This window comes from Tamandua tetradactyla, chromosome 14 (assembly GCF_023851605.1).
Source record: "Tamandua tetradactyla isolate mTamTet1 chromosome 14, mTamTet1.pri, whole genome shotgun sequence".
NCBI lineage: Eukaryota > Metazoa > Chordata > Mammalia > Pilosa > Myrmecophagidae > Tamandua > Tamandua tetradactyla.
In genome coordinates, this window is record NC_135340.1 from 44,451,268 (window position 1) to 44,523,356 (window position 72,089).

The 72,089-nt window shown below is 36.9% G+C and overlaps 2 protein-coding genes and 1 pseudogene across 2 annotated transcripts; all 3 read left to right on the forward strand.

Annotated features, from left to right (window-relative positions):
• The first annotated feature begins 19,533 nt into the window (after positions 1-19,533).
• LOC143655421 (olfactory receptor 4F21-like) lies at positions 19,534-22,523 on the forward strand (annotated as a pseudogene).
• Positions 22,524-29,466: 6,943 nt separating this feature from the next.
• LOC143655054 (olfactory receptor 4F6-like) lies at positions 29,467-30,403 on the forward strand. Its single transcript, XM_077126606.1, is given in 2 exon segments — positions 29,467-30,119; positions 30,121-30,403. Coding segments are annotated over 2 exon segments (936 nt in total).
• A 4,851-nt stretch (positions 30,404-35,254) lies between these two features.
• LOC143655056 (olfactory receptor 4F4) lies at positions 35,255-36,229 on the forward strand. Its single transcript, XM_077126607.1, has one exon. The coding sequence runs from the start codon at positions 35,312-35,314 to the stop codon at positions 36,227-36,229; it is 918 nt and encodes a 305-aa protein (XP_076982722.1). The 5' UTR covers positions 35,255-35,311.
• The last annotated feature ends 35,860 nt before the right edge of the window (positions 36,230-72,089 follow it).

The following is a 72,089-nucleotide window of genomic DNA, read 5'->3' on the forward strand; positions in this document are numbered from 1 at the left end:
TCTGTTTCTTAAGAACCACTCCCAGTACCAAGTTGTATTAGACAGGGTTCTCTAACAGAATCAACAGGAAACACTTTAAAATACAAAATTTATAAAAGTGTCTCATGTAACTGTGGGAACATAGAGTCCAAAATCCACAGAGTAAGCTGTGAGCTGATGATTCCCATGGAAAATCTGGGTGAATGCTATAGGAGAGGTTCACCAGCTGAAGCAGGAAGAAGAAGAACCTGTCTCTTCTGAATCCTCCTTAAAAGGCTTCCAGTGATTAGATTAAGCATCACTCATTAAAGAAGACACTCCTCTTGGCTGAATACAAATGGAATCAGCTGTGGATGCAGCTGTTGTGATCATGACTTAATTCTATATAATGTCCTCCCTGCAACAGACGGATAAAAACTTGCCCAACCAGACAAACAGGTACCACCACTTGACCAAGTTGACAAATGAATCTGACCATGACAGATGGCTAATGACATGAAGGCAATCAAGACACACTAGAAGAGCATAATGAGGAATTTGAAAGAATAAATAGAAAAACAGCAGACATTACAGAGATTAAAGATGCTATAGATGAAATAAAAAAATTACTAGAGGCACAACAGCAGATTTGAAGAGAAAATGCAGATCAAGACTCCAATGAGATACTACCTCACACCTATAAGAATGGCTGCTATTAAGCAAGTATGAAACTACAAATGTTGGAGAGGATGTGGAGAAATTGGTACACTTATGCACTGCTGGTTGGAATGTATAATGGTACAACTGCTATGGAAGATAGACTGGTGTTCCTCAGAAAATGAAATATCAAGTTGCTTCACGACCTGGCTATACCAATACTCAGTATATATCCAGAGGAGCTGAAAGCAGTGATGCAAACAGACATTTGCACACCAATGTCCATAAAAGCATTATTCACAATCACCAAAAGAGAAAACAATCCATGTACTCATCAACAGACAAGTGATTAATAAAATTTGGTATATACATATGATAGAATATTATACAAGTAAAACAACATGACATCCTGAAATACATGACAAGATGGAGGAGCCTTGAGGACATAATGCTGTGGATGAGCCTTGAGGACATAATGCTGTGTGAAATAAGCCAGAAACAAAAGGAGAAATGCTGCATGATTCCACTTCTATGACCATAGCAAGGATAAAATCAGAGCCTTTTGATACAGAATATAGGGGACCTAGAGATACACAGGGGCTTGAGATGGATGAACAATTATCTAATGAGGTTGAACTTAATTATAAGAGAATAGATAGAAGTGAAAGTGTGTGTATAAGTAATCTTACCATATTGAATGTGGGTATGATTGAAACAAGCTGTATAGACTCATGTGTCACACTGATAAACATTACAAATATACAGAAGTTCTTGCATAAACTACACAAAGGTATGAATCTTGTACAAAGAGTGTATAATTTTAATGTATGGGGGAAAATGTTATTGCATGCTATAGGCTATGTTTAAAAGGAAAATATCAATAGTACTACAGCAATACAAGTGGTACATAATGGGGGAGGAAGAAGAGATTAGGGGAAGCCTGGATTTCCTATTTGGTGAGGCTATGTTTATTAGCTATTTTTCTCTTGGGGACAACTAAATTATCTAAAATTGAGATTGTTGATGGACTGTTGACTTTGAACATTAAGCATGAGCTCCAGTAGATGGAGGTGACTGACAGATGCACTAACTGAGAAGTAGATTGGTGAACAATTGTGGATACATGTGATTGAACATCGTGCTGCTGCAAAAAAGGATTGCACTTATCAGGCATGCAACAATGCGAGTGAACCTGTGGGACATTTGATGAGGCAAAATAAGACAAACAAAAGAGCAAATATTGTATAATCTGTTGTAGAAAATACTTACAAAAAAACTTGGACCTAGTTTGTAAGCTCACATTTATTCCAGTGTGGTAATCGTTATTTTTGAATATCAAGAGACTCTTTATATATGCACAATCAGGTATTTAAAAACAAGAATGAAGCTGACCTGGTCAGGATTAAGGTAATTCAGAATACAAAGGTAAGGAAGACATTGTCAGTATTTTAGAACTTCACCTACTCTTAAGACCAAAGAAAGAAAGTTTATTCTGTCCAGAGCATAAATTTTCTTTATCACATAATCTAACCAACCTGTCTAGATAGATCACTTAAACAATACAAACACAGAGATCCCAGAATAAGAATGAGGGCCTTTAATCCTGTACAGCTTAATGTAATGCCCAGATACACCCCCGAGTACATTAAGCAGATAATAAAAAAGTATTGGCAAAGTCCCTTGAGGGATGGGATAAAAAGTATGGAACTATTAAACTTTCCCATTAGAGAAAACCCAAACACTGTGTCAAAAATTAAGAGCAGCCAAATCAATAGGACTAGCCCTTGATCTTTTTTTTCCTAAATATTTTATTCTTTTGGCTACAATTGTAAATGAAATTTGTTTCTTGATTTCCTCTTCAGATTGTTCATTACTAGTGTATAGGAACACTGCTAATTTTGGAGTGTTGATCTTGTAAACTGCCATTTTGCTGTACTCATTCATTAGCTCTAGTAATTTTCCTGTGGATTTTTGGGGATTTTCAACATATAGTATCATATCATCTGCAAACAGTGAGGGTTTTACTTCTTCCTTTCCAATTTTGAGGCCTTGTATTTCTTTTTCTTGTCTAATTGCTCTGACTAGAACTTCCAACACAATGTTGAATAAAAGTGATGATAGTGGACATCCTTGTCTTGTTCCTGTTCTTAGGGGGTAAGATTTTACTTTTTCCCCATTGAGGATGATATTAGCTGTGGCTTTTTTATATATTCCCTTTATCATTTTAAGGAAGTTCCCTTCTATTCTTATCCTTTGAAGTGTTTTCAACAGGAAAGGGTGTTGAATTTTGTCAAATGCCTTTTCTGAATCAATTGAGATGATCATGTGATTTTTCTGCTTTGATTTGTTGATATGGTGTATTATACTAATCGCTTTTCTTATTTTGAACCATCTTTGCATACCTGGGATGAATCCTACTTGGTCATGATGTATAATGATTTTAATGTGTTGCTGGATTCGATTTGCTAGAATTTTGTTGAGGATTTTGGAATCTATATTCATTAGAGAGATTGGTCTGTAGTTTTCTCTTTTTGCAATATCTTTGTCTGGTTTCGGTATGAGGTGAAGTTTCATCAAAATCACATATAGTCGTGTCCTAAGGCAAAATTCTCCTCCAGCTGTGAACCTGTGAAACTGAGAACAAGTTGTATAGTTCCAATATACAAAGTTCTAGTTTGCTAGCTGCTGGAGTGTGATACACCAGAAATGGAATGCCTTTTAAAAAGGGGAATTTAATAAGTTGGAAATTTATAGTTCTAAAGTTGTGAAAATGTCCACATTAAAGCACAGTTATAGAAATTTTCAAGTTAAGGCATCCAGGAAAGATACCTTGATTCAAGAAGGCCAATGACATTCAGGGTTTCTTTCTCAACTAGAAAGGCACATGGCAAACATGGCAACATCTGCTAGTTTTCTCTACAAGATTCTTGTTTCATGAACCTCTCCCAGGGGTGTTACCCTTCTTTACCTTCCCCAAAAGCCTCTGGCTGTGTGAGCTCTGTGGTTCTCATGGTTCTCATCACTTTCTCCAAAATATTCCCTCTTTTAAAGGATTTAAGTAAACTAATCAAGACCCACCTGGAATTTAATAAAAAAGTTAATACCCACAATTGGATGTGTCACATCTCTATTGATATAATTTAATCAATAGAGATTAATCAAAAGACTGCAACCTATATTATTGAGTAGAGATTAAAAGAAACCATTGCTCCCACAAGATTGGATCAAGATTAAGGCATGGCTTTTCTAGGATGCATAATCTTTTCAAATTGGCACATTCCACCCTCTGGACCCTAAAAAAAGACATTTTTCCTATATACAAAAGACATCCATTCCACAACAATGTCAGAAAGCCTTAAAGCATTTCAGTAACAACCTAAGTGCAATACAAAGTCAGAAATTTTACAAAATCTCATCAAAATCTGTTACAGGCATGATCTTTTCTAAGGCAAAATTCTCCTCTGGCTCTGGACCTGTAAAATTCAGAACAAATTATTTGCTGCCAAAATACAAATGAGAGACAGTATTAGGGTAAATGCCTCTTTTCCCATTGGGAGAAATTGGAAGGAGCACAGGGGTCACTGGACCCAAGCAGTTCCAAATACCTGCAGGACAAACTCCATTAGATTTCAAAGTCTGGGAGTCATTTTCCTTTGGGGCCCTTCAAAGTGGCAGTCCCAACAGTTTTAAGGGCTTATTCAGTGGCCTACCTCTCTCTGAAGGCAACCTCTTTGAAGGCAATACACTGGGGAGACAGCCTATTACTCAGCCCGACCCTCTCCAAGCATCAGGGCTGAACCAGGGTTCTCTGCCATTTCTGGGGCACACACTAAACTGCTCCATGTGATGGCAGCCAAGCTCTCTCCAATCCACAAGGAATGTGCTCCACCCTCTAAGGCAGCACAAATGTTCTACACAATAAGGTGAAAGGCCTGTCCTCTACCTTTGGGGCAAACTCACCCTCTCCAAGTGCTTGGGTGTGTCTGATTTCCTGGCCTGAGGTTTCTTGACTTTAGACTTAAGTTTCCATAGTTCTGCTCTGGAGCTACTTTTGCCCCAATGGGTCCCTTTTCTGTCCCTGTCCATCCAGACTGCAAGTGGTTCTGTCTATACAGATTCCAAAACATTCTTGTTGGCTTTCTATGCAGTAGCCTTGGATCATGCCCACCAGACAAAAGGACTTTCCACAAATCATTCCTGGATGACTCCATTTCCAATCCTGGATTTTTCTGAAATGACTGACTGGATCCACTTTTGATTAAATTTTCAAATGGAGCACCATTCTCTGAGGTCTGTATTCCTGGAAGCCCAGAATGTTTCAGTACATCAACTTCTGGTTTCTTTGTACCCAAGAGTTCAGTTCTCAATTTATCTCTTTCCTGTCATATTTTACCATAAACTGTGAGGAGAAACCAGGCTTCTTTTTCCACATTTAATTTGGAAATGTCTTTTGCTAAAAATCCAAGTTAATAACTTTTAAAATCTGCCTTCCAGCCAAAGCCACAAGTCAATTTTGCCAGATTATCTGTCATTTTTAAAGCAAGGATTGCCTTCTTTCCAGTTTGTAATAACACATGCCTCGTTTCTGTCTGACGACTAGCCAGAGGCATCCTTAGAGTCCACATTACTATCAACAGTCTCTTCAAAACATTTTAGGCCTTCTCTATCAAGCTTCTCACAACTCTCCCAGACTCTTCCCCTTATCCCTTTAAAAAGCCATTCCAACACATTTGGTATTTTCAAACCACAGCAGCACCCCATTTCTCTGGTACCAAAATCGGTTCCAGTTTGCTAGTTACTGGGATGTGATACAATGGAAATGAAGCAATTTTCTAAAAGTGGAATTTAACAAGTTGCACGTTTACAGTTCTGAAGCTGTGAAAGTGTCCAAATTAAAATAAGGCTATAGAAATGTCCAAGGTAAGGTATCCATTGAAAAATACATTCGTTTAGAAAGCTAATGACATTCAGGGTTTCTCTCTCAAATGTAAAGCACATGGTGAACATGCATCTACTAGCTTTCTCTCCAGGCTTCTTGTTTCATGAATGTCACCTGGGGCCATTTTCCTTCTTCACCTCCAAAGGTCTCTGGCTATATGGGCTCTTGTAGTTCTTATGGTTCTGTCATCATTCTCCAGCTTTCTCCAAAAATCTTCCTCTTTGAAGTGATTCCAGTAAACTAATCAAGTTCTACCTAGGATGGGTGGTGTCACATCTCCCTCTTTTCAGAGTTAATACCCACAATTGGACAAGTCACATCTCAGTGGGATAATCTAGTCAAGTTTCCAACATATAGTTCTGATAGGGTTTAAAAGAAAGGGCTACTCACACAAGATCATATCGGCACTGAAGCATGGCTTTACTAGGGCACATAATCCTTTCAAACTGGCACAACATTTAAGGACGAAATTTTAAGGATTTATTTGAGTGGATTGTGGAAAGATGGCAGAATGGGATGCCTTAGGATTCAGTCCTTCCAACACAACCAATATTAAACAGGCAGCAACAGTCTTCAACAACTATTTTGAGAATCTAGAGGCCAAAAGAACACTGTGCAGCTTCTAGGAAAGAGTAGGAAGAAGAGGCTGGTCAATTAAAATGAAGACCAGTATAATTCTTTCTCCACACTGCAGTTCCTAGTGACCTCCCCTCACCTTCACAATAGGTGCTGTGAGATATGGCCACCTGCTAGCTCAGTGGTGAAAAAATGGGGACATAAAAAAAAAAGATTCCACAAAAACAAAGATGTGCAAGGATGACAGCTGATCACAGTTTTGATTGCTAGCATCAGACGGCTGAAGCCCAGCTTTGAGAGAAGACATTGTTGCAGCCCACCTCAGAGAAAGCTGGCAGAAGAGAGAACTAAAAGATGCTAAACTTGCTCTGGCCTACACAGGAGAATTTCAAAGACTGCATTTTATTGGCAGTTCAAGAGATCTCAGCTTTGGAGACTGTGATGGTTAGGTTCTGATGTCAACTTGGCTAAATGATTATGCCCAGTTTTATGGTCAGGAAAGCACTGCATTCACTGTTGCTGCAAGCATATTTCATGGTTGGCTGTTAAACTGAAAGACTGGTATATTAAATCATCAGTCCTTTGATTGTATCAATGGCTGATTACATCTGTAATCAACTAAGGTGAATCTTCCACCAAGGTGATAATACAGTCAGTCAGGGGCTTTTAAGAGAGATGATGCTCTTTCACTGCTTCTTCAGCCAGTGAGCCTCTCCTGTAGAGTTCATGCAGAATTTTCTCAGAGCTGCCAGCTTCACAGCATGCCTTATGTATTTTGGACCCTTCCATTCCAATTGTTGCATGAGACAACTTTATAAATCTCATATTTATAGATCTCTTCTGTCAGTTTTGTTTCTCTAGAGAACACTGGCTAACACATCTTAGTACTGGGGGTGGTTCTTGAGAAACAGAGTCTTAAAATAGGGTTTTTAAAATTGGTTTTCTACTCTTACTAGACTCAGAGACACTAGTGTCTCTGTTTCCAATAATCAAGATGGCACTGACAGTCCATGGGTTGAATTGGCAAAAGAGATACTCAAAATATTGTCATTAGGTTCTATTAATTGTATGCTTAAATGAGGCAAGGCTCCGGTGAGGTTTTTGACACCTTTGTGTTGGGTTGGTGTCATTAAGGAATCCAGACAGGACAGCGAGTCAAAGCATAACAGAAAGCAGGAAGAAAGCAGGTGGGAGCCATCGAAAGGAAAAAAAATGGCTCTGGATCTCTTTCTGAGAGCTGCATTTTCAGAAGAAAACCATGCTGGGAGAGGAGGGTGCCTGCTAGGTGGTGTTCTGTCCCCTTATTGGATAGGAGTTTGCTAACGTATGATCTGATTGGTTGATGGGGTTCTGACATGCTACTTTCCTTTGATATGCAACTGCATGTACCATCAAGGGTCATCAAACAGGAAAAGGCCTTGACTATATGCCTATGACTATTTATCTTAACTGCATACTTGGTCTTGCTTCATTCACCTTCTGCTGGGTGTGGTACCAGCATGACTGGTGATCATTCATCTTACTGCCACATCTGGTTCTGCCAAAAGAAGCTGAGGGGACCCTGGGTCAAAAAGGTCCCTTTTATTTGTAAAGTTTCTTTTTCTGAGACCTGACACTTTAGAGAGTTTTGTGGAATTATGAGGTATAGTGAGGTTGACTGGTTGTTGTTACATATATTGGTTACAGTGATAAAGGAAAGGGATGAGCTGATGTTTTCAAATTTGCTTGTTAAGTGCCATATGAATGATGTAAAAGTTTCAGTGTGTGCCCTGAGAGAAAATCTTATTTTCTGTGGTGGCAAACCTGAGATCTCTGAAAACTAGACACAGAGCTTCATTGTGTGAGTAGCATATTCACATAAACTAAAATCTCAACTTTACAGGATGTCTTCTGTTAAATTAAAGGATTTGATTTGAAAACAATGGAATCCTAAAACATGGGATGGTGATAGATGGCTTGATAATGATGGCTATGGAGAGACAGGAACCGTGGAATCTGCTGAGCCTTTGGTAGATAGAACATTAATGGACTGTCCATAGAATAGAGCTTCCTGACCCCCAGCCTGCCTTAAGGAAATAGTTTCTCAGCCTCAGGTCTGCTCAGAGTGTTCTGCCATCCAACCCCAGCTTAACAAGTTTAACCCTTCAGTGCCTGCTAACCCTGTAACCACCTCCCTTGGGGAAATAATCCTCACTCCTCTGTCCAGAGCAACTAATTCTGTTTCACTTGATGAAACTGCAATGGAATACCCTAGGTAATTGGCTTGAAAGACATTTCTATTTCTTTTCATCACCCACACCCACCACCCGTTTTGCTTCAAGACCTATAACTAGACTAAAGCCCCAACAGGCCCATAAGGTGAGGTGCAAAGTATGACCCATGAGAACATATGCTGTACTCCAAAAGAACTGTATGAGTTTTACAGTCTATATAGATAGAAATATAAGGAATTGTAGTGGGATAACGGTGGAAGGAATATGAAGTTGGATCAAGCTGAATTTATTGATATGAGTCCATTACACAGAAGTTCTGCATTCAATGTTGTAGCTTGAGGGGTTAGAATGGTTGCTAACAGTTTATTTGGATGTTTGGCTGAAACATGGGTCAAGAGATGGCCAGGCATATCCCTGAGGTTGAAGTTTCAGAACTCCACTGGTATAATGTAGTTGATTGAATCCAGAGACTTAGCAAGATTAGAATGTTAGAGTGGATTTACCAAGAAAATTCTGCCCATAGACCCTAGGAATGTCCAGAGGACACATCTTTCACCAGAACCTTGAGAAATGAATACTTCAGGCTATCTCCATCATCCCTGCAGTGCTCTGTAGTCACCCATCTCTCTCGGTCAAAAATTACTGTCATAACAGCTGTCATTGAACTGGAAATCTGGGGATAGAATCCTGGGGATGATCAGATCCTGAATTGGCAGAACCTATGTGGCTACATAACCACAATAGACAAGGTGAGTGTGGCTATCATAAACAACAGCAGACATAAAGCATCAGTCAAAATAATCTGACTCACAAAGACCTATTGCATAGGCTAGTAGATCATGAGGTACAGAGAAGTAGAATAGATGGGTAGTCTATGAAATTCTTGTTTGAGTTGTGTAAGAATTAGAATTCTAGGTCAAGTGAATAGAAGTCTAACTTGAATTACAAAAACAGAGTCATGGCCTCTTAACCAATTCCCAAACTTGAGACAGTTTACAGATTTAGAGACCCTTGAATGAGGGGAAGGCTGTGTACCCTTGGGGAAGGAAACTTCAACACTTCCCAATATTTATACTATTAATCTTCTCCCCAAGGAGATGTGCAGTCTTTTACCAGGGTGACTGTGCACTGGGGAGAAATAAGTGTTAGATATATCAGGGATAACTGGGCACTTGCTCAGAAGTGACACTAATTACAGGAAAACCAAGACATCACTCATCTATACATCAGAGTAGGAGCTTATGAAGGTCAAGTGATCGATGGAGTTTTAGCTCAGATCTGTCTCACAGTGTGTCCAGCAGGTCCTCAGACCCATTTGATCATTTCCTCAGTTCCTAGAATACATAATTGGAATAAACATAGCCAGAAACTGGCAGAATCCCCACATTGGTTCTGTGACTCATGTATTGAGGGCTATTATGGTAAGAAATACCAAGTTGCATCCATTAAAACTTTTCCCTACCTACACAGTAAAATAGTGAAGCAGAAGCAATACTGTATTCCTGGAGGGATTGCAGAGATTAGTGCCACTCTTAAGTACTTGAAGAATGCGGGGGTAGTGATTCCCATCACATCTCCATTCAAATCTCTCCTATATGTCCTGTGCAGAAACATATGGGACTTGGAGGATGACCATGGGTTATCATAAACTTAACCAGGTGGTGAGTTAAATTGCAGCTGTCTTTCCAGATTTCCTGTCTCATTACTTGAGAGAATCAACATATTACCTGGTTGCTGGCATGCAGCTATTGATCTGGCAAATGTTGTTTTCTCAATAGCTGTCAGTATGTATCACCAGAAACAGTTTGCATTCAGCTTCCAAGACCAGCAGTATACCTTCACTGTCCTGCTTTAAGAGTGTATCAACTCTCCAGCACTATGTTGCGATCTTGTCCACAGGAATCTTGATTGTTTCTCCCTCTCACAAGACATCACATTGGTCCGTTGTATTGATGATCTCATGCTGATTGGAACTACTGAGCAAGAAGTAACAATGACTCTAGACTTATGTTGAGAAGGGATATCAACAGTAAAGCACAGGGTAATATAATTATCAATCAATAATCTTGGAGACACTAGTCCCTATTAGTTTCAGGATGCATCTTACCTAGGAATCTTCCAGGGATTATAGATTCTAGGAAAGCAAACTTATGGCATGAAGCCTTTATAGAGTCTCAGTTTGAGCTTGAGGTATTCATAAGAGTCAACAGGAGTGATGTTGGTTGGGCTTTTGCAAACCATGCTAATTAGAACTTTCTAACTGAAGTTTGCATAAAAGTAGTCTCTAGAATAGTATCTTGAGTCTATTTGATCTCTCTAGGTCACTAATGCCTTATTTTATTAGACTTCTTTTCCTGCTTTTGGTCTGGAAGGTATTGTCCATCCCACATTGCCAAGGTCAGATTCATCCCCAGAAGTCATGCCTCATGTTGTCAGGAAGATTTTCCTGAATGCCCTGTAGTGGGGAGGGTAAGGAATTTTCTTGCTGAATTGGGCTTAGAGAGAGAGAGGCCACATCTGAACAACAATAGAGGTTTTCTGGAAGTAATTCTCAGGCCTTATTACAGGTAGTTTTACTTTATCACCTACAGAAATAAGTTTCATAAAGGCAAGCCTCAAAATCAGGGGCTTGGCTTATTTTCTTCAGTATCCTTAATGTTTGAGAGAGTACCCAGGTTTTCCATATGGGAATGGTTAATAGTTAACAGGCCATAATTATCCCCCCCTTTGGACCCTCAAGAAACTCTATCAATATTTTTAAATGATCATCGCACCATAGTCTGAGATGTATCTTGGGATTACATTAAGCCATACAGAATTACAGTACCTTGTTCCCTTTCTGGACTCCAAGAGTTTGTGTTGTTTAAATGAGCTGCCCAAGCAGGCTGATTTAGTTTATGATGTACTAACTTCTCTGCCTTTGGTCTCATATAATAGGTAAAGTTCTGGAATACATGCATTCACATATTTTACTCTGTATTTTGATTTACCTTAGACCCAGCCAAGTTGGTATCATTTTTAACTTTAATAGAGGCCTGATCTTTTTTTGTCTACTTTAATTGTTATTATAATATAGCTCTGCTAACTTTAGGGACAGTAGCAATTCATTTTTAGGTCTTAGGTGTTACAGAGTTTTTCAAAGTTCCAGGGAAATACCAGCTGATACAAATATAGCTCAGTGTCTCAAAATCTAGAAATACTTTTACAACTACAGGCTGTATGGCTGCTATAAAGAATATAAAGAAATAAAGAACATCTGGAAGACATTAGTGTAAGAGGTAGGATTAAAAGAAGACCTGCTGAATTTGTTGGGAGTAGATGACATTAGGGTGGTGTCCACAGTAAACTGTGGAGATTGTAATCTGCTTTATGTTATTTGATTTATGAAAGACAGTCTGGGAGGAAGAGAATATTTGTTTACCCCAAATGGTTATCTTAAGTATGAGGGAACAGCACTGAAAGATAACTACTCTGTTCCCTTAGGAAATGCATGCATGCCTTTTGTCATCCTGCAGCATATAAGCAGGATCTGGTTAATAATAAAGTTGTCTGTTGTCTGTTATCACTGATCTTCAGACCCCCTGATCCTGTCTCTTTCTCATCATTCCCTAATATCCTTTGAGCTCTGGTCCCAAAGGAAGCAACCACTAGAAGAGCATAAAGAAGAATTCAAAAGACTAGATAGAAGACTAGCAGATCCCACAGAGATGAAAGATACAGCAGACCAAGTTAGAAATATACTAGAGACACATGTTAGCAGATTCAAAGAATTAGAAGGAAGAATAAGTGAGCTAGAAGACAGAACAGTTGAACTAAAGCACACAAAAAAACAAATGGCAAGAAAGATTAAAAAAATGGAACTGGATCTTAGGAAATGACAGACATGCACAAGAATAAGAATCATTGGTGTTCTAGGAGAAGAGAATAGTAAAGGGCTGGGAAAGTTAGTTGAACATTTAATTGGGGAAAACTTCCAAACTCTCATAACAGAAATAAATATGCAAATCAAAGAGGCCCAGTGAAATCTAAGAATAAATCCAAATAGGCCTACAGTGTGATTAGTATCCTATTAATCACATACTAATTACACTGTAAAATATTGACGAGAAACAGAAAGTTCTGAAAGTAGCACAAGAAAAGTGATCTGCTACCTACAAGGGAAAACACATAAAACTGAGTTGGGACTACTCAGCAGGCACCATGGGAGCAAAAAGGCAGTGCTATGATATATTTAAGATCCTGAATGAGAAAAACTTCCAGCCAAGAATTCTTTAACCACCCAAGTTTCCTTCAAAGTTGAGGGAGAGGTTAAAATCTTCAAGAACAAACACAGACTGAAATAACTCGTCACAGCAGACTACCCTACAAGAAATACTAAAGGAACTCCTGTTAGCTGGAACAAAAAAGAAGACAGGACAGTGAGGCCTGGAAAAGAGCACAGAATTGAAGAGTATAGTAATGGTAGTTTAAAGGATAAAAAGAGAGGGAAAAGGATGTATATATCTGACAGGTAAAAACTAAAGGATAAGATGGTAGATTCAAGAAGAGCTTATACAGTAATAACTATGAGGATGAACTAAACTCACCAATTAAAAGATACAGATTGACAGAATGGATTAAGAAATATAATCCAGCTATATGCTGCATATAAGAGAAGGATCTTAAACCCAAGGACACAGATAGATTGAAAGTGAAAGGATGGAAAAAGATGCTCTATGCAGGCTGTAGCCAAAGGAAAACAGGAGTAGATATACTAATATCAGATAAAATAGACTTTAACTCTAAAGACATCATAAGAGACAAAGAAAGTCACTACATAGTAATAAAAGGGACAATTCACCAAGCAGAAGTAGCAAACATTAATGTTTATGCTTCCAGTCAAAGAGCTCCAAAGTACATGAGGCAAACATTGGCAAATTGAAGAGAGCTATAGTTGTTTCAGCAATAATAGTGGGAGACTTCTCTGCTATAGATAGAACAACCAGACAGAGGATCAACAAAGAAATAGAGAACCTAAATAATGTGATAAGTGAATTAGACCTAATAGATGTATATAGACCATTACACCCAAAACAACTGGATGTATATTCTTCTGTAGTGCACTTAGAACATTCTCCAGGATGGACCATATGCGGGAACCAAAAAATGAGTCTTTATAAATTTAATAAGATTGAAATTATCCCAAACACTTTCTCTGAGCACAGTAGAGTAAAACTGGAAATTAATAATCACCAAGGCACCAGTGCTTTCACAAATATATGGAGATTAAACAACACACTCTTAAATAATCAGTCAGTCAGTGAAGAAATTGCTAGAGAAATCAATAAATATCTGGAGACAAGTGGTGAGAACATGACATATCAGAACTTATAGGATGCAACAAAGGCAGTGCTGAGAGGGAAATTCATTGCCCTGCATGCCTACATGAAAAATAAGAATGCGCAAAAATCAAACACTTCACTGCTCACATGGAGAATTTGGAGAAAGAATGGCAAACTCTCCTGAAAGCAAATAAAAGAAGAGAAATAACAGATTAAAGCAGAAACAAACAAACTGTAAAACAATAAAAGAATAGAAAGAATCAACAAAACCAAAAGTTAGTTCTTTGAGAAAATCAATAAAATTGATGGAAACTTTGTTAGACTACAAGAAAAAAGAAAGAGGACACAAATAAACATTCATGAGTAGTTCCATATTCTGTGCTCCCTCTGGAGTTTTCATTTGGTTCTTTGGCCGGGCCATTTCTGTTTGGATCTTCACACGCTTGGTAATTTTCTGTCATGTTTGGGGCATTTGATTATCTTATTCAAGTTATTTTGCAATAACCTAAAGTTTTGTAATTATGTGGTTTTGTGTTGAAGGTTTCCTTTTTCAGTAATTCCTGCCAAACCAAGGACTGGATTTCTTATAGGAAGGAAAGTTCTACTGGGGCTTAGGCAGTGGTGCACTGATATTTCTGTGCCAGAACATCCACTCATCAAACAGAGGAACCCAGGCTCAATTACTGGCCCATGCACCCAAAATCTATCTATCTATCTGTCTGTCTATCATCTATCTATCTATCTATCTATCTATCTATCTATCTATCTATCTATCATCTATCTATCTATCTATCTATCTATCTATCTATCTATCTATCTATCTGTCTCTGTCTATAGATACATAATTAAACTAAAATCAAAACATAAAGTAAAATAAAATGAAAATATGAAAGAAAAAACATGCTTCAACAGTAGTAGGCCCCAAAGACAGAAGGAGACACCCCAAGATATATTGGGGATGAACTAAGACTGGTGCCCACACAAAGAAAAGAAAAGAATTTAAAATACTAATAATAACATAAAATAAAATAGAAAATATAAACACATAAAAACTATATATAAATTGAAATAAAAATAATACTAATAAAAGAATGTAAATAGAAAAATATTTATTTACTAAAAGCAAAAAAAAAAAGAAAGAGAAACACCTAGGTCTCACTAACAGGTAACATTCCTGAGGTTCCTCCCCTCCTCAGGCCTTCCCCACTTGATTGCAATGGCCAGCTGGGAAGCTGGCATACATGGCAGGGTGACTGCTCCCAGTCCATGTCAGTAGGGCAGCTGGTCGTGGAATGGGGTGGGAGAGCCACAGAAGCACCCAAAGGGGAGTAGCCAACCCACAGCACCTGGCACCGTTGAATCCACCACACACCATGTCCAACAGCTCAGCCATTGGTGGCACCTCACAGTGTCCAAATGCCCGGCTTTTTACAGTAGACAGTCAGGCCCACTTTCTGGCTCCACATGAGTACCACCAGCTTCATAACCACATGGGGAGATTTACCCAGACAATAGCTAGGACAGGCTGGAGTGGAGGGAGTTGAATCCCCTCCAATCTGCACCTCCCCATGTGCCACCATCGCCTCCAATTCAAACCACACTTTTCTCCCCACCCTGATCCCCCTGCCTCTCTCCTCCCCAAGAATCCCTCACCAATCTGGGACCACAGTTCTGAAATTCTCTCCCCATCCCCTATCTTGTCCCATGGAGCAGGATTGAATGCAATCCACCCAATTCCAACATTTTCTCAGACGTCCATCACAATATGTATTAAAAAAACAAAAAACCTCATTGAGTATTTACATAGCTAGAGTATACCTGATGTTTTAAAAATATTAACTCATTTAATCTTTGCAACAGTGCCACGAGGTAAGTACTATTATTATGCTTATTTTACAGATGAGGAAATTGAAAATAAAGAAATGAAACAACTCACTCAAAGACACGTGGTTCAGAAATCAAGATGGGAATGGAAACCCAGGTTTTTTAACCCAAGCACTATACTTCTTAACCAAAATATTATATTACTGCTTTGAAAATTTTTGTTATTAATTTTTCCTATTTCCTCCAGTACATTCTAAACTTCTTAAAAATTCTTAAATGTGTATATCTATTTTAAAAAATAGAAAATAAAGGTTAACATTAAGAAAAAAGATAAGTTGCCTAATATCCCACAACTTGGAAACATGGTGATATAAAGTCTAAATAATATATTTCTACTGTTTTATGATTTTTTTAATTCAATGACTTCATATATGTATGTATTTAAGTAGTTTAAATCTTATAATTATTTTTAAAACCAATATTGTATAAAGTTACCATCTTTCTTACTTAATCAGTGCCTTAGACAATTAATTTGTTTCCAACAATGACATGAATAATTTTTTGAAATATGTTATTGTTCAAATATGTGCTTATAGTTAATTTTAGGCAATGGCATTGGCAAATTATCCTTTGGAATATGTACCACCTGATGTTTCTATCAGCTAAGAATAAAATGAACTGATTTCACAACACTGGGTTTACATTTTCTTATCTGGTAAAGGAAAAAGATATGAAAGGAAATCTAATTTCCAGACATACGATGAAACATAGAAAGGTCTTCTTCATCTCCAATTTATATAGAATAGTTCATACTTATCTTCTTATCATATTTAACATTCAATTTACTAGATTTCACTTTTTATAATATTTAATACAGTTAGAGGATAACAAAGATTTGCTTTAGAGTTGAGCTACTTACCTAACAACTATTAAATACAACTATTGAATAATAACTATTAAATACAACTATTGAATAATATTTTACATATTTAAAATGCCTACTTTATCATATACTAAATTTCTGTAGATATGTTTCTATAAATCTTAACTGTGTTTTTGTTCAAATTTTCTAGACTATTCTTTTTAATCCTTTTTCTTAATATGGTAGTAACTGATATATTTCACTATTTTTTAGAGAAAATAATTCCAAGATTTCCACATCGAATTACATTTGATTTTGCAAAGTTCCCTACCTATTAACATTAAAATTTGAAATTTATTATTTTCCATTTCTTCCTCAGGTCACTTGAATACCAGCTCTTTTGTCCCAGTTGATGGGTTACAAAATGACTGTGTGGTCACTGAGTTTGTATTGCAGGCCCTTTCTTGTTCTTAACTGACAAAATCTGCCCTCATCTTGACATGCTTTTTGCTCTATTTAGGGATCTTCCTGGGACACCTTTTGATTTTGTTTTTAGTGATTTTTGATTCCCACTTATATTCCTCCATGAACTTTCTGCTGGCTAAATTGCCCCTCATTGATGTAGGCCTTTCTTCTACCACAATCCCCAAGATAATTACAGATCTTATAAATGAATATAAAGTGATTTTTCCCCAAGGCTATATGGTAGAGACACATTTCATTCACACCATAGAAGGAGTGGAGATGGTGGTTCTCATAGCCATGGTGATTGACAGGAACACAGCAATCTGCAAGCCTCTTCACTACTTGAATATCATGTAATAATAAAACACATTTCATTTGTAGTCACTGCCTGGGTAACTGGGCTTCTGTTATAAACTTGCCATTTTGTAAAAACAGCTTTTACTGTGGCTCCCCAAGATCATAAAACTTGCATGCATAGATGGATACACATGTGAATTTATCATTTCTGACAACAGTGAATGTATGCTCAAGGGCACGTTCTTCCTACTGATCATTTTCTATATCTTTGTTTCAGTCACCATCTGGAAACATTCTTCAGAGGATTTATCCAAGGCATTTGCCACATTTGTCAACTCATACCACTGTGCTTATTTTGTTTTTCCTTCTATGCACATTTCCTTATGTGTGGCCATCTCCCACATGATCAATTGATAAAAATCTGTTCATAGTGGATTTTGCTATCAACCTCTCTTGAATCCTGCAATCTATATTTTAAGGAACAAAGAAATAAAGACAGGGTAAAAAGATTGAGCAAAAAGAAATCTTTTGCTAGATTTCTGTGACAACATTTCTTTTGAGAGATTTTGAACTCCAAGCTGTGCATCTACACTTTGGAATCGCAAATTTAACTTATCTAGAATAAATTCATCATCTACCGTCTTAAAACTGTTTCTGCTTCATCAGTAGAACATGAGGCTATCACCATTATCATCGGGGAGCAGTAAATCTATTGTACTAAGTAAAATATTCATATAGAGAGAATCAATGACTGCCAAAGGATATTTTAATCTTCATATTTTGATTATTTTTCAAATAAATCAGTTTAATAATAAGGTTCAAAATAACTGTAAATTTGTTGTCCTTTTTTGTATTACTTACCAAAAGACTGAGAGAAAAAATTTGAGTGGCAGATATTCTACTTTGGAAGGGAGTCCTGAAAGAAATCAATTCAAAAATATGAAAGTGAGAGAGGGAAGGGAAATTTTCCAGTAGAGAATAATTAGCTTCCTTCCACTGTGGACACCCATGAAGCAACGTTGCTATGCACACCAAGAGACTATGTAGATTCTTTGACTCTCAGTTGTCCCCTTTCAGATGCCTGGAACCTAAGTATTAAGTTAGTGGTAAAGGAAAGCACTGGGGAATTAAGTCCACGCCTTTTCCAGCCTTATGAACTGAATGAGCAGTGGCAGTGGCAGTGGTAGAAGATGAAATTCTTGATGAGGGCTGATTAGTCTTAGTCTTCCAAGACTTGTAATTTTGGATTTGACAGTCTATATAATCCTGTTGTAAACAATCTGTTTGACTACAATCAATATATCTCTTTTAGATTAAGCAGCAGGTATTAAAGGTTGGTTGCTGTTTTTGCTTTCCCCAAACATAAAATAGAAAAGATATCTGTGTGCTACGGAAATGACAAAAAAGTCAAATTTCAGGTTATGAAACTAATTAATTAGCAATAAGGAAGGAGCTGAAGTAAAAAGCCTGTGCTTCTGAATGAAGACTAAAAATACAAGGATTAGAATAGTGAAGAGAGTCCAGAAAAAGAGATAAATTTCATCCTGCATGGTTTCTCAAAACACAGAGGAAAACATCCCTACATTGTGTTCAAATAAGTAAAAAATTTGAACAAACAAATAAAAGGTTGGATTCTGCAAGCACACAAGTATAAGTCACTTGTATTTTAAACAAATTAATTGGAGCAAAACATTTTAGAATTGCAGCACAAATCACTGTAAAATATAAAAGGTGAAATATTTTCAATTTTGGGGTAAAGTATGACTTTTTATGCAAGGTAACAAAAGAAAAGAACATTAAAAAAGAAGCCTGATAGATTAAATTGTCAGAAAGTAAAGCTATGCAGATTGAGTTATGTACTCCGGAAAAAAAAAAAAACATGTTTTAATCTTAATGCATTTCCTGTGGGTGTAAAATGATTATAAATAAGACTCTGAGGGTGTTAATTTTAGTTAAAGAGTGGCCAACTGAACTGTGATGGGTCTAAATCCTAGTACTGGAGACCTTCAAAGGAAAGAAAGTCATGAGGCGTTACCAGTAGTCACAGGTCATCAGGAACTGGAAGGGAAAGGAGAAGACGTTACTATGTGCAGCACCATGTGACAGGAAACCCAAGGGACTCCAGCATCACTGGCAGTGGCACTCGAATGCCTCTATCTTTGAGGAAGCATTACCTTGTTGATGGACTTTTCTTAGTTCCCTCCATGAGCCCATAAATTACCAAATTTAAGCCAACTTATTTTATGGTAATTGTCATAGCATTCTAGAAAGTTAGGTAGAGGAAAATTACACTTTACGAAGAATTATTTGTACCCCATGTATGACAAGGCATTGATACTTACTGAACATGCAGAATATTATAACTGTTCAAATCTATAAACAATAGATCAATCTGGCATTTCAAAAAAATAAATAATACGAATGACCAATACACAAGCTATGTCTCTGAAATTGGTAATTAAAACAATGCAAACTCAAACAATGTGCCAGTTTTTGGTCTTTACTTATTTATGGTTTTATTCAACAATTACTTAATGGGCAACAGTGGTAGATGTTGGGGATACAGTGATGAAAAGGACAGCCACAGTACTTTGCTTCATACAGTTTGCAGTGGTTTAACTTGCAATCATTTGTCTTTTATTAGGCAAGAAGTCCATAATAAGTCATTGAATAAAAATATTCAAGTAATAAAAAAATACCTCATTGCCACTGTCTTAAAATATATGCAAATTGAAATAGAATATACAACAAAATTTTAATGTTATTTTTGGTATTACTTTTTCATAAGTAGGTTTTATTTTGGTCTTTATTCATATGTGATTTTTATTTTAATTGACATAATTTAATTGGGAATTAAGGGTGTGTTTCCTTCTAGTTTGCTAGCTGCTGGAATGCAATATACCAAAAACAGAAGGCTTCTAAAAAGGGGAATTTAAGAAGTCACAAGTTAACAGTTTTTAGGCCATGGAAATGTCCCAATTAAAGAAAATCTATAGAAATGTTCAATCTAAGGTATCCAGTGAAAGATACCTTGATTCAAGAAGGCTGATGAAATTCAGGGTTTCTCCCTCAAGTGGAAGGGCAGGTGGCAAACATGGTCAGGGTTCCTCTCTCGGCTGGAAGGTACATGGTGAACACAGCATCATCTGCTAGCTTCCTTTCTAGCTCTCCAGGAGACACTTTCCTTCTTCATCTCCAAAGGTTGCTGGCTGGTGGATTTTCTGCTTCATGGTGCTACAGCTTTCTCTGCTCTCTCAGATTCTCACGGCTTTCTCTCTTGTCATTCTCTGTTTTTTTCCAAAGTGCTTCTTCTTTTAAAGATTCCAGTAAAACTGATCCAAGACACACTTACTTTAACACCCACTCTTGAGTGAGTCACATCTGCATGGTGATAATCTAATCGAGATTCCCACATACAGTGCTAAATAGGGTTTAAGAGAAATGGTTGCTCCCAGAAGATTAGATTAGGATTAGTGCATGGCTTTTCTATAGTGCATAAATTTTTTCCAACCAGCACATTCCACCCTTTCAACCCTAAAAAAGGTATGTTTTCCCATATACAAAATACATTCATTCCATAACAATATCAGAGACTCTTAAACCATTTCAGTAACAATACAAATACAATGCAAGGTTAAAACCAATATAAAGTCTGTTATAGACATGGCCTGTGAAATATGATGGAGAAATGTGATCTTGAATTTTAATTGATATATGCTTGATTTCTCTTTTTTATAGCACTTATCACCTTCAAAAATACTGCATGATGTATTTATTCATTTATTACTGCTATTACATTTTATGTGTCCCCCCTAAATTAAAGCTCCACAAAGGCAGAGATTTTGTTATAGCATCAAGAACAGTGCTTGATACATTGATGATCTGTAAATGTATGTTGAATGAGGAATGATGATTGAATGAATGATTCTCCCTATCTAACTCTATGTTTAAAGTGAGTTGAATTTTCCAATATGTGACTGGTTGGAACCATACATGCTGCAAAATATCAGAGAAACAAGCCTTTGCATTTTATTTAAGCCTTTGCTGCCCCTTGAGATTCAACACTCTTTCTCTCATTGGCTGGTCACTATTCTATGTGTGATTAATGCCTGAGATTGCTTAGATGTGAAGTAAAAGAATATTTGGAGAGTGTGGACTCTAAGAGTGGGTGCTGACTAATGTGATAAAGAGATAGAACATTCCAAATACAGATGCATGACATGGAAAACATTTTGTTGGACATATATAGGATTAAAGAAATGAGAGATACTGTATAATAACCATGCAGAGAAACACACTGCTAGGGGAATATTACCCAGTATGAACCTCTTTGCCTCCAAATTCCTCCTCTCTACCTGATTATTTCCACGTGATTTCTTCCCTTGCCTCTCTTATCTAACTTATCTAACTTCTAATGAGCTCATTTCTCCTATTCATTTTCTCAGCGTTTTTACTGAGCTCATATTTTGCTGCTTACAGCATATTGTTCCAGAATATAGTGGATGGGCAAACAGCACATCAATGTGTAGTGCCCTCATTTTTTAATTCTTCCTTAATTTTTGCATTCTGCTTCTTCTCTACTGATTGAGCCAGTGGATAGAGTAAATGACTCTGTCGTGTCTGAATTTGCATTGATTGGAATAACAAGTTTGTGGGAGATTCATCATTTTTTTTTGGTTCATTGCTGTGTTCAGTGTGGGGATTATCCTGGGGAACTTCTTCATTGTGCTCACAGTTATTATTGACTGTCGTTTGCATTTTCCCATGTACTATCTACTGGCCAATCTCTCTCTTCTAAATCTGGGTCTTTCCACTACTACCATTCCCAAAATGATCTCTGACCTTTTCACTGAATGCAACATCATTTCTTTTCCGAAATGCATGTACAAATATTTTTTATGCATGTCATGGGAGGAGTTGAGATGGTGCTACTCATAGCCATGGCATATGACAGGCACACAGCAATCTGTAAGCCTCTCCATTACCTGACCATCATGAGATAGTTTTTATTATGATTTTTCATGGGTCATGAAACTAGCATGTGTAGACACTTAGAAGCAAGACTATGTAATCATTGCTAACAGTGAATTTATATCCATGGCCACTTTATTTTCTTTAATTATATCCTATATCTTCATTTTGCTCACTGTCAAATGTTCTTCAGGAAATTTATCCAAAGCTTTGTCACATTGTCAGCTCACCTCACGGTGGTGATGCTGTTTTTTATGCCGTGCATGTTTCTCTATGTGTGGCTTTTCCTTGCAACATCACTGGGTAAGTGTTTATTCATTGTCGATTTTGCTATCACTCCTGTTTTGAATTCTGCCAACTATACATTATGAAATGAAGACATGAAAGAAGCCATGAGAAGATCAGGAAAAAAGATTGTGGGTCATGGCAGAACCTCATGACAAAGGATACAGGTCACAAATACAAGATGATGCCAAGTCTCACCAAGAGCACAGAGACCCACATATCTGTCATCATTATCCTGGTAAGAGAAACTAGTAAGGAAGATAGCACAACATAGTACATCTGTAGAGAATGAGCTTAAGTTAGAGGTGACAAGTTGCCAACCACAGAAAATAGTTTGATTTCATCTACTTCCACTGAGAAGGGAGATGAGAATAGAAAACTGAGCTGATTCCCAGGAGTAAACTTGATATACAAATACCATTTTCCAGGTAGCATTTTCTGGGACTTTCTACTTATAATTACCTTCAGTTGGTAATAAGTCCTTCATTAGATAGATAAATATTTCTCATAGTGAGCTGAGGGATCCAATAGATAAAATGCAAGCTTAGATAAACCATAAAACAATAAAGTATATATTTTAATTTCAGTTTAAATTAGAATGAGAGGAAAATCAATTATGTGTTACCTATGCTAATCCTTTCACTCAGACTTTACCAGGAGCTTTGTCAGTTTATGATGCAATTTTAGTTTTGTGTTTAGGTTTGAGTAACTTCAGGTATAAAGTAAATTTCTCTAATAGTAGCAATATTTTAGACAGTTATAGACTGGAGCTTTTTGTGTTTTCTGTGTTTCCCTATTATTCTAAAACTGAGAACTTCTAACATTCAATTAACCCAGGTCTTTTCTCAAAAATAAAAAGGCATAGGGAGAACAGCTCTTCCACAGGGAAATAATCTCCCAAACAGGTGTGTTTTAGAAGGCTTGATTTCTTTGACTATTGTTTTCTGGTCAGGCAAAAGCTCACCCAGAACTTATACAACTGTGTTTGATAGTCTTGGATAACTGTAAACACAGTAAAAATTTACAACATGAATTATCTAATGAATATTGTCTGGACTTCCTTTTTACACTTGATCAAAGGGCATGTGTTTAAAGAACCTCTTTTTTTTCTTTTTTCTTTTCTGTTATCTATTAATTTTCTCTGGCACTATCCATCTGAAATCCCTGCAGCTAAATCCACTGATAAGCCCCATTTGTAGGCTTAGGCAAATACATAACTTGAGCAAGTCTCATCTGAACAGCTGTAAAACATTAGTCTCAGCTCTTTCTGGTACTTTCAGGTAGCTTCTCCTACCTTGTTAGTCCAGGAATCTTCTCTGCTGCTAAGAAAACCCATGATCCATACCCCAGGATATGATCCTCAAATTACAGCATACTCTAAACCTGACTGGCCACTCTCTAGAAGTTTATTCTGGCTTAGATTCTCCCTCCTTCATGTTAATGTGACATTATGCTGGAACTACAGTCTTCCACTGAGAGTAAAGAACAGGAGCATATTAGCATGATATAATGACTTATGGGGCAGTGAATTGTTTACAGTACTGCAAAAAAAGCCCTCTATGAGGGCAAACAGGAGAAACTTCCCTCAGAGTAGTTGTGCTTCTCCTAAGCAACTTATCTTATTTTATGGATACTATGATTTATCTAACTGCTCTAATTTCTTTTTTATGATATTTCTGCAGCTTCTGTTCTTCTCTATGAATTTTTGCAATGACACTACTTTTCAACAATTAGTTTGGGATCAGCCAACACTCCTCATGCTGCTGCCAGTTTTGAGTAAGTTATTCCACTTGTTTCTGGGCAAGTAAAAATGAAATACAGTTCAATACAAATATACTTCTAAACAAAATAGACCCTTGACACTTTCAGGTCTCCATGATAAACTGGAGATCAGACTTTTTAAATCTATATATCAGTGATAAAGCCAAGTTCCTACAAAGAGATGCACTAGGCATTTCTCAACGGCTTGTCACAGGTTCTTTCAAATGATTATCTCCTTTTCACATCAACATGCTTCTATTTTAAATAACTCTAGGTAACTCCCTACATGTTTTCTTTTATATTTGTATCTGCAAACTTTTTCTCAAATAAACCTTCCCAAGATTTCTGAACAAATTGATGCAATAAAATACAAGTTTTATTTAGTGCCCACTCCAATCAGGAAGTATTTTATCCTTTTAGTCAAAATCTTTCAAAGAGAACTTCATGCTAGCCCTGTAAAGTTTGGAAACACAAGTGTATATTCGTGGGTAAACACTTGCTGTATTTGAAAATAGAAAAATAGGTATTTTCTGATTCATCTGACACTTATAGCCATTGCTCATAGATAACAGGGTAGGTGGATTTGTTTCTTCAGATTTCACTCTGACACTAGACATGAAGGTATGTCTATTCCCCCAAATGTATTTTCGTCTGCTCTCAGTCATTCCAAGTAATCCATACCCAAAGATCAGCCTCTATAATGTGATTATTTTATGCTAATCATTATATTACTTCAAACCTTCCCTCTTCCTCTACATTCACCAAACAATTTTTCTGATATTCTCTCATAGGGAAACCAGTGTTACTCAAAGAATCAACATCCAAGAGAAACAAATAATGGGCTGGGTATTGGCCTTCTCAGCAGCAACAGTGAGCCACTCTCCTATGCAGCCAATTAGTTTCTTTACTATAGAAAGAACCTTATACATAGCTTTGTCTTGAGGATGATGATTATTTACAGAAAAGAAGACTAAGTTCTCTGACTCCCCCTTCTAAAAATGCACATCTTGTGACTGAACAGGCAGGTACTGCTGCTCCCTGTCTCTATCCCTCTTGACTCCTTTTCAATTACAACCCTTCTGTGAAATATTTATGTCAAATATTTTCTTTTTCTCCTTCTTGAAATATTTTGCCATTTTTGTCAACACCATCTCTCTCCTATACTCAAATTTCAATCACTGAATTCTATTATGTCTTATACAATTAATCCCACACAGCCCTTTAATATTTTCGATTAATTTCTCTTGTGTGACAATTTTTCAAGATTCGTGTGTTTCTGATTTTTCTGCTCTCTGACTTGTTTTAAACTTCATTTTCATTTGTACAAAGAAAGAAATAAGGGGACTGGGAAGAGTAATGTCTGGTGAAAGAAAGCAAAATATCTCTTTAAGGAGAGAAGGCAGATTTCATTTTAAAAGAAATGAGAACTCTGGGAATCTTCCAAATAGGTTAGAATGATTCTATGAAAGTATAAATAATTCTAGCTGTTTCTAATAAGCAGGTATATAATGTTATTGAGAAAAACCACTGGGTTGGAAGATAAGAGGTATGACTTCTGATTCTGTCTTTATGAATTATTGCTGTGAATTCACTAGCTAGAATTTAAACTCACTGGATTGTTTACCTCTATAATGAAGTGATTGGATGAGTTAATCTCAAAATTTTTTCTCACTTCTATACAAACCTATAATTCTTTTCTTCATCCTTTGTTTTCTATAAAATATGTGTCAATATTTCATGTTTGCAGATCTATCTCCTCCAGGCCCTTATTGACTTAGAAACTTTAAATCTCCTATAGGAAAAGATGACAAATTCTACTGGGGACCTGGCTTCTGAAAAGTCCCTGGGAACTTCATGAAATCATCAATGTTTCCTAAACATTGAATATATGGTCTTTTTCTCTGAATACACTTTCTCAGGTTCTCAGTATTTCCGCAATGAGATACACCCTAAATTCAAATGTTTTTAACAGAACAGGTGGGACTTTCTTCACTTAGCTACATACTCACTTTTTATATATACCTAGATTGTCATCAGGAAGGAAAGCCCAGAGAAGGTAATATTAAATACGATTTCTCTTTATATTTGTGGAACTTATTTATTTCTACTATGACAGCTTGCACCTTATCTCTAGAAAGTCCACTCAACAAATAGTTCTCAAACTCCTACGTGCTAGGCACCATTTTTGCAGGCAATAAAACATTGAACAAGGCAAAGAGGATCCCTGCACTCATGGACTTTAATTTTACATTTATGAAAAGCTATAAAAGTTGGAACTAAGGTAAGTAAAAATATTGCCTAGAGGCTAAAGTTCTGTTTTTGTGAATTATTTTTTATGAGTATTGTTTACAATTTATATTACAAATTATTTTAAGAGGTGCCTCACCTGTTAATTAGTTGAACCACACCAATGGTCTCCAACTACCCACTCCATTGCACTCCCCACTCCCTGCTTTCTTGCCACATCCATTCACTTAAGTATTTGAACGCTTAACTTTTCATCATATCAGCAACTTTTTTCCTCCAGTTGCACTATTATTTTCCCATCCTTCCTGTCAGAATATTCCAAAAACAGTGAATGAAAACCCAAGCAAACTTCACAATCTCAGATGTTCATAATGCATCCTCTGTGTTGGGATGAACAAAGATGGACAATGTTCCACCCATGACTCTTTTGTTCATCATTTTATCCCCCTTGTCTCTCTTGTTATTTAGGAATCTTTTTTATTCCTTTCCCTTTCTCTCCTTTTATTTTCCAACTCTTCCCCTTCTTTATAAATGGTACCTTAAATCTTTAGATTAATGGGTTCATGTTGCATGGACTTTCCCTCTTTAAAAAACTTAATCACTTCACGCATCAAAGCAAACATCATTTCAGTAATGCTAAGATAATAGTAATAGTATTTTCCAAAGCTGAGAAAAGTAACTTAGATTCTTTAAATGCATTTAAAAGATAGAATACCTACTTTCATAGTGAGAGTCCTGGAGTGATTGATTTATATGCTTTATCTTTGTTTAACTGGGCAAAAACATTTTATCTTAAGCAGTCAGCATGATTCTTCAGCTTCAAGTTTATTTATTCAAAGATGTTGAATTTGATGGTGAGCTTAGAAGCCACTAAAGTACCTTTGGCTCAGCAAAGTAGAGGATACGGCCTTGGAACTTTCCCTAGGTCAGGGATGATCCTCTTAACTCTCTACTGTTTTCTTCTCAGAGTCAATTCCCTTTCCAAAATCCTTTGCCCCTATGCTCCAGTGACCAGAATGATTTAAATATAGGTGAGAAATCAACTGCTGGGAGTATGAGTGAATTTAAATTAATGAAAATGAAAGTGTCTAATTCACTGAGAAAATCATAGAAAGAATACTCAGAAGAAGTGAGTAGGAAACAATAAAGAAATTGAAAGCAAACTGGAAATCTGAAAGGAATCTAGTGCATTTGTTTCCATCCACTATGTTCATCTTAAAGTATTATCTTTTCTTATCTTATTATATCTTATTCCCTCTATTATCTCTGACCACTTATTGCAATGTTCTTGATAATTCCCACTGCAAGATGATCAACCTTTTTCATTCTGAATTAAATGAGACCACCAGAACATCCATCTCCTTATAATTAGTTCATGTTTCAGAATTCATTTGGAGTGGCCAAACTTAGTCAAAGTGAAGCAAGGCAGACATTTTGTCAGGTACCTGGATGAAATGCCCAAAAATGTTTCAAAGTTTTAATTTATACAAAGTCCAAGTATTTTGACTGACTGTTTACTTATTGAACTCTGTTACTCCCATGACAATCTCATCTATAAATCAGTTTCAGACAGTTTGTAAAAACGGCTGATTAGGGACTTCAGGGTACATCAATGGTAGAATTCTCAACTGCCATGTGAGAGACTGGGTTCAATTCCCAGTGCATGCACTTCCCAAAAGCAAACAAATAAGCAAAGTAAAAAGAAAAAAACCAAACCAAACAAAAATTCAACAAATAGTGCTGCAATAATGGGATACTTACGTAGAAAAAGAATGAAATGCAACCCCTGACATACAGCATCCAATGACAACAAAAGGCTAATGGCATGAGGGAAGTATTAGAGTACTCAATTCCTCAATTGGTTTGTCTTGCAATAATTATTAGTCATTCTTGGTTTTCAAACATTCTTCATAAACCGTTCATTCCTTCTATCCATGTAATTTGATATTTTATCAAAAGATTATCTAAACGTAGAAATTATATATGAAATGAAAGATATTTCAAAATCTAGGGGAGATTAAAAACAATCACTGTCATTTAAAATTTTACAAATGTAAAACTTGTTACCTTTTATAGAACTTAATTAAAATGAAAAATCTCCATACCAGCTTATTTTAATGATTGTATTAAATTCTATCATATATATTAAAATACAATCAAGTTTTTCCACTATAAGAAAAGTGTGAATAACATTTTGAGTTGTAAATTTCTGTACAAATAGAATTTCAAAAGTATTATTCTGCAAAAAGGTATAAAGATTTTTAAAGTATAATTTCATATTTTCTTTAACGTTTTTATCAGTTATATCCTATTTCAATTTATTAAACTATTTCACTGAACTTTTGCCAGTTTTGATAAATTTTAAGCATTCTTCTAATTTAATATAATAGCATCACATTTTTTATTTCCTTGATTTCTAAGGAAATTACCACACATTTTGTTTACATTTCTAAATACTCTTCATATCAGTTGTCAATCTCTTAAATCTTAGATTTTGTTATTTGTTGTTTTGATTATAGTATGATTATATACCTTTTATGTTTCTATAGCTTTTCAAATTCAAGTATAATTCATATATTGCTTAGGGTTGATAATTTTTAAGCACATATAAGAATCAAACTTTAGATGCCTTAATTATTATTGTGCTTTACTGTTCTAGCTTCCAATTTTTTCTTGATTATAATTTTTAAAATTTGCTTATGTTTTCATTTTTATAAACACTCATTTTATGTCCTTATAAAATCTTCCAATTTTCTAAGATACCATATTCATTTATTTCCTTTTTAATCTTCATTCCCTTCTTTAACCTGAATTACTTTATTGTATGCATATTTTGATAACTTCTTAAGTTGCCTTATTTGTTCATATATTTGAAAAAACTGAGAGCATATAAAGCATATGTATAGCTTTGACCATGTTACATTAATCTTTTGTACCTGATGCCATTGTTTTGTAAATAGTCTATTATCAATTAAGTAGAAGTTTGTTAATAATTTATCAGTGTCAGCAAACTTATTGTCAGTGTCCTTAATTTGATTCCTTCTATTTTGCTTTTAGGTCACTTCAGAGTCTTCCCTTCTTTATGATTCAATGGACCAAGTAAATGGCTCTGTAGTGACTGAGTTTATATTAATGGGACTTGCACAATCCTTGGGAATACAGTTTTTACTTTCATTCTTATTCTGTTTATTCTATATGGGAATTATCCTGCGAAACCTCTTAATTATGGTCATAGTGATTTTTGATCCTCACTTACACTCTCCCATGTATATTCTCCTGGCCAATCTATCTTTCATTGACCTGGGCCTTTCATCTACCACAGTTCCTAGGATGATCTTTGATCTTCTCAGTGATTGTAAAGTTATTTCTTTCTATAATTGCATGATACAGATGTTCTTTATCCATGTCATGGGAGGAGTTGAGATGGTGCTGCTCATAGCAATGGCATATGACAGGTACACAGCGATATGCAAACCTCTCCATTATCTAACTATTATAAATCCCAGAATGTGCTGGCTTTTCATAATGGTTGCTTGGATCATTGGGGTGATTCATGCTGTATTTCGGTTTGTTTTTGTTACAAACTTACCCTTCTGTGGCCCTAACAATGTGGGAAGCTTTTATTGTGATTTTCCTCGGGTTATGAAACTTGCATGCATGGACACTTATAAGCTAGAATTTGTGATCACCGCCAACAGTGGGTTTATTTCTATAGGCACCTTCTTTTTCTTAGTGGTATCATATCTTTATCCTAGTTACTGTTCGACAACATTCTTCAAATGATCTATCCAAAGCATTCTTTACTTTGTCAGCACACATCACTGTAGTGGTGTTATTTTTTTCCCCTTGCATTTTTCTCTACATATGGCCTTTCCCAACTAAATCACTGGATACATTTTTTGCCATTGTGGACTTTGCTGTCACCTCATTCTTAAATCCTGTCATATATACTTTAAGGAACAAAGATATGAAGGTGGCAATGAAAAGAATGAGTCAACAGGTTGTAAGTTCTAGAAACATGACGTAATGAATTTCATTGATAAGAGCACAAGGTGAATTCCATGGACCATCAAGACCACCGAGATCAGTGTGAACACTGTGGGATGCTTTTTCATTATTGCCTTGAAAGACTGAGAAATCTGCAGAAAAGGAGGCATTGAATCTAACAATTCCATTTCAGATGGTGTTGCAACAATTCTTATTAATCATAAAAATAAAGTATTATATATTTGTATCTAACCTACAAACATAAGTGAGTTGTACTTCACCAGAAATGACTACATTAGCATCTCTGGAAATTGCTAAATCTTTCTTATGAAATTATGTGAATCCTATGGATAAAATAAGGGTTTATATAAACCATCAGACATTAAAATCAAGGAAAATACAATTCTCATCTTAGCTGTTAGATAAATAGGAAGATCAACACTATGTTACAAATCTGAAGTATGTTTTCACTCTTTGACCTATCATTCCATTTTGTACAATATTTTAGGAATAGACTCTAGTATTTTGCATTTTGCAAAATTTGACTTTGTTTCATTTTTTCAAAAGGACAATTCCATTGCCTTTGCAGTCTTCCTTAAAACATTTCAACAAGGCATTAAGGGAGTGGCTAGTTCACCGTAAAAGATCATGTGCAATTCTAAAAGTATTTGAAGGGACTAATTTCCTAGAGAAAGGCACCCAATTTAGATTCTTTAAAAAATCATCTTTAGACTCAGTGAGGGAGTAAAAATGTCTAAGTGAACTAAGAAATTGCAGCAATAGCCCTTCAAGAAGAGTTTGTGCTTTATCCAATGGCCAAGGGAAAACTTCTGAGACTATAAGAGTCAAGCTCAGGCTGACTATTCCCAGATCTCTTTTCCTGCCTCCAATCACTTTCATAAAGGGCTTGTAATTTCTAAGAGTCCTTGCTAGTAAGGACATTTCATATAGATTGTATTCACTTCAAAATTTTATGCTACAAGAGAGTTCAAACAGGGATAGCTGATTCTCCTTTGCTCTGAAAATCACTGTAGTCTCTTCCAGTTATGAAGGAGGTAGGTAAAATGATGAAACTGAATAATATTACCAGAATATATTACCAGAATATATACCAGAATATATTACCAGAAGGAACCAAGTTGCAGCATTTTATTGGCAATGAGATGTTTCTCATAGGAGTTGATTGTGCAGAATCCAATCACATGTTTACCTTCAGGAAAAATGGAAGGACCCTGTGAAGATGGCTTACTTCGAAGAGTTAGTATGAATAACGTTAGGAAGACTAATCCTTGTTATAAGTATTACACTGGAAACAATTGCCAAATCCTTCTCCTGAATCTTCTGGGTTAATTTATTCTTTCCTTTCCATTTGTGGGGTCTTATCACCATCTTCCCCCAAATCTAGTGTTCTTATGCTTAACTACTTCCCTCATTCCTGAAGCTTCAGTGAAACCTGATCAGGACATTTCTTTCATAAAAAGATGGAATTCATAGAGTTGTGGGTATTTTGCAAGGTTTAGATCCAATGAACTGATTTGTAAAATAAGGAAAATGAGGTCTAAAGATTTTGAACAGCATGCCCAAACTCACACAGTGAATTTCTGTTAGATGGCAAGTCTCCAGACTTCAATCTCAGTGAAACAAATGACAGTGTTTTTCTTTAATTAGGGATAAAGATGTTTAGGGAAAAATATATATACCATCTTAATAGTCAAACTCCAAGATTAATCTAGTGCATGGGGAAGGATTTTCTTGTTTAATTGTGTCTGGATCTTCATAGTTGTTACCAACAGTTTGTAAGATTCCGAAGAACTCCTTTCAATGAGCCTAAATGTAATGTTTAACTTGAAATTGATGCAATTCATTTTCTTATATCATTTTGAGGAATCAGAGATGATTTCGATATGATTATAGTAGTAAAGTGTCTTCTGTGGCCCAGGATCCCATGCCATCACTATCCCCTCAGCAGCATACATTCATAAGATTAGATGTTTGAACTAAATGAGAGAGAAATTCCTTTTGCTGTGGAATAATATTCCAGAATTCTTACTTTGTACCATGGTCGAAAATCTTTCCAGCTGCATGCCAGAAACCTTGGTAAAACAATTATCCTTGGTAAATTTCCTGTGCAAATGTGACAATCAAGTTTGTCCTTACTTAGTGAATTGAATGATGTCACAAAATTAAATCTCTAAAATCAGACAGCATTCTAACAAACATCCCAACAAATTAGTCATGGTAGAAATTATCTCACAATAGGAACACCTTCCTTTTTATTGTTAATGACTAATATGATTATATTTATTACTGTGTGTAACAGTAAGGAAGTAAAATGAGTGCTGTGACTTGTACTAACAGATTTCTTGTCATTAATTTATTAATTAGGAACCACCAAATTTTTAAGAATTTTGGAAACAGTAATGTGGAGCTTGAATAGGTAGGGGGAAGGAATAAGATTCAGGGTAATGAGGAGAAAAATGAAATTTCCAAAGGCTTGAAATAAATTGAGGACAGTAAAGAAAGGATAAGGAAAAAAAATGAAGGAATACTATTATTCTTCCAAAATATCTGGCAAAGTAAACTTCTGTCCCATCAATTCCAGTTCTCACTTTTGCATCATATTTGCCCGTACACTCCTAAACCTTGCCTGAATATTCCTGTGGTTGTGCTTCCCTTTCAGGATACCATTCCATTTCCACCTCACCTCACTGCAAAACCTTTTGAAAAAGTGTCTTATTATCTCTTCTCTACACACAGCTGAAATGGCTTTTACAACTCATGTTCAACATGCTTTTCAGGATCTCACCTAGTAGAAGCAACCTATAAGGACACCCCAACATGCTCTACATGTCTAAAAAACAGTTAGCATCCTCTCCCTCCTTCCAAATACATCCCTTTTCCTAAAAGTATTCTGTGTATTACATATTGCTATTTTAGTGTTCATTATAATTGTTATCAGAGGTAAAGCCATCACAATGCTCTCAATTACTCAGGATAAAAGCCCTGAAATTGCCTTCTTTTTATCTACTGAATCCTGTCGACAATTTTCTTGACAATTATATATTGATCATTTTCCACGTGCAAGAAATTTTATATCCATGTTCACATTCAATCTTCACAAAACTCCTATAAGGTGGTGTATTATCACTCTTTTTTTTCTAGATGTGGCAATAATTTAGAGCAGTTAAGTAACTTTCCCAAGGTCATCCAGCTCCATAGTAGATAAACCCAGGACTTTTGAAGGTAGGCCACCTAGCACACAAGTGCACTTGTGAACCATGTTTGATGGGCCTTCACAAATCTTCCTTACCTCTTTCCTAGCTCACACAAGCACAACTAGCAGCTTATTAGCTCTTCTTACGCTTAAATTAATGCATTAGCTTTACTTCCAATCTCACTATATTCTAATTTACAGTGAGGCCAGAGTTTTTATTAAAAAATTTCCTAATTCTTCAATTGTTCCTCATTGATTTCATAATAAGTATGAATCTTTTAGTATGCATTCCAGAATGCTTTCCAATTTTATCTGCTACTAAACCCTTCACACCTTCTCCTAGGCAAACTTTATGGCATTTTCTCATTTTTTTCTCACTCCATCTTGATTTCCTTATACCCTTTTCCTCTGTCTCACTTTATTAATCTCAATTTTGTAAATTTTATTTCTATATTTCCTCTTTCATTTTATTTTTGCATTACTTTTTTCCCTCAATATTATTATTACTAAATAATAGTGAAAAATTCCATACTCTATATAAGATCATATGATTCTTAGCTTCTCTTTTAGAATCCTCTGAAACTTAAATGCTTCTTAAGGCTCAACCTCTAGATCTGTGTTAGAATTTTATGTTTCTCTCAAAGCTTCTGATGGAAAATTTCTTTGAGGTTGTATCCTTACACACCCCCTCCATTAAAATGTTAAATTAATGGAGATTATGAGAACTCTCAATCCATTGTTCATATTTTAAAGACAGAAAAATAGAAGAAAACGGGAGGCAAGTTCATTTACCTCATCTTGGTGTCATCGTTAGCATATAAGTGAAATGTGAAAATGATTAATGGAAAGCCAAGTTTCTATATGAATCAGAAGGTGCTAAATATTACTTCTAACAATTATCTAAATCTCTTTAATGCTTACTGAATATATAATTCTATGCAAAATATTTTACATTCCATACCTCATTTGAAATTAATAATAACCATAAGAAATTGATATAGTATTTAACAAAATGGGAAAATGTCTTAAAGAAGAAAAATAAGGTATACAAGGTTCTCAGACAACAAACAAAACCTATATACTATGTTGCCTCACAGTGATACTGTGAATGAATATTTATTTTATTTTGATGGAGAGGAAGTTTCCACAGCTATACACAAAATCATTGCATTAGACTACCATACCACTAAGAATAATTTTTCAAAAATGCACATCTTAAAAACATTTTTTTAATTGTGAAATCTCATGCTCAAATAAACTCTATTTATTTAAGATAAAGATTTAAGATAAGACAAGACTTACAGAAGATAGTACGGTTTTGTATATTTAAGAGCTAATTAACTATTACTTCTGTAATAAACTGTTTTGAAGTTCAGAGAGAAAGGAAATATATAACATTGGTGATAAACACTGAAACCACCATGGAGGGTAGCATAAGAAAGACGTTTTAGGAATAAATCTAGCACTCATAGAGACCCTGAAGAGATGTGGATAACAGACTATGAGCAGAAGCAGGGTAGTAGTGCTGGATAAAATAGAGATTTTAGATCGTGTGCATTTTGAGAGCCTTTACGTAATAAACCACAGAAAAATCATTGCAAGCATGAACAGAATGATACAAAATGAGACTTTAAATTTAAATATAAAAATTCTGACTTCCTTTTCATTCTCCTCTCCAAGGTATCTACAGAGGCTACTTCCTGGAATAAGTCAATAAGTGAAGCAAATTACTCCATGGTCACTGAATTCATTTTTCTAGGACTTTCCAATTCTCAGGAGCTCCAGATTTTCCTATTTGTGTTCTTTTTTGTGTTCTATATAGGAATTGTGTTTGGAAACCTTCTTATTGTTATAACTGTGACTTCTGACTCCCATCTTCATTCCCCAATGTATTTCCTGCTTGCGAACCTCTCACTCATTGATCTGTGTCTATCTTCAGTCACAGCCCCCAAAATGATTGCTGACTTTCTCAGTAAGCACAAAGTCATCTCTTTTAAAGGCTGCCTTGCTCAGATATTTCTCCTTCACCTTTTTGGTGGAGGTGAGTTGGTGATCCTCATAGCCATGGCCTTTGACAGATATATAGCAATCTGCAAGCCCCTGCACTACACCACAATTATGTGCAGCAACGTATGTGTTGGTATTGTGGCTGCTTCATGGGGAATTGGTTTCTTCCACTCAGTGAGCCAGTTGGCCTTTGCAGTGAATCTACCCTTCTGTGGCCCAAATGAGGTCGACAGCTTCTATTGTGACCTACCTAGGGTCATCAAACTTGCCTGCACAGACACCTACAGATTGGATATCATGGTCATCGCTAACAGTGGCATGCTTACTGTGTGTTCTTTTGTGCTCCTAATCACCTCCTACACTATCATCCTAGTGACCATCCAGCGTCGTCCTTCACACACATCATCCAGGGCTCTGTCCACTTTGACTGCCCATATCACAGTAGTTCTTTTGTTCTTTGGACCATGTGTCTTCATTTATGCCTGGCCATTCCCTATCAAGTCATTAGATAAATTCCTTGCTGTATTTTATTCTGTGGTCACTCCTCTCTTGAACCCAATTATATACACACTGCGGAACAAAGATATGAAGGCTGCAATGAGGCGACTGAGAAAATGGAATATGAAGTCTAGTGTAAAGCTCTAGGCCTTCTGTAACCATAAGACTAATCTGAGATAAAAACATAATATTTAGTAAAGTTGATAAATTACTTACTAAAGGTCATAAAATTTGCACACTTTACTTCTATGTCACTTAGGAATCTTCATGTCACTTAGGAATTCACATACACTGCTTCCATTTATCCTCAAAGAAATTTGTCCTTTGTATTTTTGTTAAAGATGCAAATCTAATACTGTGCTTTCAAAATATCATCTCACCTAATTGCCAGCACTATGAAAGGCTTAAACACATTAGAGTTTGAGCAGCCTGTCTTCCTGAATGGTCCTGAGGCTATTAGAGGGATGGAGAGAAATGTGCCTGGCTTATAACACCTTTTAAACATGTGTGTTGCTCATTTGACCTAAAAACATCAAGGAAGAAATTCATTCCTGCCTAGCTCAAAAATTTTACTTAATAATAAGAAGTTTTAAAAAAAATTTCTTCCAATGTAACATTTTACTGTAGTTCACTTCTTATTACATAATTCCTAAGAATGACAGGCATTTGGAGCCTGCCAACATGAAATTTGTCTGGCAGGCACTTGATCTCTCATGATATATGGCAATGGCTCATAAGCAGTAAAAGTTATTTAGAGGGAACCAGTCTCTTAAAATGTGGGCCCAAAGTAAGTCATTCAGATCCATCCATGTATTTCCCATGGTTAGATTTTTCTTTCTTTCTTTCTTTTTTTTGCATGGGCAAGCACCTGGAATTGAACATGGGTCTCCAGCATGGCAGGTGAGAACTCTTCCTGATGAGCCACCGTGGCCCACCCTCCATGATTAGATTTTAAGAGAACAATCTTTGAATTCAGAAAGATTTGGGGGAGCAATTCAACTTCTTCCTTAGTAATCATGATATCGAACACAACATTTAACTTTCCCATGCTTCCGTTCCCACATCTTTAAAAGGGTAATAATAATAACTATCACATAGGTTATTTGTGGGGTTGGGGATGAGGTTAATAGATATAAATCACAAAGCACATTTTGTGGCATTTTTCTAGTTCTCAAGAAATAGTAGTTGATGATGCTGATATATAAATCACATATAACAACAGAGATAAAAGTTCTCCACTTTTTCTTTTTTGTGCCAATATACCAGAGAACTATGACACATTCCAATCATTAACAGATGCTCATTCAGGGTGTCAAAGATGCAAGGGGAAGTGTGTATATTTATGTGCAACTGTGTGCTTTTTTTGTTTTGTTTTTTGCAACTGTGTACTTTTGCATTCACACTCTATCCCATCCTAGGAAAGCATACGAAAAATTCAGGATAAGCATAAAGGGAAATACAAGTTGAAAAACATCTTGACAAGTGATTCTGAGAAATATCTCCTCTCTCCAGGGAAAAGCTATGAACCAAGAAAAAAAGGAGGATTAAATATTCTGATTAAAGAGCATTAATTCAAAGCATGGCTTGAATTAATGAAGATAGAAAGCTCAGATGATAAAAGGGTTAAATTATGTTTAATCCAGAAAGAAAAAGAAACTATAAAATTCTGAAGTAGGTTAAAAACACAGAAGAAAACAAGTATGTGATAATGACATTATCACACACCAAAGGAAAAGGAAAAATCTATAAATGTGATGGTGGAATTATCGCCTACCAATATATGAAAGGATATATTGAATCTGTTTCCCATTCTGATTAGAGTAGGATTCTAAATGACTTTAAGATATAACTATAAACAAAAACTAAACAAATGTTAAAGTCAAACATGAGTTAATTTCTCTGTAATCCATAGATGTGGTAAAGATTGAAAACATTGTCTTCAGAAAGTTAATGTCATTAAATTCATGTTAAGCCCATTAGAAAAGTAAAAAGATAAATGAAACGCTATGAGAGAGCATTTACAATTCACTTTTCAAAGATTAAGAGCCCGAATATGTAGAGAACTTCCAAAGTTTTACATGAAAGAGACCAACATGATAATTAAGAAATGGGCAAAATATATGAACTAATAGTTTATAAATAAGGAGATGATGCAAATGATCCTTAAATAGATGAAAAATGTTTGGGCTGTCCCATGTTAACAGATAAGCAATGTAAAACTATACTGAAACAGTTCTGACCTATCACATTAACAAAACTTTCAATATTTGGTAATACAGTCTGATGATGAAGGTGTACAGAAGTAAGCACGCCCATGCATTGCTGATTGTTGATGTGAATAAAAAAATGGCACAATCTCTTGACACTCTTGACCCTACCAAAAAAAATTAACATGCTATTAACTTTTGGAAATATTTTTATTGAGAAATCTTCACACACACACAGTCCATGCATGGTATACAATCAGTGGCTCACAACATCATCACATAGTTATGTATTCTTCACCACATTAATTTTTAGAACATTTGCATCACTGCAGAAAAAGAAATAAAAAGAAAAAAGAAAAACCTCATGCATCCCATCCCCCTTACCTTCCCTCTCATTGACCACTAGTATTTCATTCTACCCAATTTTTACCTATTATCTCCCCTTATTATTTATTTATTTATTTATTTATTTATTTATTTATTTATTTTTGATTCATGGTCTGGGAACTGAACCCGGATCTCCCACATGAAAGGCTAGCATTCTACCACTGAACCACCTATGCACCCTATTATTTATTTATTTTTTATCCTGATTTTTTTACTCATCTGTCCATTCCCTGGATAAAAGGAGCATCAGACACAAGTCTTTCACAATCACATGGTCACATCATAAAACTATATAGCTGTACAGTTTTCTTCAAGAATCAAGACTACTAAAACACAGCTCAACAATTTCAGGTACTTCCTTCCAGCCAGTCCAATACACCATAAACTAAAAAGGGATTACTATATAATGCATAAAAATAGCCTCCAGGATAACCTCTTGACACTGAAATCTCTCAATCATAGAAAATTTATTTTGTCTCATTTCTCTCTTCCCCTTTTTGGTCAAAAGTCTCTCTCAATCCCATGATACTGGGTCCCGGATCATCATAGGGATCCTATCCCACGTTGCCAGGGAGATTTATACCCCTGGGAGTCATGTAGGCTTAGAAAGAGATGCCACATCTAAGCAAGCAAAGAGGTTCTCTGGGGGTGACACTTGGGTATAATTATAAGTAAGCTTAGCTTCTCCTTTGCAGGAATAAAATTCACAGAAGTTGAATTCACCCCTAATTCAATAGGCTGAGACTTATTGAATTGGATGTCCCCACTGGTTGTGAGAATATCAGGAATTTCCCAGAATATTTCCTCCTTTCTCCCCAGTCCCCCAAGAGGAGTCAGCAAATACTTTTTTATTCTCTGCCCAAATTACTCTGGCATTATATTGCAGCATCACACTAACTGGTACAAACCAACAGGATATCATGTAATTATGGTGTTCAAATAAACTGATCATGCAAACAAAATTAGATAAAATGCTACCCAAATATAAAGTTTGCACAAAATAAACATCTCTTCCTTTTGTCTCACACAGAAGTTGAAGTTTTAAAATATGGAAAATATCAGCTTTTACCCTGTATTACCTTAGTCCTATCCAAATCTGCTTCATGCATATCTCTAGCAGAAGACTAATCACTTTTTCAACTTTTTTAACAGTTGCTATATGGGGGTAATGCTGACTTTCATATCTCCAATGTTCTAACTCGGAGTCTCAGGTGTCATGTACATACCCGAAGTTTCAGAGTTTATACTCAAATAGCTCAGTATCTCATTATTTAGACATGACAGTTACAACCCCAGAATAAATGTGACAGCTGTAAGAGCGTACAATCTAGGACCCTTTACAATAGTTCCTAACCTGATAACCCAGGCTCTCGACTTCAATTCTCCAAGTTTGTACATTATAGTTAGTCCATATGATTGATGAATGATAATGTTGTTCTTTTTGTTTCTGACATTTCATTCAACATACTGTCCTTAAGTTTCATTCACCTGGCTGCATGCCTCACAACTTCATTCCTTATTGCACTATTTCAGTAGCCTGTTGTACGTATACACCACAGTTCCCACTTCCTTCCCCCTGTCATTGTACCCTTATGATACCTCCATCAGATTTACAGTGTTGTAAATCACCAGCACTGCCACCATAAACACCACTGTGTAAATATCCATTCATGGCCCCACTCTCAGATTCTCCAAGCGTATACCTAGCAACAGGGCTGCAGCATTATATGGCAACCTTACTTCTAGTCTCCTGTGGAACCACCATGCTGCACTCCAGGGGGGCTACCAACAGTGAATGGGTACATCTCTTTTTCCACATTTTCTCTAGCACTTGTTTTTCTCTGTTTATTTGTTTTTTTGTCTGTTTGTTTTTTCTTTTTTCTTTTGGAAAGACAGGCTCTGGGAATCAAACCTGGGTCTCCCATATGGCAGGCAAGAATTATGTCACTGAGCGACTGTTGCAACACCCTCCCTCTATTCATTTTATTCACACATCATACAATCCAACTTAAGTAAGTAGACATGCTTTGCCACCATAATCTATATGAAGACATTTTCTTTTCCTCCACAAATCCATATCCTTCCCCAGTACCCTCACTTGCTGACATTTAGTTTTGCCATCATGCCTTTGTTACATTCAGTGGCTGCATATCACAATGCTACCATTGACTATAGACCCTAATTTGTATTGATTATACTTTTTCTTATATACCATCCCATTTTCAACACCTTGCATTGTTGACATTCATTTTTTCTCCCACATGCAAAAATGTTTTTATATATGTACATTTACTCACATTATTGCCCATTCTAGGCATTCCTAAATTATACTGTCTCAGCCTTTATCCTCTATCTTTCTTTCTGGTTTCATACATGTCTGCAGCATTTTTTCCTCAACCATACCCAGATTCAGCTCCACTGGTATACCTATATTGGTGTACTACCATCAGATATTATTGTGCTATCCACTTCTGAATTTTTATAGTCAACCTTTTGCACAATACATATTCCTTCAGCATTATATGCCCAATCCCCACCCTATTTCTATCTCCTGAAAACCTGTGTTCTTTTTTTTCTGATAACCTGTGTTCTTAACCTTAAGTCTCAAAGTTCACTCATTAATGTTAATGCATATTAGTGAGACCATACAGTATTTGTCCTTTTGTTTCTGACTAATTTCACTCAGCATGATATCCTCAAGGTTTATCCATGCTCTTAGATGCTTCCTGACTTTATTTTGTCTTAGAGTTGCATAATATTTCATTGCCTGTATATACCATAGCTTGTTTAACCACTCATCTGTTGATGGACATTTGGGCAGTTTCCATCTCTTGGGAATCATAAATAATGCTTCTATGAACAATGGAGTGCAAATGTCCATTTGTGTCCTTACCTTCAGTTCCTCTGATATATACCTAGTAATGAGATTTCTGGATCATATGGCAATTTTAAACTTTCCTTTCTGAGGAATCACCAAACTGCCTCCTAGAGAGGTTGTAGCATTTCACGTTCCCACCAATAGTGGATATTTCTTATGTGCCTATTTCTCCACATCCTCTCCAGTAGTTGTCTTTTTCTGTTTTTTCTTAAAATGGCCATTATAGTGGGTGTGAGATGATATCTACTAGTCCTTTTGATTTGCATTTCCCTAATAGCCATTGAAGTTGAGCATCTTTTCATGACTTTTACTATTTGTATTTTCTCTTCTGAAAAGTGTCTGTTTATGTCTATTGCCCATTTTTAATTTATTTCAAGAATTTATTTTATCTAATATTACTATAGTGTTGTCCATTTTTAATTTTGGGTAGTTTGTTTTTTTGTTGTTGAGTTGAAGAATCTCTTAATATATTCTGGATACTAAAACCTTATCTAATATGTCCAAATATTCTCTCCCATTGCATAGGCTGCCTTTTTACTTTTCTGAAAAAGTCCTTTGATGCACAAAAATCTTCAACTCTCAGGAGAACCTATTTATCTATTTCTTTTTTCATTGTTCATGCATTGGGTGTAAGGTGAAGAAATCCCCTCCTATTGCAAATTTTATGAGATATTTCTCTACATTTTCTTCTAAAATTTTATGGTCTTAACGCTAATGCTTAGGCCTTTGATCCATTTTCAGTAAATGTGTAGGGTTTGAGATATGGATCCTCTTTTATTCTTTTGCATATGGATGTCCAGTTCTCCAAACACCATTTATTGAAGATGCTGTTCTGTCCCAGGTGCATTGGCTTGACTGCTTAATCAAAGATCAATTGTCCTTAAATGAAAGCGTCTATTTCTGAACACTTGATTTGGTACCATTGGTTAGTATATCTGTATATCTATCTTTATGCAAGTACCATGCTCTTTTAACAGCAATAGCTTCACAGTATGCTTTAAAATCGGGTAGTATGAGACCTCCCACTTCATTTTTCTTTCTCAAAATATTTTTAGCTATTCGGGGCACACTGCTCCTCCAAATAAGTTTGATTATTGGTTTTTCTTTTTCTGCAAAGTAAGTTGTTGAAATTTTAATTGGTGCTTCATTGAATCTATAAGTAAATTTGAGTAGAATTGACATCCTAACTATATTTTGTCTTCCAGTCCATGAACACTGTATCCCCTTCATTTATTTAGGTCTTTGATTTCTCTTAGCATTTTTTGCAGTTTTCTATCTATACATCTTTTGTATCCTTAATTAAATTTATCCCTAAATATTTTCTTCTTGTGGTTGCCATTGTAAATGGAGTTTTTTTCTTGATTTCTTCCTCAGATTGCTCATCACTAGTGTATACTAAGAGTACTGATTTTTTGGTGGCTGATCTGGTACCCTGTCACTTTGCTGTACTCATTTATTAGCTGTAGTAGTTTTCCTGTAGTTTTGGGGTTTTTCCACAAATAGTAGCATGTCATCTGCAAATAGTGAGAGTTTTACTTTTGCTTTATAATTTGGATGTCTCTTATTTTTTTTTTCTTGTCTAATTGCTGTGGCTAAAACCTCCAGCACAATGCTGAGTCTCTCTATTGTTTTCATGCAGTGGACATCCCTATCTTGTTCCTTGTTATCTTAGGGAGAAAGCTTTCAGTCTTTTCCCATTGAGGATGATGTTAGCTGTGGGTTTTTTTTTTTATCTATTCCTTTCTTTTCCTATCCTTTGAAATATTTCCATCAAGAAAGGATGTTGAATTTTGTCAACTGCCTTTTCTGCGTCAATCAAGATGATTATGTGGCTTTTCCTCTTTGACTTATTGATATAGTGCATTACATTCATTGATTTTTTTTGTGTTGAAACACTTTTTTATACCTGGAAGAAATCCCACTTTGTCATGGTGTATAATTCTTTTAATATGCTGTTGGAATCAATTTGCAAGTATTTTTTTTAAGGATTTTTGTATCTATATTCGTTTAAAAGATTGGTCTGTAATTTTCTTTTCTTGTAGTATGCTTGTCTGGCTTTGTATTAGGGTGATATTGTCTTCAAAGAGTGAGTTAGGTAGCTTTCCCTCTTCAAATTTTTGAAGCGTTTGAGCAGAATTGGTAATAATTCTTTATTGAATACCTGGTAGAATACCAATGTGATGCCTTCTAGTCCTGGGCTTTTCTTTTGGGGGAAATTCTTGATGATTGATTCAATCATTTTACTTGTGATTGATTTGTTGAGGTCATCTATTTCTTTTCAGCAATGTTGTTTGTTCATGCCTTGTAGGAAGTTATCTATTTCATCTATGATGTCCAGTTATTTAACATATAGTTGCTCATAATATCCTTTCATTATCTCCTTTATTTCTGTGAGGTCAGTGGCTGTGTCCCCTCTTCCAATTCTGATTTTATTTATTTGCATCCTCTCTCTCTCTCTCTGTCTCTCTCTCTCTCTGTGTCAGCCTGGTTAAAGATCCATCAATTTTATTGATTTTTTTCAAATAACCAACTTCTGGTTTTGTTAATTCTCTTTTGTTTTTGTGCACTCAATCTCATTTAATACTCCTCTAATATTTGTTATTTCTTTCCTTCTGTTTGCTTTGGGGTTAGTTTGCTATTCTTTCACTACTTCTTCCAAGTGAAGAGTTAATTCCTCTATTTTTACTCTTTTTTCATTTTTTATAGATATGTAATGCAATAAATTTCCCTTTCAGCACTGCCTTTGCTGCATCCCATAAATTTTGATATGCTGTGTTTTCATTTTCATTTGCCTTGAGATATTTATGGGTTTCTCTCATTTCTCCCTTGACCCACTGGTTGTTTAAGAGGGTGTTGTTTAGCCTCCATATATCTGTGAATTTTATGACACTATGCCTGTTAGTTATTTCCAACTTCATCCCATTATGATCCAAGAAAGTATTTTGTATAATTTATATATATGAGTTATAATTTATATAAGATTTCTAATTTTTAAATCTTTTAAGTTCATTGAGACTTGCTTTGTGACCCAGCATACAGTTTATCCTTGAGAATGGTCTATGACCACTTGAAAACAATGTGTATCCTTCTGTTGAGGGATGTAATGTACTGTAAACATCTATTAGTCTAGTCCATATATTGCATTATTAAAATTTCTGTTTCCTTATTGATCCTCTATCTAGATATTCAATCCATTGATGTGAGTAAGAAATTGGAGCCTCCAACTATTGTATGAGAGGTGTCTACTACTCCATTCAGTGTTGTCAGTATTTGCCACATGTATTTTGGAACAGTCTGGTTCGGTGTGTACATATTTATGATTGTTATGTCTTCTTGTTGAATTGTCATTTTATCAGCACATAGTGTGGGCAGTGTGATGGTGGCTCAGTGGCAGAATTCTTGCCTGCCATGCCAGGGACCCAGGTTCATTTCCCGGTGTCTGCCCATGCAAAAAAATAATAATGATGGATTAAAAAAGTAAAAAAATGCATAGTGTCTTTCTTTGTCACTTTTAATTATTTTACATTTGAAGTCTAATTTGTCAGGTATTAGTATGATGACCCTGTTCTTTTCTATTGTTATATGCATGAAATATCCCCCACCTTTCATTTTCAACCTATTTTTGACCTTGGGTCTAAAATTACTCTCCTGTAGATAGCATATAGATAGGTTCTATTTTTCAATCAGTTCTGCCAATCTATGTCTTTTCATTGGGGAGTATAATCCATTAACATTTAATTTTATTACTGTAAAGACAATACTTTATTCTCCCATTTTGTCTTTGGATTTTATATGGTATATCTATTTTTTTTCTCTTTATGCCTTTACTGATTGTCCTTATTTCTACACCATCCCCCAGATCTCACTCTCTTGTCTTTTCCTATCTACCTGTACTGCTCCCTATAGTATTTCTTGTAAAGCAGGTCACTTAGACACAATTTTTTTCACTGACTGTATGTCTACAAATATTTTAATCTCCCCCTCATTTTATGAAAGACAGTCTGGCTGTATATAGAATTATTGGTTGGCAGCTTTTCTCTATCAGAATCATAAATATATCATACCAATGGCTCCTCACATCCATGATTTCTGCTGAGAAATCCACACAGTCTTATTGAGCTTCCCCTGTACGGGATGGAATGTTTTTATCTTGCTTATTTTGAAATTAATGTTCTGCCTCTGACATTTGACAATTTGATTAGTAAGTGTCTTGGAGTGGGTCTATTTGAATCTATTTAGTTGGGGTACATGGCACTTCTTTAATCTGTAATTATATGACTTTAATAAGAGATGTGAAATTTTAAGTGATTCTTTCTTCTATTGGTCTTTCTGGTCCTTTTCCCTTCCCTTCTCCTTCTGGGACAATCATAACACATATATTCATGTGCTTCATTTTGTCATTCAATTTCCTGAAAAGCCTGCTGTGATGGTTAGGCTATGATGTCAACTTTGCCAAGTGATTATGCCCAGTTGCCTGGTCAGGAAGTAGAGGTCGGATTGTTGCTGCAAGGATATTTCATGGCTAGTTGTTGAACTGGAAGTTGGGTATTAAGGCGTCAGTCAGTTGACTGTATCTGTGGTTGATTACATCTGTGATTTGCAAAGGCATGTATCCCAGAAAGAAATATTCCAATCAGCTGAAGGCTTTTAAGGAAGAGAACAGACTCTTTCACTACTTCTTCAGCCAGCAAGAACACATCTAGACCCTTCACTAGAGCCCCAAGCTTCACAACCTGCCCTGTTAGTTTTGGACTTTCCATTCCCAATGTTCAGTGAGATACCTTTATAAATCTCATATTTACAGGTATCTGCTGTTGGTTCTTTTCCTCTAGAGAACCCTGACTAGCACAGCTTGATATTAGCAGTGGTTCTTGAGAAATTAAACTTTAAAAAATGGATTTTTACTATTGGTTTTCTACTCTGACTAGACACAGAGGCACTAATGACTCTATTTCGAATAATCAAGATAACACTGATAGTCCACAGCATAAGTTGGCAAAAAAAGGTGCTCAAAATATCACCATTAGATTATGCTGATTATAAGCTTATACAAGGCAAGGCTCAGGGTGAGAATGTTTTTGACACCTTTATCGAGTTTGTGGAATTAAGAGATATAATAATGATGGCTGGTTGTTAGATGTGCTAGGCATAGTGATGAGGGAACAGAATGAGTTGAAGGCTTCAAATTTGCACTCAAAGCACCATATGAACTATGTAAATGCTTCCATGTGTGCCCTGAAAATAAATATTATGTTCTATGGTTGCAGACTTGAGATTTCTGAAAACTGGACACAAAACCTCAGTTTGTAAGTAATACATTTACAATGTAAACTAAAATCTCAACCTTGCAGCATGTCTGCTGTTAAAATTAGGGCTTTGATTGGAAAAGAATGAGATCTGGAAAAGTGGGATGGTGATACATGGCTTTATAATGATGGCAATGGGGATCCAGGACACTTGGAATCTGCTGAGCCTTTGCTAGTAAGCCTGTAATGGATAGTCTTGAGGAAAGATCTTCTTGACCTCCAGCTGGCTTTGAGGAAACAGCTTACTGGCCTCCAGTCTCCTCAGAGGAGTCTGCCATCAAACCTCCACATGATGAGATTACCACTTCAGTGCCTGCTAATCCTGTAGCCAACTCCCCTGGCAAAAGAACCTTCACTCCTCTGTCTTGAGTGACTAATCCTATTTCACCAGATGAAAATGAAATGGAACACTCAGGAAACTGGCTTGAAAGACACTCCTGCTACTTTTCATGACAAACCCACAACACCCTTTTTTTCTTCAAGACATTTTACTAGACTGAATTCTCTATAGGCACTATAAGGTTGGGTACAAAGTGTGACCCATGTGGAGATATGCTATACTACAAAGGAACTGCATGACTTTTCCAATATATAAAGTCAAAAATCAGGATAATATGTTTGAGAATGGATATTAAATGTGTGGGATAATGTTGAAGGGAAAAAATTGTATCAACATGATTTTATTTATATGGACCAACTAAGCAAAGATTTTGCACTCAATGTTGTAGCTCAAAGGGTTAGAAAGGGCCTTGGCTGTTTGTTGGATGATTCAATGAAACAGGGATCCAAATGTGGCTGACATTATCTGAGGTAGAAATGCTAGAAATACCCTGGTATAATGAAGATAAGGGGATCCAGACGTTTAGTCTGATTAGAATGTTACATATGAACAACTATATGCCAATAAGCTAGACAATTTACTTGAAATTGACAAATTCCTGGAAACACACAAACAAACTTCACTGACTCAGGAAGAAATAGAAGATCTCAACAAGTCAAACACAAGTAAAGAGATTCAATCAGCCATCAAAAATCTTTCTACAAATAAAAGCCGAGGGCCAGATGGCTTCACAGGGGAATTTTATCAAACTTTCCAAAAAGAACTAACAGCAAGACTGCTCAAAGTTTCCAAAAAAATTGAGGAATAAGGAACTCTACCTAACTCATTGTATGAACTTAATATCATTTCAATACCAGAACCAGGTAAAGATGCTTTATGTAAGGAAAATTACAGGCCAATATCCCTAATGAATATGGATGAAAAAATTCTGAACAAAATATTAGCAAATCGAATATAACAGCACATTAAAAGAACTACAGTTACCATGAGCACGTTGGGTTTATACCAGGAATGTAAGGTTGGTTTGATACAAGAAAATCAACTAATATAAACAGCCCATTAACAAATCAAAAGGGAAAAATCACATGATTATCTCAATTAATGCTGAAAGAGCATTCAACAAAATTCAACATCCTTTCCTGATAAAAACACTCCAAAAGATAAGAATCAAAGGTAATTACCTCAGTATGAAAAAGGGAATATATGAAAAACCGATAGCCAGCATCATACTTAATGGAGAGTGACTGAAAACTTTTCCCCTAAGAACAGGAATGAGACAAGGATGCCCACTGCCACCATTATTATTCAACATTGTACTAGAAGTTCTAGTTAGATCAATCAGGCAGGACAAAGAAATAAAAAGCATCCAAATTGGAAAGCAAGAAGTAAAATTCTCATTATTTGCAGGTGACATGATACTATACTTGGAAGAACCTGAGAAATTTACAGCAAGGTTACTTGAGCTAATAAACAAATTCAGCAAGGTGGAGGGATATAAAATTAATGTGCAAAAATCAATAACGTTTCTATACACAAACAATGATCTAGGTGAGGAGTCAGGTAAGGAAAAAATTCCATTCAAAATAGCAACTAAAGAATCCAGTACTTAGGAATGACCATAACTAAGGACATAAAGGTCTTGTACACAGAAAACTACATAACATGGCTAGAAGAAATAAAAGGAGATCTAATAGGTGGTAGGGCATTCTCTGCTCATTGATAGGAAGGCTAAATATAGTTAAGATGCCAATTCTCCCCAAATTGATCTACAGATTCAACACAGTACCAATCAAAATTCCAAAGTAGGTTTACTTTGAAGACTTGGGAAAGCTAAGTACCAAATTCATCTGGAAAGGAAAAAAAAATCCAAAAAGCTAAAAGCAACCTTAAAAAGAAGAACAAAGTGGGGCAATTAACATTCCCTGACTTTAAAATCTATTTTAAAGCCACAATGGTCAAAACAGCATGGTACTGGCACAAAGATAGAAGCAATGCCCAATGGAATTGAATTGAGAGTTCAGAAATAGACCACCAAATCTATGGCCAACTGATTTCTGAAAAGTCCCCCAAATCCTCTGAACTAGGACAAAGTAGTCTTTTCAATAATTAAGCATGGAAGAACTGGATATCAGTAGCCAAAAGAGTGGAAGAAGACCCCTATCTTACACCTTACATAAAAATTAACCCAAAGTGGATTAAACACCTAAATGTAAGAAGTAGCACCATAAAGATTCTAGAAGAAAATGTAGGGAAACGTCTTCAAGACCTAGAAATAGTAGGTAGCTTCCTAAACTTTATACCCAAAGCACAAATCAAAAGAAAAAGTAGACAAATGGAAATTCCTCAAAGTCAAATGCCTCTGCACCTCCAAAGACTTTGCCAAAAAGGTGAAGAGGCAGCCAACTCAATGGGAGAAAATATTTGGAAATCACATATTAGACAAAGGTTTGATTTCCTGTATATACAAAGAAATCATTAAAAAGATAGTGGTGAGGGGAAATCTTCCCAACGGGTGGAACTTTGAACAGTGCACCTGGTTGTGCATTTTTCTTGGAAGGAGAACTGGCCTGAGGTGTTTTTGTGTACTGATTCATGTGCTGTTGCTAATGGTTTGGCTGGATGGTCAGGAACTGGGGAGAATCACAATCGGAAAATTGGTGGCAAAGAAGTATGTGGCTAGACATTTCTAGTCGACAAAGAACATGAAGACATTTGTGTCCCATGTGAATGCTCACAAGAGGGTAAATTCCGAGAGGAACATTTTAATAATCAAGTGAATAAGATGACCCATCCTCTGGAGCGAGTCATCTTCTCTCAGCCATTAATGCCATTGATCAATGGGCTCATGAACAACCTGGTTATGGCCACTTCTCAGTGCTCAACCTGCCAGCAGCAGAGACTAACACTCAGCCCCCAATATGGCACCATTCACCATGGTGATTAGCTTGCCACCTGATGATCGGTTGAGAACATTGGACTACTTCCATCATGGAAGGGGCAGTGATTTGTTATAAGTGGAATAGACATATACTTCGAATATGGGTTTGCATTCCCTCTGTACAATGCTTCCACAAAAACCACCATTTGTGGACTTACAGATTGTCTTATCCAACATCATATTATCCTAGTATGTATCCTACAAAAGAATTGCTTCTAATCAAGTATCCCAACTTCACAGCAAATGAAATGTGGAAAAGGGCACATCCTCATGGAATTCTCTCTTACAATGTTCCCCATTACCCAGAAGAAACTGATTTGGTAGAACGGTGGAATGGCCTTTGGAAGACCCAATTATGGTGCCAAATAGGGAGCAATACCTTGCAGAGTTGGGGAAATGTTCTCCAGGAGGCTGGAAAGCTCTAATTCAGCATTCATTATGGTACTGTTTCTCCCATAGCCAGGATTCATGGTTTCAGGATGAAGTTGGGAGTGGCACCACTCACCATCACCCATAGTGATTCACTAGGAAAATCTTGCTTCTTGTCCCTGAAACCTTAAGCTTTGCTGGCCTACAGGTTTGGTTCCAAAGGAGGAGTACTCTTACCAGGAGATAAAACAATGATTCCATTGAACTGGAAATTAAAATTGCCAACTGGCAACTTTGGGCTTCTCATGCCACTGAATCAACAAATACAAAAGGAGGTAACTTTTCTTTCAGGGATGACTGATCCTGACTATCAGGGGGAAACAGGGCTGCAACTACATAATGGAGGTAAGAGAGTGTTTCCCTGGAATTCAGGAGATCCTTTAAAGCATGTCTTATGACTACTATGCCCTGTTATTAAAGTCAATAGAAAATTGCACCAACCCAATCCAGACAGAATGCCTTATGTCCCAGAAACTTCAGGAAGGTAACTCTGGTTCACCCCATTTGGTGAAGAACTATGGCCAGCTGAAATGTTTACTGAAGGTAAAGGAACATGGAATGGGTTTGTGCTGGTTTGAAATGATGTATGTACCCTAGAAAAGCCATGTTTTAATCCTAATCTCATTTTGTAAAGACTGCCATTTCTTCTAACCCTTATTCAGTATTGTATGTTTGAAACTGTAATCAGATCATCTCCTTGGAGATGTGATTTAAACAAAAGTGGTTGTTAAACTGGATTAGCTGGAGGCGTGTCTCTACCCATTTGGGTGGGTCTTGATTAGTTTCTGAAGTCCTATAAAAGAGGAAACATTTTGGAGAATGAAGAAGATTTTAAGAGAGAAGAACAACACAGTCGAGAGAAGCAGAGGCCACCAGCCAGCGACCTTTGGAGATGAACAAGGAAAATGTCTCCCAGGGAGCTTTATGAAATGGGAAGCCAGGAGAAGAAGCTAGAAGATAACACTGTGTTCACCATGTGCTCTTCCAAATGAGAGAAAAACCTTGAACTTCATTGGCCTTCTTGAATCAAGTTACCTTTCCCAGGATGCCTTTGATTGGACATTTCTATAGACTTATTTCAACTGGGACATTTTTTCAGCCTTAGAATTGTAAACTAGCAACTTATTAAATTCCCATTTTTAAATGTCATTCGTTTCTGGTATATTGCATTCCAGCAGCTAGCAAAACAGACCAGGGTTCTAGAAGGTAGTGATAAATATGAATCATAACAATGTAGCCAGTTACAGAAATGAGGGTTATGATTGCATGAATATTTCCTCCCTGTTTTGCTATGAGTATGTTTGCTTTTCTACATAAGGAAATAATCTTGTTTTCCTTTTATGATAGGAGATAAACGTATTGTTCATGCTATTGTGTTTAAGTCATAGGATATGAAGTTTAAGAGTGAATGTTACCTACAGACTTGTACCCTATTCTGGGGAGATGTAGTGCATATCTGGTTGTACACATGACAGTTGAGTATTTTCCAGGTGAAACATGTCTGTTATTTGTTCTATTTGGAAATTAAGCATGTTTCAAAGTGATATATATATGTGTAGCTGCCAACTTGACAAGGGGTGGACTGTGATGGTTAGGTTCTGTTGTCAACTTGGCCAAGTGATTATGCCCAGTTGTCTGGTCAGGCAAGCACTGGATTGACTGTTGCTGCAAGGATATTTCATGGCTGGCTGATAAACTGATAGATTGGTACATTAAATCATCAATCTATTGATTGCATCTGTGGCTGATTACATCTGCAATCAAGTAAGGCATGTCTCCCACAATGAGATAAACCAATCAGTTTTGTTGCTTGCTCTAGCTATATGGAGGCTTTTTTTTTGAGGAAGTTCTCCTCAGATGTTATCAACCTACATAGATTTTCCCAGATCCAACCAGCCCATATCTCAGGAGGAAGGAGTAGTCAGCATCAGTTTTCCCTGAGGGTGATACCCAGTAGATTGTCAGTCCTTCCTATAAAGCCTCTAGACTCTGTGTTTTTCCTATCCTGCCTAGTAGGTTATGTTTTCTGCTTGAGCCTTCCTACTAGCATAAAACTTATGCAATGACTTTAACTTCAGCAGACTCTCCCTCTCAGGGGTATGGTTCAGACAGAGACTGAGACTGGGCTTTAATTGCTTCTGTTTTCCAGCCCTTGGGGCCTGAATTCCCTGAAGGAGTGCCTCCACTTGAGTTGGGTCCCACCCCACCCCTTTTCTTGGGGAAGATACATCCTTTAGGGAATTAGCCCCTTTCACCTGATTACATAGTTTGTATCTCAGATATTAGTTAATTTTGCCCTTGCCTGGAGAAGTTCTGGAGCCTGAGAGTGCTTGCAATTCTATCTAATGAGCTGTTAAGAAAATAAAAGCAAAAAAACCTTTTCAGAGCTGGACCCTGGCTCCCTGAGTTTACAAATCAAGAGCTTGAGTTGGTGTGTGACTCTATGTATCCCCAGGTTTTATGCATCCTTTTTCTTTGGGTCCAGGCTTTTCCCAGTATTTTGGCCATCCAACACAAAAAGCCTCTTTTTCTTATTTTCTTTTTCCATCAGCCCACCCGCTCTCTGCTGGGGCAAAAACTCCTGGTTCCTTTAGTGCTTATTCCAGGTTTATTTGTGCCCAGGGCCTGTTTACAGTAGTCAGAATTTGTTAATTAATTCTACAATTGGAGCTTTGGTTGAGCTAAGCCCTTGCTACTAGTAAAGTCTGCTTCTTCTCCTCAGAGAACCACCATGTTATGCCCTTATGGGAGACGTACCATCCTCTGCAGCTTGGGAGACTTACAGTTCTGTGTGGGATTGCAGCTTTTCCACCCTTTCCAGACTGTTAAACACTGTGTGTCCAGTTCCTGGTGTCCCCCAACAGTTGTTCTATACAGTTCCTAGCTATTTACTAGCTGTCCTGGAGGATGAACTAGATTTCATACCTCATTATGCTGCCATCTTGCCAACTTGTTATTAACTTTTGACCTGGAATCCCACTTCTATCTCAAAATGACCTGACAAAAAAATACAAAAGAATCAATTCACAAAATTACTCTTTGCAACATTGTCATTAAAAATAGACTATAAAAGAGACAAATGGCCATCAGTAGGAACTATTTGAATAAAATTATACACAAAAGATAATAAGAAGCTATAAAAACAAATGAAGAGGGTGATATCATCGACATGATGAAGTAAGACTGCTATTGAAAATCTCTCCATAGATATTCAGCAAAGTAAGTGACAAATCTCATTCATTAAGAACTCTGGAGGAAGACAAAGACTGGATATGGATCCCACAAATGTTAAATATATTAAAGAGAAAAATATCAAATAGGAAACATCTGTCCTGCACTGGCGGATCTTCTCCCATCTCACTCACTCAGTCCTACACACCATGGGAAGTGCCCAGAGATAGCAGCTGGGATCACTTTCATCTGGCTCTTGGGACAAGACTATAAAATCCTTTACAGTTGTCAGATCCCCACCTATATCCAGAAACAGAAATCCAAGCTCACTGGGACCCACAATAGTACTCAAGATTCTACAGAGGGTGGAACACAAAATAGTACTTAGATCGAATTTTGAAAATAGAGGATAATGGAGGAAATGGCAAAATATACTTCTTTCTCAAAAGTGATAAGTAGCTAGGCAGAGAAATTCCAAATCAACTGTTTGGGAGCCCGGGGAACAGGGGACATCTTCTCAAGACCCAGATGATGGACAAAGAATCTGAGAAAATGTGAGCGGCATGCACACTTGAGGAAAACCTCAGTAGAGAGCAAGATCCTTAACTGTGTGATGGCTGCAGAATGGCATGGCTGTGGGTATCCTCTGTCCCAAGTAGAGTGATGATAGCCCCATACTAAGCCAGATTTTAGCAGATGATGTGAGAGAACAAGAATCTTATAGATTCAGCCCCACCTAGTCAGATGTTGTGGGGCTTCAAGAGGTAAACCACTTCTCAGCATGAATAAATAGCCAAGTATCATCATTTTCTGGGCAGTATGGAAAGTGCAGGTAGACAGCAGGACTTTTCAGAGCACCTCAAGTCATACACTAGAGATTATCTACAGCCCCTACATGGGTACCTCCAGCCATATTGTGGCTGAGGCATACTGAAAACACAATTGTCAAAGTAGCACCCTAATACAAACTTATTTAACAACTAAATTCTAGACAATACTAGGAAACTTACCTTGAGAATAGACCCGTCAAGGTAATCAGATGACCAAACATCAGTAAAAACTCACAAGGCATACTAAAGTTCAGGAAGAACTGATCCAGTCAAGGAACAAACCAAAAAGTTCAGCAAAAATACAAATCTGTAACTAATTAAAGATGTTCAAAAACATCTCCTGAATCAAATCAAAGAAATGAAAGAATATGAATATAAAGGGATAAAGGATATTGAGAAGACACTAGGAGAGCATAAAGAAAAATTTGAAAGAATACAGGGAAAAATAAGAAGCAATTACGGAAATAAAAGACACTGTAGGTGAATTTAATGATATACTAGAGACATACAACAGCAGATTTGCAGAGGGAGAAGAAAGAATCAGTGAGCTAAGGAAGACAGAGCAACCGAATTTGAATAGCCAAAAGAACAGATGGAGAAAAAGATTGGAAAAATATGATCAGGGTCTCAGGGAAATGATTTTCCACAAGAAGTACAGACACACACACATCATGTGTCCTAGAAGGAGAACAGAAAAGAAAAAGGCCAGGAAAGCATTTGAATAAATAATGGCTGAAAACTTACCAACCCTTATAGAAGACATAAATATGCAAATCTGAGACCAATGCACTCCAAACAGAATAAATTCGAATAGACCCATTCAAAGACACATACTATGACATGTTCAAATGATAAAGAGAAGGAGAAAATTCTGAAAGCATTAAGATAAAATGATTTACCACATCCAAGGTAAGCCCAATAAGAGTAAGTGCTTGCTTCTCATTACGTACATGGAGGTGAGAAGGCAATGCTATGATATATTTAAGATACTGAAAGATAAAATTTGCCAGACAAAAATTTTCTCTCTGGCAAAGCCTTCAATCAAACATGAGGGGGAGTTTAAGGTATTCAGAGATAAACAAAAGCTGAGAGTGTTCATTAATAAGAGACTGGCCCCATGAGAACTACTAAAGGGAGAGTTGCTGGCTGAAAAGAAAAGACAAGGGAGAGAGGTCTGGATGAGAGTACAGAATTTAAGAATATTAACAAGAGTAATTTAAAGGGTAAAAAGAGATAAAAGAAAATAGATCTGATGAATAAAAACCAAAAGATAAGATGTTTGAAGTGGACCTGCCTTTAAATTAATAACTTTGAATGCCAACGGATTAAAACCCACAATCAAAAGACATGGATTGGCAGAATGTTTTTAAAAATATGATCCATCTCCATGCTGTTACAAAGGACTCATTTTAGACCCTGTGCCAGTTTGAAAGGATTTGTGTAGCCTAGTAAACCATGTTCTAATCCTAATCAATCTTGTGGGAACAATCATTTCTTTTAATCCCTATTCAATAATGTAGGTTGGAAACTTGATTAGGTTATCTCCACAGAGATGTGACTCACCCACTTGTGGGTATTAACCGTTCATTACTGGGAGATGTGAATCCACCCATTCCATGTGCATCTTGATTAGTTTACTGGAATCCTTTAAAAGAGGAAGCATTTTGGAGAAAGCTTGAGAATGACAGGAAAGCAACAGGGCAGAGTCACAAGAATGATGAAAAACAGAGACCATGCAACCAGAGGTCTTTGGAGATGAAGAAAGAACATGCTCCTGGGACAGTTTCATGAAGCAAGATGCTTGAAGAGGAAGCTAGCAGATGTTACCATGTTCACCATGTACCTTTCCAGCTGAGGGAGAGACCCTAAAGTTCATCAGCCTTCTCGAACCAAGGTATCTTTCCCTGGATGTCTAGGACATTTCAATAGTCTTGCTATAATTTGGACTTTTTCACAGATTTAGAAATGTAAACTTCCAAATTATTAAATTCCCCTTTTTAAAAGTTGTTCCGTTTCAGGTGTATCACATTCTGGCAACAAGCAAACTAGAACAGACCCCAAAATACAAAAAGGTTAAAAGTGAAAGCTTGAGGGAGTCATCAACATGAAGACATAAATAGCTACTAAAAATCTCTCCCCAGAGACTTAATGAAAAGAAGAACAATTCTGAATTTCTCAGAACTGTGAAGGAAGATATAGACTGAAGAAGGGCCCTACAAATGTGGAGTTGCAGAAAGAGAAAAATATCAGGTAGGAAACTTCTAAACTGGACCAGTCAGTCTTCTTGTACCTCATCATCTGGTTTCACATATGGCACAGGAAGGGCACAGAAACAGAAGACAAGATCTCTATGATAGAGGACTCAGAATATAAACTGTCTCTCAGCAGTGAGACAGACACCCAGGAATTGAAAATTCAGGGAACATGGGAGGACATTTCCAGATACAGGTCAGTGGGTGAAAAAAGACTGAAAAAATATATCAGAGTCTATATTTCCAACCCTGGGTCTGGAAGTTCTTCCTCTATTCCTGAGGGTAACAACAGTGGTTGGACTCATCATAGCCTGGGGATCAGCTGAAAACTTGTTCAGCTGAAGGAATACTCTGCCACAAATAAAGTGAAGGACACAGCCCCACATTAAGAAAGATGTTGGCTGGCAAAGGAAGGGCACAGGAAGCCTGCAGTTCCAGCCCTACCTTGCCAGATGTAGACTTGGCAATGAGGTAAACAGCTTCTGAGGATGATTAAGCAGAAAGTGCAAGAGAATTGAAGCTTTTTTCAGACTCTCTAGAAAAATACGTCAGACCCATTGGAGCTGATCTAGACACTACGCATAGCAGCACACTTTTGTTTGGGGGAAGGAATATGGACAACCCAACCATTACAGCAGTGCCCTAAAACAATCTTTGGTCTTGGGATCCAGCAGAAAACGGAGTACCAGTGAGACCCAGTAGACTTGTTTTCCCCCATAACAGGACCATGCTCTCATGCCTAGTGCCTACCCCCATCCCTGAAGCAGGCTGCTGTTGGCATCTGGAATTGGAGCGAGACTGGGGAAGGAGTCAATTGGGCAAGTGGTCAGTGAGAGAGATGGACAGATAGAGAACAAAGACAACCAACAAGAAAACCCTAGACAAAGAGATAAAATGGCCTACAGAATAAACTAAGCAAGGAAATCAGATGCACAGACACCAGTAAAAAAATAAATCATGACTCATACCAGGAAGCACAGTGATACAGACCAATCAAAGGAAAAAATTAAAACCTCTACTGAGATACAGGAGTTGAAACAACTAATTAAAGTGTTCAAACAAATATTGTAAATCAAACCAATGAGGTGAAGGAAAAATAGCAAAAGAGATGAAGGGTATAAAGAAGGCCATACAGAAGAATTTGAAAGCGTGAAGAATAAATGGTAGAATTTATTGGGATGAAATGCACAACTGAAGAGACAAAAGACACAATGGAGACATCAAACAGTGGATTTGAAGAGACAGAAGGAAGGACTATTGAAATGAAGGACTGACATCTGAAATCAAACACACAAAGGAATGGACAGGGAAAAGAATGGAAAAATATAAGCAGGGTCTTGCAGAACTGAATGACAACATAAAGTGCATGAATATACATGTAATGGGTATCTCTTAAGGAAAAGAGAAGGGAAAAGGAGAAGAAACAATAATGGAGAAAACAATCACTGAAAATTTCACAACTGTCATGAAAGACATGAAATTACAGATCCAAGAAGTGCAATGTATATCAAACAGAATACATCAAAAAATCCTTCAGACACTAATTAAAGTGTCAAATGTCAAAGACAAAGAATTCTAAAATCAGGAAAATAAAAGTATTCCATGACATACAAGGTAAACTCAGTGAGACTAAGTGCAGATCTCTCAGCAGAAACCATGGAGGAGAGAAGTCAATGATGATATATTTAAGATACTGAAAGAGAAAAGCTTCCAACCAAAAACATCATATCTGGAAAAATGTCTTTTAAAAATGAGGAAGAGTTTTGAGTTCCAGAAAGATGGCAGAATATATAGGTCAAGATCACCCCTGCTCCAAGAAATAGCTAGAGACAGGAAAGGAAGGCAACTGAGATGGCAATTCCAGAGTTTAAGTGACCTAGGAGGGCATTCTATACCACATAAGGAGGCCCTGGTGGCAAAAGTTGAAGAACTGAGACACAGAGAACTGGAGACCATCCCAGATGCTCTAAACAACCTATTCTGCTCCTATCCAAATGGAAGCCTAGAACCCTCAGGAGTGCATGGGTGGGGAGACAGGGACAAAGAAGTAAACCAAGCTATCTTCCTTGAATGTGCTACCCTCACCAGCACAGCCCTGTGACTCACCCCACATCCCATGCACCTGAACACTGTCATCTGTCACCTCTCCTCATGGTACCCACTCCACAACACCACCACAAGTATGCACATGCCTGCCCCAGCCCAAACCATCTCCCCTGTGCAAGTGCAGTCTTGCCCCATCCCTCTTGAGACTCATCTCTTCCTCACTGCCCCCGTAAGTAGTAATTAGTGCATAAAGGCTGTGGGCACTTACCTTCATGCCAGGCTACACCCGCCCCCAGCCCATACAGTCATGCAGCCCCAAATTGCCCCCCTGAGCTCTGCATACATCAGTTTATAGCCTTCCCAGATCCATGCACGTGAAGGCCCCCAGTCCTAACCCCCAGCTCTGGGAAAACACTGACCTGTGCATCTGGGCCACACCACTCCCAGCCCACAAAAGAGCAACCAAGGCCGGGCTGCCCCTGAGCTCTGTGCAAGTTCAGGTAAGGGCCTCACCCCCAAGACCAGCCCACATCTTAGTGCTGCCCCCCAGACCCACACACCTGCACAGCAAAATCCTCCCTGTAACTGGTTGTCCATGCGTTCATGCACTGACTTCTTTCTTTCTTTCTTTTTTTGCATGCGCAGGCACTGGAAATCAAACCCAGGTATCCAGCATAGCAGGTGAGAATATGCACTGACTTCTTGACTCTTGCACACTAACCCTCTGCCCAACAAACATGCATACTTGCCCCAACACCCAGAACAAATGCACTACTTCCACACCTGGCAGGTGCTCACAGATGAATCTGTGCTATATAGCCCCCACCTTGTACACATGTGCCCACCTGCTCCAACCCCCTCCACACCTGTGCACCCATACCAAGGCACGGCCAACAGGATGCCACCACCCCACCCCCTGACTCACATCACACAACCATGCTGACCTGTGCTGGCCCTTACATACTCCTACATCTGCATCCAGGGCCCTCTGGACCCCTCCCACATGGAAGGACACAGCCACACTCTGTCGCTCCCCCTGTAGCTCAACTTCTGTGCCACCTACTTTACACCCTGATACTCACGACCCCCATGCTGCACCTGCTAACCCACATTCTACCAGCACACCAGCCCCATGCATACACACAGCCTCAACACCCGCCTCTTACCATGCTCTATCTCTGTGTCCCCCATGCCACACCCTGCTTCTGTACTCCTAGGTCTGCCTGAGCTTGACCCCATACCCTTGGCTCCCACACTGCACCTCCATAACCCGTGACCCACACCTCATGCTCACAGGCACCTGCAAAGCTTCTCCAATCTGTGCCTATACATGGGCTGCAATGAATCATTGCACTGTTCTGCCCCACCCTGTATCCCTCATCATGTTCTACATCCATCCCACAAATCCAAAGATTTAGACTACTGAAGGAAGTCAACTTTCAAAGTAAACCTTTCAAGATATTGACATGCCTCAAAGAAAACAGAAGCTCACTAAGCATATCATGGTGCAGACAGATAGAGCCGAGCCCAATGACTAAATTAAAACACCTGAAGAGAGAGACCTTGGAACAATAAATCAAATATGTTCATATAATTCTACTAAATAAAATAAATGGGATGGCTAATGACATAAAGGATATCAAGAAGAGACTAGAAGAGCATAAAGAGAATTTGAACAAATAAATAGAAAAATAGCAGATATCACAGGGAATAAAGAAGCTGTAGACTAAATAAAAATACACTTAAGTCACACAACAACAGATTTGAAGAAGCAGAGCAAGGAATAAGTGAACTAGATTTGTTAACTAAAATTAACAAATTAATTTGAAAATTCAAAACACCAAATGGCAAGAAAAGATGGAAAATTTGAATTGTATCTCAGGGAAATGATAGACAAAACAAAGTACACAAATATAAGAATCATCAGTGTCCCAGAAGGAGAAGAGAAGAGGAAAGGGTTAGTAAGATTAGTTGAGGATATAACGGTCAAAAACTTCTCAAACCTGTTAAGGACATATGTATGCACATCAAAGAAGCCCAATGAACTCCAATGTCCAAATAGAACAAATCCAAATAGGCTTCCCCAAGACATGTACTAATCAGTCTATCAAATGTTAAAGAGAAGCACAAAATTCTGAAACAGCAAGAGGAAATCAATCTACTATGTACGAGGGAAACAATATAAGATTGAGTTCAGACTATTCAGCTGGCACTATGGAGGCAAGAAGGCAGGGGTATGATCTATTTAAGATCCTGAAAGAGAGACTTCCAACCAAGAATTCTGTACCTAGCTAAAGTGACCTTCAAAACTGAAGGAGAGATTAAAATATTTACAAACAGACAAATCCTGAAAGTGTCTGTCAACAAGAGACTGGATCTACAGGAAATATTAAAGGGAGTTCTGCCAGTTGAAAATAAAAAAAGATAAGAGGATTAGGTCTGAAAGAGGGCACAGAGTTGAATAGTACCATTAAGGGTAACCTAAAGGGTAAAAAGAGAAAGAGGGAAAAGAATATACAGATCTGACAAATAAAATTCAAAGGATAAGATGTTGGATTCATGAAATGTCTTTTCAGTAATAACTTTGAATATTAATGAAATAAACTTACCAATTAAAAGATACAGTTTGGCAGAATGGATTCAGAAGTACAATCCAGCTATAAACTGCTTACAAGAGACTCATGTTAGGTGCAAGGATACAAAGAGATTGAAAGTGAAAGGATGGAAAAAGACATTCAACACATGTTGTAACCAAAAGAAAGCACAAGTAACTATACTAATATTGGACAAATTAGACTTTAAATGTAAAGACATTACAAGAGAAAAAGAAGGACTCAACATATTAATGAAAGGGACAATTCACCAAGAAATAGCAATCATAAATATTTATGCTCATGGGGAGGATATGGTTAAAGCACTTGTAAGCTTGCTCTGTATTTACATGGAAGATAAGTTCGTGTAGTGGAGGAGAATCACAGCTTCAGCATAGAAACCAAAGTCGTTTATCCCAAGGTAAGGGACAGCAGGGCTCACTTGAGATAGCTGCCCACATACTTAGTTCAAGTGAGGAATTTCTTTTTCACATCCTCGTCTTAATAAGATGGGAACAGGGCTTTCCAAGGAACAAACTCTATATATTAAAAGACTTCAAAAGTTATTAAAGGCAGTGGAATGCTCAGGAAAGGAGAGTCAGCTTCTATCATTGTTACAAATAGTTCAAATTCACTGCCTCTGGTTCCCTGACAGGGGGGCCTTAGATTTGGAGCTCTGAGAACAAGTAAGCAAAGCTTTTAAAGGAAGAAATATGAGTAGAGTGAGAAAATCACAATTCTTGTGGTACGAGAACCTGTAAAAACTGCTTTACGTCCTCTACTCACTCTGTCCTGTCCCATGGCTCCTTCCAAGGAGCCAGAGTCAATGCCATCCCCTGCTTCACCTCTTACTGAGGAAAATTCAACACCCCCTTACCTCTCCTGGCATTCTTAGAAAATCTAGAAGAGCCATGACCAGCCATGGAAAAATGTCTAATGAAAGCCATGGCTTCAGGGGATAATCAACCTTTCCCTATAATTATTCAACTTAGGCAACCTCAGCAAGAGTCCGTTCCTTATATGATATTTAAAAACCTAAAAAGGAGTGTTAATAACAATGGATTCCAAAGCTCCTTTACCAAAGGAATGGTAGAATCTATTGCTCACAATTATCAGATGTGCCCATGGAATTAGAAAACTCTTGTTAAATTATTGTAACTACTGCTTAATATTGTATTTACAATTAAAATTTCAAAAAAAGCTGTATCCAAAAAAACACTCAAAACTTGACAGGCAAATTTCCATTGGAGAAAATGTGCTCTTGGGTATTGCATAACCTTGGTAAGAAATTATTAAAATGTGCACTCCAGGTGGGAGGACTGGCTATCCTCCCAGAAGGAGACATATTTTATTAGAGTTATCTAGGCCCAAGGAAGCTCTTCTCAGTTCCTAGCCAATTCCCAGGGGACCACCTTGGGCCCAGTCACATAAGCTAATTAGAATCTGGCTATTGTATGAATTGGACATCAATGAAAATAGCCTAAAAAATGAAACTTTAAATTTCATTAGCATCTTATAATTAAATTCGTTTTGTAAAAAGTCACAAATGAAATGAAGCGCCTTATATTCAAGCTTTTAAAAAACTACGTGATCATAAAACTTTTAGAAAGTAAATTTTTTTCTTTCTTTTTCTTTTCTTTTCTTTTTTGGCATGGGCAGGCTCTGGGAATCAAACTCGCATCTCCAGCACGGCAGGCAAGAACTCCTGCCAGTGAGCCACCTTTTCCCACCCTTTTCTGTTGTTAAAAACAAATATAATATCTATATATGTCATCAATCTGTGTTCTCTGTGTTTGCATGTTCTCAAACTATGGAAAACCACTTCGCTTGGCTGCCTATTTGTTTAAGCTGAAAATAGCTTAAAATATTGTCTGCTTTGTTTTGTCACTTGAATATCTGTCTGCTTTACTTATCTGTGGCATTTGCTTATCTGGAACATATTCTCTTACTCATGGGAAAATTCCTGCTTTGTTTTTAAAATTAAAGATACCTCCTCAAGGCAAATGGGAACCTCCCCTGGTGTTCAATGGATAGCTTAACGTCAAGTAACCCCTTTACCCAATAAATAGATAGCAGAAAATAAACTTTAGGCTCTGGCTCCCTCTTGGGACAGAACTTCTTTGCTTTCTGACTTTGTGTGGAAAGTTTTTTCTTCTCACACCAATTCTTTGAGAAACAAAGAATAACTGTCATAGCCGCTGTTGCCCAAAAACTCTCCCATTCAAGGAGCCCCAAAGTACATGAGACAGACCAGCAGCCAAACTGAAGGGAATGATAGATGTTTCAACAATACTAGTAGGAGACTTCAACACTCTCTTCTATTGATAGAACAACGAGACAGAGGATCAACAAGGAAATAGAAAAGTTAAAAATCTTGATAAATGAATTAGACCTAATGGACATATAGATCATTACACCCCCAAACACCAGGATATACATTCTTCTTTAGTGCTCACGGAACATTCTCCAAACAGATCATATACTGGGGCACAAATCTGGACTTTATAAAATTAAAAACACTGAAATTATTCAAATAACTTCCTCTGATTGCAATGGAATGAAGTTGGATATCAATAACCAGCAAAGAATGAAAACTTTCACAAATATATGGAGATTAAATAACACACTCTTAAACAACCATTACCTAAGTCATTTTATGATACTAATATCATTTTAATATGAATACTGAGTAAAGATGCTGTAAGAAAAGAAAACTATGGTCCAATCTCTCTAATGAACCTATATACAAAAATTTCAACAAAATACTGCAAATAAAAAATAACAACATATTAAAAGAATTATACACCACTACCAAGTGGGATTTATATAAAAATGCAAAGATGGTTCAACACAAGAAAATTAATTAACGTAATACAGCACATGTCATGGTCAGGTTCATGTGTCAACTTGGCCTATTGGTGGTGCCCATTTGTCTGGTTGAACAAGTGTTACCCTGTCTGTTGCTATGGGTACATTTCATGACCTAAATCAGGATTATGTCAGCTGCATCCACAGCTCATTGAATTTGTAATCAGCCAAGGGAGTGTCTTCTGCAATAAGTGATCCTTCATTTATTCACTGGAAGCCTTTAAAGGAAGAGTCATAAAAGACAGCTCCTTTCTCCTTCGGCTAGTGAGACTCTCCTGTGGAGTTCATCTGGAACTTTCTGAGTGGGTTCAAAAAATGAAAATATTTGTGTCCCATGTGACTGTTCACCAGAGGGTAATTTCAGCAGAGGAAGATTTTAATAGTCAAGTGGATAAGATGACCCATTCTGTGGATACCAGTCAGCCTCTTTCCCCAACAATTCCTGTCATTGCTCAATGGACTTATGAACAAAGTGGTCATGGTGGTAGGGATGGAGGTTACACATGGGCTTAGAAACATGGCCTTCCACTCACCAAGGCTGGCCTGGCTACAGCCACTGTGGAATGCCCAATCTGCCCACAGCAGAGACCCACATCCATCCCCGGATATAGCACTATTCCCTGAGGTGATCAGCTGACTACATGGTAGCAGGTTGATTACATTGGACCACTTTCATCATGGAAGGGGCAGCAATTTATTCTAACTGGAATAGACACATACTCTGGATATGGGTTTGCTTTCCCTACACACAATGCTTCTGCCAAAACTACCATCCATTGACTTACAGAATGCCTTATCCATCATCATGGTATTCCACACAGCATTGCTTCTGATCAAGGAACACATTTCACAACAAATCAGATGTGGGAATGGGCACATACTCATGGAATTCTCTGGTCTTACCATGTTCTCCATCATCCAGAGGCAGCTGGATTAATAGAACAGTGGAAAGGCTTTTTGAAAACTCAATTACAGTGCCAATTATCTGGAAATACCTTGTAGAGCTAAAGTGATGTTTTCCAGGTGGCTGTGTATGCTCTATATCAGCATCCACTATATAGTGCTGTTTCTCCTATAGCCAGGATCCATAAGTCCAGGAACCAATGGGTGGAAATGTAAGTAGCACCACTCGCATTTACTCTAGTGATCCATTAGGAAAACTGTTACTTCCTGGCCTTGTGACCTTGAGGTCTGCTGGTCTACAGGTTTTAGTTTCACAAGGGTGAGTGCTTCCACCAGGAGAAACAACAATTCCGTTGAACTGGAATCTAAGACTGTCACCTGGTCACTTTGGGCTACTCATGCCCCTGATCAACAAGTCAAAAAAGGGATAATATTACTGCCTGGGGTGATTGATCCTGACTATCAGGGGGAATTAGAGCTGCAACTACACAATAAAGGTAAAGAAGATTTTTCCTAGAATATAAGAGATCCCCTAGGGCATCTTTTAGTAATACCACGCCCTGTGATTAAAATCAATGGAAAACTGCAACAACCCAATCCAGGCAGGGCTACCAATGACTCTGAAACTTCAGGAATGAAGGTTTGTGTCACCCCACCAGGCAAAGAACCACAATCAGCTGAAATGCTTGCTGAGAGTAAAGGGAACATGGAATGGGTAGTGGATGAAGGTAGTGATAAATATTAACTATGACCACATGATCAGTTACAGAAATGAGGATGGTAATTCTGTTTTGTTCATGTTATAATATTTAAGTTGTAAGATATTAAGGTTAAGAATGAATACTACCAAGGACTTGCACACTATTCTGAGGAAAGTTAATGCATTTCCACTTGTATTCAAAGCAGTTGAGTATTGGTAAGTGAGGAAAAAATGTGTCTGTTATTGTTTTCTGTTTAGAAATTAAATATGGTTTAAGGTGATATGAATAGCTGACAAGATGACAAGGGGTGAATTGTCATGCTGAGGTTCATGCGTCAACTTGGCCAGGTGGTGATGCCCTTTTCTCTGGTTGGGCAAGTGCTGGTCTGACTGTTGCTATGAGTATATTTCATGGACTTAAGTCATGATCATGTTGGCTGTATTCACAGTTGATTGCATTTGTAATCAGCCAAGGGGAGTGTCTTATGCAATGAGTGATGCTTAATCTAATCACTGGGAGGCTTTTAAGGAGGATTCAGAAAAGACAGGTTTCTTCCTCCTTCAGTTGGTGATCCTCTACTGTGAAGCTCATCCAGACCCTTCTTCAGAATCATCAACTTCACAGCCTGCTGTATGGATTTTGGATTTTCAATTCCTATGGTTTCCCAGACAGCTTCTCCTAAGAGTTCACTGAGGACCTTCATCAGAGTTACCAGCTTGCAGCTTGCCCTACAAACCATGGACTCTATGTTCCCACAGTTATGTAAAACACTTTTATAGATTTTATAACTACAGATATTTCCAGCTGATTCTGTTTCTCTGAAGAACCCTAGTTAATACATCTCATTAACAAACTGAAAGGGAAAAATCACATGGTTATCTCAATGTTGAAAAATTCAAAATCCTTTTCTGATAAAAACACTTCAAGAGATAAGTGTCAAAGGTAAATTCCTTAATATGATAAAGGGCATATATGAAAAATGAATAGCCAGCATTGTACTCAATGGAGAAAGACTGAAAGCTTTCCTCCTAAGATCGGGAATGAGGTAAGTATGTCCTCTATTACAATTATTATTCGACATTGTACTAGAAGTTCTAGCTAGAGCAATCAGGCAGAAAAAAATAATAAAAGGCACCCAAATTGGAAAGAAGGAAGAAAAATGTCATTTTGCAAATGACATGAAGCTACATTTTGAAAATCCTGAGAAATCTGCAATAAAGTTACTTTAGCTAACAAACAAATTCAGAAAGATGGTGGGATATAAAATTAATGTGTAAAAATCATTATTATTACTATACACAAGCAGTGACCAAGTTAAGGATTCAGTTAAGGAAAAAAAAATCCATTTAAAATAGCAACTAAAGGATTCAAGTGCTTATGAATGAATTTAACTAGGGACATAAAGGACTTGTACAGAGAAAACTACATAACATTGCTAAAGGAAATCAAGGAAGATCTAAATAAGTGGAACGATATTCCATGCTCATGAACAGGAAAGTTAAGTGTAGTTAAGATGTGAGTGAATTCTACCCAAATTGATCCACAAATTCAGTGCAGTGACAATCAAATTTCCAACAACCTACTTTGAAGACTTGGAAAAGCTAGTTATCAAATTTGTCTGTAAGGGAAAGAGTCCCTGAATAGCTAAAAGCATCCTAAAAAAAGAACCAAGTGGGAATATTAACAGCCACAGTGCTCAAAATAGCATGGTACTGGCACAAAGATACAAGTATTTACCAATGGTATCAAATCAAGAGTGTGATAATAGGCCACTAAATCAACTGATTTTTAAAAAGGCCTCCAAATCCACTGAACTGAGAAAAAGTAGTCTTTTCAATAAATGGAGATGGAAGAACTGGATGTCAGTAGCCAAAAGAATGAAAGAGAACCCATAACATACACCCTACACAAATATTAACTCAAAGTGGATCAAACACCTAAATATAAGAACTAGTATCATGAAGTTTCTAGAAGAAAGTGTAGGGAAACATCTTCAAGACCTAGTAATAGGAGGTTGCTTCCTAAACTTTAAACCCACAGCACAAACAACAAAAGAAAAAATAGATAAATGAGAACTTTTACAAATCAAAGGTTTCTGCACCTAAAAAGTTTTTGTCAAAAAAGTGAACAGGCAACAAATTCAATGGGAGAAAGTATTTGAAAATCACCCATCAGACAAAGGTTTGATATCCTGTATACATAAAGCAATCATACAACTCAACAATAAAAGAACAAACAAGCCAATTATTAAATGAGCTAAAGACATGAATAGGCATTTTTCTGAAAAGCAAGTACAGGTGGCTCAAAAGCACATGAAGAGATGCTCATTTTCATTAGCTATAAGGGAAATGTAGATGAGGACAACAATGAAATACCATCTCACACCTACAAGAATGACTGTTATTAATGAAACAAGAAACTATAAATGTTGAAGAAGATGTGGAGAACAGAGACACTTATTCACTGCTGGTGAAAATGTATAATTATACAGTCACTATGAAAGACAGTTTGGCAGTTCCTGAGGAAACTAAATATTAAGTTGCCCAATGATATGGCAATAGCCCTACTTGGTATATACCCTGAAGAGCTGAAAGCAGTGACACAAACAGACATTTGATCACTGATGTGCATAGCAGCATTATTCACAATCACCAAAAGGTGGAAACAATCCAAATGTGCATGACAGATGAGTGGGTTAAAAAATGTGATATATATTTATACAATAGAATATTATGCCGCAGTAGGACAAAATGACTTCCTGAAGCACATGACAAGATGATGTTCCTTGAGGTCAAAATGCTGAGTTGAAATAAGCCAAACACAAAAGGAAAAAGACTGTTAAGCCCACTTTTTTGACCATGGTAAAGGTAAAATTGGAGGCTTATGATACAGAATATATGAGACTTAGAGATATATAGAAGCTAGAGATGGGTGAATGGTTAGCTAATGTGGTTGAACTCAAATGTAAGGGAACAGATAGAAGTGCAGGTGGTTAATTAGTGGGTCTATAAGTAATATAGCCATATTGATGGTGAACATGATTGAAAGGGATGGTGAACATGTGTCCCACTGATTAACACTAGAAATATAAATAAGTTCTTGAAAGATCTACTTCATAAATACGATTCATGTAGAAAGAGTGTTTAAGGTCAGGGTACAAGGAAAAAACTGCTATTGAGTGTTATGGGTTATATTCAACAGGAAAACATCAGCAGTAAGGGGTAAATAATGAGGGAAGGGATAAGAGTTAAGGGGAGGTTTAGATTTCCTATTTGGTGAGGGTGTGTTTATTGGTTGTTTTTCTATTGGGAACAATGAAATTATATAAAATTGAGGGTGCTAATAGACTGTGGACTTGGACATTATAGATGATGCCTAATTAATGCACATAGCTGAAGAATGCACTAACTGAGAAGTTGATTGACAAATGATGATGTATATATATGATCAAATATTGTGCTGCTACCAAAAGGAACGAATCATGAGGCATGCAAAGATATGACTGAACCTGTGCGACATTTGGTGAGGTGAAATAAGCCAGAAATGAAAGAATTACTAAGGTATGGTCTCCTTTAGAAAATGCTTATAAGAAACAGGGGCCTAGAATATGAGCTCTTATAGCAGACAGATTTACTACAGAGTGGTTATTATTATTTCTGAATTTTGAGAGGTTGTTTTATATATGTGTAACCTGGTGTTTAGAGAGAAGAATGAGGTCAAAGAGGTCAGGATTAAGGTAATCCCTAATATTAAACAAGGCTAAAGAAGACCTTGTCTATATTTTAGAACCACACCTACTCTTTGAGATCAAATGAAGAAATGTTCGCTTTGTCCAGAACCTAAATTTTCTGTGGCACGTAATATAACTCAAACTGTCTGCACAGCTCAGTTGAAGAATTGAAACACAGGGAGCTCAGAATAAGAATGAGGGCCTCTAATCTTATGTAGTTTAAGGTAATGCCTGGATACATCATAGAATATATTATGCAGATAATCAAAAAGTATTGGCAAAGTCCCTTGAGGGAAGGGAAAAAAAATATGGAACTTTTTAACTTTACCATCAGGGAGTACCCTGACACTGTGTCAAACATTAAGGACACCTAAATCAATAGGCCAAGCCCTGGATCTTGAGGCTTACTCTTATGAAACTTATGTATGTAGAAGAGAAGCTTAGCCTACCTATAGGTTTGCATAAGAGTTACTTCTGTAAGATCTCTTTAGTTTCTCAGATTTTGCCTCTCTCTCTCTCTCTCTCTCTCAGTACACCTCTGCAAGTGAAATCATTGCCTTTCTCCCTATAAGGGCGTGACATACAGGGGTGAAAGTCTCCCTGGTGGTATGGGAGATGACTGCCAGGGATGAGTCTGGCCCTGGCATTGTGGTATCAACAATGCCATTCTGACCAAAGGGGGGAAGAGAAGTGTAGTAAATAAGTTGTCAGTGGCTGAGAGAGTTGAAATAGAGTTGAGAGGCTACTCTGGAAGTCACTCTCATACAAGTTTCAGTTAGACATTGCTACCTAAAACTTTCCAACCCCCTACCAAAACCATTCCAGTCAATTCTAAAGAACACCTTGGGCAATATATGAGACTCTGCAAATGTCCCATGCACGGGGGTAACTTTCCAGAAACCTACAACCTCCAAATAGGTTCCTGGACTAGATAAGTCCTGAAACGTAGAGGGCCCAGCCTCTCCAGACCATCAGGTAGTTCCATCTCCCTACCCCGTATTATTGAGAGCCCCTTCCAATATGAAAAATTTAGACTGGGTATAGCTGAAATACCCCTAAAGAGAAGGAGAAACTCAAAGGTGATTGTAGCGTTATACAGAGAAGTTAGGGTTTAAGAAACAAGTAAGATTGCTGAACCATTATATTGATATTTATTTTAGTCTACAGTATCTTACAGCAGCTAGAAGTAAAAACCTAAAATTGTGAAATTGTAACCCACAACAAATTCTGAAATCTGCTCTACAATTAATTGTTGCATTGTGCTTTGAAATTTATTGCTTTTTGTATATATGTTATTTTTCACAAAAAAGAGTAACTTTCCAGAAACCCACAACAAACTCTGAAATCTGCTCTACAATTAATTGTTGCATTGTGCTTTGAAATTTATTGCTTTTTTGTATGTATGTTATTTTTCACAAAAAAAAGAGAAAGAAAAGTCAATTGTGATGATAAAAAAATATTTATTCCTTCTAGCTTCCTACATTCTGCAGCAGCTAGAAAGCAAGCTCTGAGATGATGGTATGGTAGCCTATAACAAACTCTAGGCTCTGTTCTCTAACTATTTGTTGAAGAGTGCTTTGAGAGCTATTGTGTTTTTTCTTTCTTTGTTTTGTATTTATGTTATATTATGCAATAAAATATTTTTTAAATTAAGAACAGTTTAAAATGTTTACAGATAAACAGAAACTGATAGAGTTCATGAAAAAAGAGACCTGTTCTACAAGAAATACTTTAAAAAGCACAAAACACAGATAGGTAAAGAGAGGACAAAGAAGTTTGGTAATTCTACCCAATTGACTTATAGATTCAATGCAACACCAATTAAAATCTCAGCAACTTACACTATGGAAATGGAAAAGTAAATAATCAAATTTATTTGGAAGGGATGGTGTCCTGAATAGCTAAAAATATTTTGAGAAAAACTACTGGGAGCTCTTGCACTAACTGACTAACTGACTTTTGATATTTCAAAGCTACAGTAGTCAAAACAGCATGGCCTTCACATAAAGATAGATGTATTGACCAGTGGAGTCAAATTAAGTGTTCAGAGGTGAATCCTCTCAATTATATCCAATTGATCTTTGATAAGGCAGTCAAGTCAACTCAATTGGGACAAAATAGCCTCTCCAACAAATGGTGATTGGAAAACCGGATATCCATATCCAAGGACCCCTATCTCATACCATATCAAAATTAACTTAAAGTGTATCAAAGACTTAAACATTAGAGCTAAGACAATATGCCAGTTTTAAACGTTGTATTACCAGAAAGCCATGTCCTTTAATCCTGATTCTGTATTGTAGGGTGAGAACCTTTCTGATTAGATTATCTCACTGATTGTGGGTATGACCTTTTGATTGGATGGAGATGCGACTCTTCCCATTCCAGATAGTCTTGATTATCTTACTGGAATCTTTTAAAAGACACAGC

Coding starts and splice junctions, on each gene's coding strand:
- LOC143655056 (XM_077126607.1), top strand. CDS start 35,312: ATGGTCACTGAATTCATTTTTCTAGGACTTTCCAATTCTCAGGAGCTC.